The following is a 60,948-nucleotide window of genomic DNA, read 5'->3' as shown; positions in this document are numbered from 1 at the left end:
GTTTGGCGACCATAGGAATGGTTTAGTGGGTACGAGGAGAGAGTAGTCCTGGATTTTACTTTTGTTGTAGAAGACGGCCTGTCAGACCTACACTACCCTAACCTTCTGTTAGGGTGTCTGTTGAGCAGATTATCCCCCTATGGTTTAGAAGGAAAAAAAAAAAAAACACACACACACACACACACACACACACACACACACACACACACACACACACACACACACACACACACACACACACACACACACACACACACACACACACACACACACACACACACACACACACACACACACACACACACACATTTGCTCAGTTCGTCGAGCTGAGTTGATTGGTATATGATACTCGGCCCTGCGGGCCTCGGATCGAAAGTCGGTTTTTCGAGCGGTATTTATACCCTTCTTATGGGTGTAAGAAGGGTAAAAAGGCTCGTGTTGAATGTCATCCATTGATTCATGGTAATCTGACATATGTGTCTTTCCGGATTGACCTACATTCGCATTCCTTTCATTGCAATCTACTTATTACCTTGGCCTAATATTTACATATAACTAATTAAACTTCGACTTCTAGTATAAACCTTAATGCATCTACATCTATCCTATTATTGGAATTATCAATGAAGGCGATGTAATCTACTAAAGTTTTTAATATCAACGATCTTGTTGCTGTTGATGTCCATTCAAGTGTGGGTCGCAGTAGGGTAACCAATATAATTTGGACCCCCATATATTTTGGACCCCCTGGGTTGTATTATCACAACTTACACAGATTTAATGAAGAGGTGAAGCAAAATTTTAGAATCATTCGCTAAATTACATTGCTCTACACGGGTAGCAATCATTTCCTCACTGGAAATATCATTATTTACCTTGAAATTTAATTTGATCAATCTGGTCGTCCAGGCGAGTGTCTCAACATGTTTACAAAAAGAGATTGCGGTGCTGAGGAAACTTGCAGATGTAAACAAAAACGTTTATCATTCTAGCGCATTAAATTCGCAAAGTTCGTGTAATCAGCCTTTGTTAATCAAGTAATTAGGATGTGATCCAACTTATTCGAGTGGCAGATTCTTCGAAAATAGTTTCAAACGGGTTTAAACACCGGGTGTCCAAAATATATATTTCAGAGGGTCCAAAATGTATTGGGGTGTCCAAAACAGTGTAAACTGATGCTTTATAAGTTAGTCATTTTCATCAAATATTCAGCCAGAAATCACCTTGTGTATATTTTTAACGAACAGCGGTGGATTTTACGATCATACTTACATCATCATTATGCATAATATCATCTGAATCTGTTTGATTCTGACTTAAATTCAAACTAATGTCCTCTAGGGGTCCAAAATTCGACCGTTACCCTAGTTCCTCATACACAAAGGACCATCGACCGGTCGACAGCTGAACAAAATCAAAAACATCAACAAAACAAAGCACGGAAAAATTTCTGAAATTGAAAAAAAGTAACATTGCACGGAAAAATAATATTTCGGAAAAGTTAATGGTTCAAAGGTAAGGAAACAGTATAATAAACTGTTACATAAAGATCTGATGTAAATGTTTAGTAGGCACATTGTGCAAAGCTTGTGAACCATTCCATTACAATACTTTTCAATGTAGGTAGCTGGTACACTGTATGGTGCAGGAACATGGTACAAATTTCCCAAATGGAGGAGAACGTGCCTCTAGAGCCGACCTACGGATACTCGATGGTGCAGGAATGGTTTTCACCAAACATCCTATGATTAGTTTTTATCCAGGTAGGGTTTCGCGATAAAAGTCGTTGCCGTTAAATCACTGCTTTTTCTTTTATATTCGATTACTGCAATGTTTTTTGGGTTTCTGGAACAGCAGGCTGTTTGTTGTATGCAGATGTTATTTGTTGGCCACCGAAGTATTTGAATCACAGTGATTACTTTGTGGCCATCGTAGCACATATCTGGCCACAAGTGCGGCAGATCTTTCCTCATGTACACACGTCCGTTGGGTCTCTCTTTCTCGATCTGATTTTTGAGCTCAGTTCATTTGAATTGAACGTTATTTCGACTTACCAATGTTTGGCTCTACAGCTCTCACGGAACATACAAAGTTACCGTACATCTTCAGGGATTTCTCCTAGAATTCTTTATGGTTGTTTTCCTGAAATTCGTTTGAGGATTTCTTCATAAACTCATTCATAGGTTCCTTCAGGAATATAGTCCGTGATTTTTTTTGTAGAAATTCTTTCAAGAATTTTGGGGAATTCTTTCAGGATTTTTTCAGGGATTTTTCTTGGTGTTCTTCAAGGGATTTCTCCTGAAATTGTTGGAAAAATTCCTTGAGGAAGTCCTTCCGCGATTCCTTCTCAAATTCTTTAAAGGATTTCTACTATAACTCCTTGAGGAATTTATTTTGGATTATTTGGATATTCCATTTTTCTTGGAATTTCTCTTGAAATTGTTGGAGATATTTTTCCAGTAATTCCTTGAATTATTCCTCCTGGGATTCTTCTTGGTATTGCTTCAGGATTTTTTTTTTTCAGAAACTCCTTTTGGAATTTCTTTGGAAACTAATCCAGGATTTTCCAGGAAATCCTTCATTAATTTGTCTAAGAACTTCTTTAAGGAGCTCATACAGGAACTCTTCAAGGATATCTCACTGGAATTCTTTGAGGGATTTTTTTCTTGAAGTTCCTTGGTTCATTTCTTTTGTTATACCTTAAGGGATTTCTCCGGGAACTCCTTCAGAGCTCACTCCAGAAGTCTCTTCATTGATTCATCCAAAAAGTTTTTCATGGTTTTCTCCAGGAATTTATTCAGGGATTTTCCCTGGTATTCTTAGAGGTATTTCTCCTGGATTTACTGGACAGAATTTTGAAGTAACTTCCTTCAGCATCTCTTTCAGGGATTCCTCCAGGAATTTCATCTTGAAATTCATCAACAATTTCCTCAGGAATTCGTCCAGGTGTTCCTTCAGTAATTATTTTCCGTCAAATCTTTTTCCTTGAGTTTATCCAAAGATTCCTCTGGATGATTCTAGCTTGGACATAGAGTTTCTTCGTCACCCCGACTGGCGGACGATTGTTGACTCACAGTCTCAGAAAAAAGTCATGTAAATTTTGGATCTTGGATGCACGTAAAGGAGCGGCCCGTTTTACTCAAATTTACGACTTTTATCACAAATACAATCGAGCTAGCAATCGCTAAAACCGAATCAACAAATAAAACATATTGTTGGCGCGTATCTGGGGCCAACTCCAGTCGGGTCGGGGTGGACTGTATCACTTGTCGGGAATTCGGATTGAGAGGCACAACACCACTGGTTCACTAATTCACTACTTTATTTCTCTGCACCTTACACTACTACTTAACACTACTTAGAATTTAGCACTTTTACTTTTGCACTCGAACGAGGTATATGACGCGGCGATAGAAACATAACTGAAGTTGCGGGCGAACTTCTCGGGTATTTATATGTGCGCACCCGCAATCTGGAATGTTCGCGCAATATCGCGACGCTGGTTCCAGACGCGGGTGGAACTCTCTCGATGGCTGTCACTCTCGGGGTGCTGCTGTGGTGAGTTTTGTGTTAGTCACCACACTTCGGAGACGGCGACGATGACGGGACCACTCACTTGCTCTCATTGCTGGTACTCACAGTGGCTGTCGGAACTCACGTAATCAAATGCGTAGCAAGGGTGGGTCGTGTTGGGGGCGGCAAATCGATTAGTGTTTCGCATTCGTGGGTCGCGGTGGTTACGTTGGGTGATTAAATAGGATGCTCGTTGACTAATCTCACGTTCCGTACGGAACACATATGAAATTAAAATATTCGAACACCGGTCCGCTGATTGACAGAAACCTCTCAGCCATATCACCGTGCTGTGATCAGAGTTTAAAGTTTTCATTTTCAATGAGTGAAATTCAACGTGAATATTGAAAATTCTCAACTGAGGGATAAAAAAAATCCATTTTGGTGAATGAATTTTTTCACCTATTCATTCATTTTTTTGCCAGACAATTTTTACTGAGAAATAAAACTGGACCGTAACTCCCGATTATACTTCCAATCGCCTCAAAACTTGTATATAGTAGTTTATTGGAATATTAATTATGTTCTCTATTTGTCCATTAAGTCGTATTGTGCGACTGTTAACAGAAATTGGACATTTTACGACGTGCGAACAAATATTCGTGACAGCGAATTGAATGAAAAAAGAGAGGCATTCAGCTGACAATGAATGTGGTCAAACACGAATGAAAAAATGATAATGTCAGTGAATCTTCGAATTTTTTACTCTCTGGCTGTGATATAGATGTGAAATGTGAAACTGTTCCTACGTACCTGGTCACATAGGTTTGTTGACATCCTGTGCAACCAACTCGGACTTACATGATAGATGTTAAATTGAGTCAAATTTGCCATTTAGTCACTTGTAAATTCTTAATTTTTAAAAGTGACAGCCCAATATAAAAAAAATGCTGAACCAAAAAAAAAAATAATAATGAAAAACATAAATTGCAAAAACATTTATTAGTTCCGAATTGTTCCACTAGAAGAGTACCGCTTGTTCACAGATTCTACCACTTATCACCGACTGGAACATGCCCTGTAACAGTGGGTCCAAGAACGTATGCAAGCACTGCTTGTAGATTTGATACACCTGCTCCATCTTATCGGCACTGCAGTATTGAGCAGTCACATCCTCAACGCACTTCCTGGTACACGGAGAAATGATCTCTGGAACATTGTACTGCGCGTAGCTGGCATCAAACAGATAGCCCCTGTCCCAACTGTATGCTCCGACTCGAAGGGCTCCGATGAAGAGCGCCTGCTTGAACACTGGATCATCTAGGAAATTGCCAGCTGCAAACTGGGCCACCTTCTCGGGAGAAATGTTCAGAGTGAGTCGAACAAATTGAAGAAGCTGGAAGAACTCCAGAGGTTCCGCGGGATTGAATACATCATCCTTAATCAGACGGCCAAACTGCCTGTAGTAGCAGCTAAAGGTTTCGAAAGCTCGATAGTTTTGGTCGATCTCGTTCGGGCAGATACTATCCAGGCAAAGCTGCGTTCGCTGCTCGTACTCGGTATCCAATGCGTTCGGTTGGAAGAAATACCGGAACACGTTATTTCTCACGCCTCTGTAGTCATTCCAGGCTCCCACGTTGACCATGGCACAATGTATCAGACGTTTCACTTCCGGAATACTGGGATAACCGTAGTAGATGTACTGATCCAAGGTTACGTTGTCCACCTGGAGGTATTCACCGCATTCGTACAGGGCCGTGAAGAAACTCTTATACACGACATAGTGAGGCAGGTCACATCGTCCCACTGCCGCAAAGCACAGCACTAGCAGGGTGATCGAAGAAGTCGCCAAGCCCATGGTGGATGGTGCAAACCGGCGGCGCGTTTATTCGGGATGGAAGTTGGTAACGACACTACTGAACGCATTGACTTGCACTGATTTATTTATACGACCGGCGCGTAGTCGTCCTGCAGATGTTGTCGCACGTGTCTTTTTGTGGTACGATCTTTCCTGCTACATCGATGGGTTGGTTTGAAATCGTCGTTCAGTAAATGCAAGGGATGTTATAAACACACATGGATGAATAGTGCGGAAGCATTGATTCGGTAAACTGTTATGGAACGACAGATGAATTGGTGAAGTAATCCCTCTGCGGTTGGTTTTTCGGTCGGTGAAAATTAAAGATAGAGTGATTTTATTTCATCCAAAGCTTCGATCTTGGGTTTGAACCAGGAGGTTATGTGTGTACAAACCTGCTATTCCTGTAATCTACCTCAAGAAGGTCGAAAGCAAGGGTCAATGAAATACATTCTGTACCAGCCGGGATAACTGTTTGTACAGCGCTTAATTTCATTCTATTCTACTATATCGAACTGGTTTTTGTGCTGCTTTCACGTTTCTACTCTCTCCATGGTAGAACGTTGAGCACGAGGATGATGATGTGTGCCAACTGTTCCTTTTCCAGTTCGATTGAGGGCCAATTATGATTTGCCGTTTCGCCGATGTCCAATTATGTGCATCCGTTAGAACTATCAGCTCAGAAAAGGGATTAGTGCCAGCCACTCTCGGGGGAAGACCAACCGACGAAAAATTGCTAGTGCCGGGGCTGGGAACCCATAACCATCCGCTTATGAAGCGAACGTGTAACCAATGCGCCACGTGCCCCGGCTACTCTTAGTTTTCTCGTGTTTTTTTAGTAGAGTGAGTAAGAAACAAAAAAAAATTACACCAGCTGAGATTTCTCCAAAAAAATAAAAAACTAGCAGAGATTCCTTCATGGATTTCTACAGAGATTATTTAAATTTAAATTTTTAATTTCACGGTAATTCCTATTGGAAATCCACTTGTAATTCTTCTATGAATGCTCACTAGGATCCAGGAATGCTAATGGAGTTTAATCCACCAGGACGTTTTGCTGGGATTTCTCTGACAATTCCTGCTGGGAATCCTCCAGGAAATTTTAGAGGACTGTAGAAGACCGAATTGTGGAAAAAATCTCAGCTGATAATGCTTGAGAAATCGCGACATAAAAACCTAGTGAAAATATCTGCTGGTACTTTGAGAACATTTCTCAATAAAATCCTTGAAAATTTTTTGAAGGAGTCACAAGAACAATTTCAATATGAGCCTTTGGAGAAATCTCTGCAGAAATCCTTGGAAGAATCACACGAAGGATGTTCATATGAATTTTGGGAGAATCCCTTTGAAGATATTCCAACAAGTTTTTTTTTGAGAAATCCCATCCGTCATGTGTGAAAGAATTCTAAGAAAGATTCTCCGAAGTAACCTATAGGAATGCCTCCAGGAAATCTTGATGGGATTATCTAGAAATTCCTGCTGGGATTGCAGAAAAAATACCTTTTAAGATTCCTCCAGAAGTTTCTCCAGGGATTTGTTTCAAAAAAAAAAAAACCCACAATAATTCCTTTGATGCTATTTTCCTAGGATATTTTCAATTCCAAGAATATGGTCAGTAATCTTCCTGGAATGCCTAGTGGAATTCCTCCTGAAATTCTTCTTGAGACTCCTCAAGGGATTTCTCCACGGATTCTTCTAGAAATTTCTTATGTGGCTTCTTAAGAGATTTTTCTAAGGATTCCTGCAGGAATTCCTCTTGTGATTTTTGCATGGATTCGTCCAAAAATCCTCTGACATCATCACTAGGAAATCTTGCTGGGATTCCTGCAGCTATTCCGGCAGAAATTCAATAATGGATTTCTTTTTTCGTAGTTTCATAATCCTACTTGATAATCCCCTTGAGCTTATTTCAGAAACTTTTTTTTTTTTTTTTACTTATTCGTTTATTTGGAAGGCTCGGGCGCCACATGGGCATAACTGAGCCGAAATCTTTTGTTTTTTTACAATGGTTATACATTTTACAATTTATTACTGCCTTAAAACTATGTTAGTTTGGGAAGCCGAAGTACTCGCGGCTGTTTCGAGGTTAAGGATTGAAGAAAAAAAATGGGAAGGACGGATTTATGGGTTTAAAACTAAATTATTTGCTAACTTATACTAAAACTTTGATGGGACAAATTGTCCATATCTGTAACGGAACCAAAAAGAAAGGACTTTATCGGCAGAAAACGACAAGAAGAGGACAAACGGAAGGGGGTGACGACATACAGGGGCGAACAACAAAACCAAAAGGCGGACAACGAAAACAAGGAATGTACTACATCAAACTCTGACATCAACACGTTTCAAAAACTGGTAAATCAGGTTCATGTATTCCAAATCAAGTCCTGCCAACACTTCTCTAACGGGTTTCTGTTGTTTTCCTCGGACCCGGAGAATTTCATGTAGCTCAGATCTGACCTCACGATACTCATTGCATCCCCACACGACATGTTCGATATCCTGGTAAGCCACGCCACAGACACAGAGATTGCTTTCTAAGAGCCCAACACGGAAGGTATGTGCGTTCAACAAATAGTGGTTGGACATCAACCGACACATTACACGAATGAAATCGCGGCTCAAATCCAACCCTTTGAACCATGGCTTCTTCGACACCTGTGGAATGATGGAGTGCAACCATCTACCCATCTCTCCATCTCTCCATTTGTGTTGCCAGCTGATCAAGGTCTCCTGACGGGCCAATTCAAAAAATTCGTCGAAGGCGATTTGACGCTCATAAATATCGCCTTCGCTAGCGCCCACCTTAGCCAGAGAGTCCGCTTTCTCATTGCCCGGAATTGAGCAATGTGAAGGGACCCAAGCTATGGTGATGATGTATGAGCGTTTGGACAAAGCACTCAAGACTTGGCGTATTCCTTTCAGGAAGTACGCTGAGTGCTTCATCGGTTTCATTGACCGAACAGCCTCCAGAGAGCTTAGACTGTCGGTAAAAATGAAGTAGTGCTCAGGTGGGAGAGTGCGAATGTACTCTAAGGTGTAGTATATAGCCGCTAGCTCAGCAATATATACCGAACATGGCTTTTGAAGCATAAAGGTGGCGCTATGAAATTCGTTGTAGACACCGAATCCAGTCGAATCATCGGTTTTGGAACCATCTGTGAAGAACTGTCTGGCCCCGCTAACATGCCCGAACTTACTTGCAAAAATTTGTGGAATACCTATGGAACGAAAAGATTCCGGTATACCGGTGATCTCATCCTTCATAGAGAGATCAAAATCCACAGAGGAGCTGTCGAAGTCTGAGAAGTTGTCACGATTGGTGTTAACCGGAGATGGGCTTACCTCCAGCGTCATGTACCAGTAGTACACACTCATAAAACGAGTTTGGGGATTCTGTTCGAGCAGCTTTTCGAAGTTTTCTATGACCAACGGATTCACAACCTCGCATCGGATGAGGAACCGGAACGACAACTCCGCAAAGCGGTCTGTCAGAGGCTGTACACCAGCAAGTACCTCTAAACTCATTGTGTGAGTCGAGTTCATGCAACCTAACGCGATCCGAAGGCAACGGTACTGAACCCGTTGAAGCTTCAGCAAGTGTGTTTTCGCCGCGGCTTGAAAACAGAAGCTACCGTATTCTAAAACCGATAGAATGGTTGTTTGGTACAGCCTGATCAGATCTTCCGGGTGTGCTCCCCACCATGTTCCGGTAATAGTTCGCATAAAGTTGATTCGTTTTTGGCATTTCTGTATCAGATACACAATGTGCTTCCCCCAGGTGCATTTGGAGTCGAACCAGACGCCGAGGTATTGTGAAGACATGCTATGAGTGATTGTCTTACCCATCAGAACGAGCGGAAACTTTGCCGGTTTGTGTTTTTTAGAAAAGACAACCATCTCAGTTTTCTCCGGAGAGAACTCGATACCCAGCTTGAGAGCCCAAGTAGACAAATTGTCCAAAGTATCCTGTAGTGGTCCTTGCAGATCGACTGCTATTGATCCCGTTACAGAGACAACACAGTCATCCGCAAGCTGCCTTAACGTGCAGTTTTCCATGAGACAATCATCTATGTCTCTAACATAAAAGTTGTAAAGAAGGGGGCTTAGACATGAACCCTGGGGGAGGCCCATGTAGCTAATTCGTGAAACTGTCAAGTCACCATGAGCGAAACTCATCTGCTTCTCAAACAGCAAATTATACAAAAAGTTGTTAAGAATTGGGGAAAGGCCACAGTCGTGTAGTTTGTCGGAAAGAACATCGACACAAACTGAATCAAAAGCACCCTTAATATCCAAAAACACTGAGCCCATTTGCTGCTTTTGAGCAAAGGCAAGCTGAATTTCTGAAGAAAGCAACGCAAGACAGTCGTTCGTACCTTTGCCTCTGCGGAAACCAAACTGTGTGTCTGACAACATGCCATTCGATTCAACCCATTTGTCCAGTCGAAAGAGAATCATCTTCTCCAACAGCTTCCGTAGACAAGACAGCATCGCGATTGGACGGTACGAATTATGATCCGACGCGGGTTTCCCGGGTTTTTGAACAGCTATCACCCTCACTTGTCTCCAATCATCCGGAACGATGTTGTTATCCAGGAACTGATTGAACAAGTTCAACAAGCGCCTCTTAGCGACGTCGGGGAGGTTTTTAAGCAAGTTGAACTTGATTCGATCCATTCCTGGAGCGGAATTGTTACATGAAAGAAGAGCAAGTGAGAATTCAATCATTGAAAACGGCCTATCCATGTCGCCCCTATCGTCGGAAACATCACGAATTATTCGCTCCACGGGCACGGAATCTGGACAAACTTTTTTTGCGAACTTGAGGATCCATCGAGGAGAGCTTTCTCGATCCTCGTTGACCGACGACGCGTTACGCATTCTTCTACCGACGTTCCAAAGAGTTCTCATCGAAGTCTCGCGCGACAAACCCTCGACGAACCGACGCCAGTAACCGCTTTTCTTCGCCTTGATCAAGTTCTTGAACTTGCTTTCAAGGGAAGCGAACCGCTTGAAGTTTTCGACCGAACCGCGTTTCCGAAACTCTTTGAACGCCGCGGATTTCTCGCGATATATTTCTGTACACTCACTATCCCACCACGGATTGGGGGGTTTCCTGCGAACCGACGGACCTGGCACTGGTCGACGTTGTGCCTGACGCGCACTACTGATGATCAGTTCTGATAGAAACTGATACTCTTCCCGCGGTGGAAGGACTTCTACCGATTGTTCACCGTCGATAATTGCTTCTGCGTACTTCTCCCAGTCAATGTGCTTGGTGAGATCGTAGGCGATGTCGATAGATGGAGGTTGATGTGACCCATTGGAAATAGAAACAACAATCGGCAGATGATCACTACCATGAGGATCCTGGATAACCTTCCATGTACACTCCAGCGATAGTGAGCTCGAACAGATTGAGAGGTCTAATCGGCTGTTTCTAGGGCTGCCATCTTGAGCTGGAGGTGCCACTCGTGTAACTTCTCCGGTATTCAAAATTGTCATGTTGAAGTCGTCGCAGAGGTCATATATCAACGTTGAACGGCTGTCATCGTACAGTTCCCCCCAGCCTGTACCATGGGAGTTGAAATCTCCCATGAGCAGCCGAGGCTCGGGCATAACCGAGCAGATGTGGGCGAGATCCCTGCGAAATATTGCAGTTCTCGGTGGAAGATATATGGAGGCAACACTGAGGGTTTTACCTCGGATAGTCACCTCACATGCGACGGCTTCAATGCCTGTCATCGGATGAAAATCGACTCTGTAAAATGAGTGCTGCTTCTTGATCCCTAGAAGCACCCCTCCGTAAGAGTCGGATCGATCAAGGCGAATGATATTATAATCGGGAAAAGGTAATTTCAGAAACTTCTGCGTCTGTTTTTCTTGAGTTTCCCGTGTAATACCTGCTGGCAATCCTGCAGGAGTTTGTGAAGAGTAAAAGTTTTGGATATTCCTGCAGAAAATGTCTGAAAAATCTCAACAAGCATTCTTAAAGAAATTCCTGAAGGAATTCCAACAATAATTACTGGAGGAATTCCAAGAGAAATCCTTGAAAAAATATTTGAAATGATCATAACGGCAATTTCTGGGAGAATATCAAAGAGAACAACAACTGGAGCGGACCTGGTGTGATGGTTAGAACACTTGACTATCACGCCGAGGACCTGGGATCGAATCCCACTCCCGACAAACTCGCAAAATGTGAGTTCTTCCTTCGGAAGGGAAGTAAAGCGTGGGTCCTGAGATGAACTAGCCAAGGGCTAAAAATCTCGTTAATACAGATAAAAAAAACAACTCCCTTGAGGAATCCCAGCAGACAATCCTGGAAGAAATCTATGAGGAATTTTCGGAGGAAGCCCAGCAGGCATTCCAAGATGAATTCCAAAATAAATTATTGGAGAAATGTTTTGAGAAATTCTCTTGGAATTCCTCCAGGACTCCTTTAGGGATTTTTGCAAGGATTATTCTCGGAATATCTCCAGAAGTTCTTGCTTAGCTTACTTGGGAAATCCTAAAGGAAATTTGCAGAGGAATCTTTTGAAAACCCCTTGTGAATATCACTGAAGAAACTTCTTCAGAAATTTCAAAAGGATTGTTTAGGTTCCTAGGTTTCTCCAGTTAGTCTAGTGGTTAAGGCTATGGGTCGCCAATCCGGAGACGGCGGGTTCGATTCCCGTTCCGGTCGGGAAAATTTTCTCGACTCCCTGGGCATAGTGTATAATTGTACTTGCCTCACAATATACAAATTCATGCAATGGCAGGCAAAGAAAGCCCTTCAATTAATAACTATGGAAGTGCTCAAAGAACACTAAGTTGAAGCGAGGCAGGCCAAGTCTCAGTGGGGACGTCGAGCCATAAAGAAGAAGAAGAAGGTTTCTTGAACAATTCCTATACAGATTCTCTTTGTAATTCCTCTAAGGATTCTTGTAGGAATTCCTCTAATCATTTCTCCGGAGCTTTCTCGGCGGTTTCCTTTCGGAAATTTCTTTTGAAATACCAACAGGAATTACTGCTAGGATTCTTTTGCTTATTTGTACTAAGATTTCTTCAGGAATTGCCCTTAGGAGGCCTCCAAGTATGTCTGGAGGATTTTCAGCAGTAAAGGCCAGAGAATCCCAACATGACTTCCTGGTGGATTTCACCAGAAATGCCAGAATAAATTCCAGCAGCATCCCTGCAAAAGTTCCTGATGGAATTTCAAGTAGATTCCTAGCGTAAGTTATTGGCCAAAAAATCCATGGAAAATTTATGGAAAAATTCTTGTATAAATATAGCTGGAAATTTTGAAAAAAAATATCTGTAGGCATCTCAGCTGTAACTGCATAAGATATTCCAAAAACCATGTCTACAGTAATCGTAGGTTCCGTTCTGAAATTTCTCCAATACTTCTCCCGTGATTTCTCCAGGGATTTCTCCAAAGACTCCACCAGCAATTTTCGTTGGAATTTCTTCATTAAGATGCAGGCTCTGTTACACTTGGAGCGTTATTCCAGAAAGAAGGGAAAAAACAAGGAGTGATATTTCATCTTCAAGAACAACTTTGTAAAACACACGAAAATTGCCATAAATCCCTAGAAAAAAATAGGGTAATTCGCTAATTGTTGAACACTACCCAAATGTTGAACAGTTTCTGAAAATTTTATTATAAATCTCACTTAAGTAATTTTGCTCAACGTAAACGTATGATGTAGATGCATATACATGTGTGTCACGATATTGCTTCAGTTAAGTTACTAAATTATACATATTTTACGTCAAAACTATTGATTGAAAATTTTGTACCGCTGATGACACGAAAACTACACAATTCTTAAGATTAATTTTAAGAAATTGCTGTTACGAAATAAGCTTTGCGGACAAATCGACCACAAATATCAAAGTCACACCATAATTACAAGAACTGGAAGGATGTCCTTAACAGTTTAACATTGTTTAAAATCATATTTTCATTGTAATTGAATTTGAAAAAAATATTTTTCTTATCACACTATCATTATGCATCCATGATCCAATTGTTGAACACTGGCATAACCTACGATGTTAGCATGACTACTAGATTTTTTTTTCAATTTACCTAACCGTACATTTCGTGGGGTTTCAAAGGCGTTCCAGGGATGTTCTAGGGGTGCTCCAGAGGGCTTCAGAAAGGTTACACTGGTTTTCAATGAGTTTCAAGGACGTTCCAGAAGTGTTCAAGAGGAATTCAGAGTGTTAAGGGGATCCCAGGAGTATTTTTAGGTGTTTCAGGGGGTTCAGGAGCAATTCACGGATTTTCAAGGGATTTCAAGACGTTCTATGAGTGTTCTTGGGGATTGAGTAGATCTCATGGGTTTCCAGGAGTGTTTCAGGGGCTTTCAAATGCGTACTTTTCTTTTGTCGTTTTCGCTTCTAATCAAATCTTTTCAGCCATCTAATCATGTTTAAAACGATTTCAGTCCACTAGAGCTGTCTTCAAATGAGCGATTCCTTGTCATTTAAATGAATTGTCACTAGTTGGGACTAGCTGGGCACAAAACACAAAAAAAAAAACAGAAAAAATCCGCCAGAGTGAAAAAATATCGGATGTCGGGTCAAAGTCGGATCAAATTTTATCAAATGTTGGACCACTGTTGGAACCATATCGGGTAACAGTTGGGTTTATGTTGGGTTTAGTGCCCAAAATAAAAACAGGTCAATGATAGGTTTATGTCGGGTTAAACGTCATCAATTACGAACAAAGCTTCAACCGTTCAACAATTAGCGAGAACCGTCCAACATTAGGATGAGCCAGCTTAAGGAAGCGTTCAACATTTGGGTTACAGACTTCTCATACAAATGTTCTATTTTCTCTTAGAAAATGGAATTTAAGGGAATACAAATTCAATGGGCAGTATTATGAATAAGTAGATCTAGACGTTCACTGGATATTTTTCAACTAAAGTGGAATTATGCACGGAAAAACAAATGAAAACCCAAATGCCAGTACTAACCGTTCAACAATTGGCGAATTACCCTATAACAAAAAAACTATTTTAAGAAAAAATCATAAAAGGCAGCAGTTTGTTCGACAAACCTTTCAACAATACCTTTTTATCCAACTTTGCAGAAGATACCAATACTCTATCATCATTTATGAAAAACGTGACTTTATTTGGCAGTTTTAGGTGGAATACTCGCAAGGTGAAAATTCTGAACAAGGTATTTGGAGTACACAGCTCAAATTTTCTCGAGCTCAAATCTAGAAAACCATCAAACGGATCTGGCTGAAAATGTAACTCAATTTGTACTGTGCGGAAACAACCATCAAATGCTATTTACAGCCAGATACGTTTAACGATTCTCTAGATTTGTGCTCGAGAGAATTTCAGCAATGTACTCCAAATACCTTGTCCTTAAGTATGTAGAACAAATTCTTATAAGACACCATTCATCGTATTCTTTTTGATGCAAATGACACGTTTGATCGCCTTACTGGTTTCTTTTGTTCTTCCTTAACACAGTCATTGGGGAAACAATGCCTGTACGATACCCAAACAGTTTCATACAACAAACTAATCGCGTTCAGTCGTCGAACATATGTACATGAGAGATGGCTATATTTGCGGTGTAAGGAAAGATGATATAGATCGGTGAGATTTGAATTACTTAAAAGCAACTAAAATGCCGGGTCATTAATTGGCTCGGTATCTTAGTTGGTAAAGCACTTATCTAGCGTATATGGGTTTTGAGTTCAAATCTCACCTGAGCTGTAGATTTTTATCCTAATTTAATCAATAACTTACTCATCTGTACATATGTACATTGAGTTATTTGAAAATCATAATTGAGCACACGGATTGGTATTACCGAAATTTGTAGTTTGAGACCAGGGAATGAAATTATCAGCAAATTGAGACGAAAATTGGCCTTTTCCGAGCAACCGAACAATTCATCGATTCTTTTTCCAGTGGGAAATCTTTATCGGTCACTGCTGTTGCCCACGACCAAAGATATCCGAAAACTGAAAATCGCTCTTGCCATTTTAGCTATCTAACTTTATCGCCGTGCCGGCTATCGCGATAATTTTCAGAAGGCAAATAACAAAAATGTGCCGCCAACGGGATGCGAACCTAGACCCACCACAAAAATGTTTCATAGCGCGCACCATAACCACGCGACCACGCAAACTGCTCGAGTAGATGAAGAAGATTGATGCATAAATGCTACTTGTGGTGGCGACGGCAAGACGGAAAGGTGAACAAAAAGCAGAAAGCAAACCAGTCGGCTTATCATTGCTGGTGATAATCCATTTTTGGCACTGCGGAACGAGCTAGAACACATTCTCGAGAGAAAACCGTGTCTGAATTCATCGCACGTCTTTTTTTGCCGATAATGCGTGTGAGAGAGTTTTCTATGATCGCGATTGTGATCGATAATTTCATTCTCTGTTTGAGACTGAGTAGGTCGTTCCATTGTTTTTTTTTTAATCAAAAACAGTTATTAATTTGATATTGTTTATAGCAGAAACAGTAAGAAATCAAAGCTTGTTTTTCTCAGAGATGGCGCCACCACATTGAAAGTAAAATCATTTTTCTTGTAAGGACAAATCGCTGGCTTGCACTTGTTCCGCATCGCGATTTGTGCCTTTGGGCAAAAAGTTGCAAATTAGAAACAAAATCATTATCCCCACGCGTTTCTTCTGGATTCATTGCAGTAACATCACAGACAAACAGACATACCACTCAAATCGTAATCGTCAAACGATTTAACGGTCATTTTGAAAATGCAGTGTACACGCAGAAAAATTAGGCTTGTTTAAAACAATAAAACGCATGGTTGATTTTCAAACTGAGCATTTACTTATTCCAAAGTTATATTTCTCCGTTCTTACTTAGAGTTTATCGATCAAAACAACCAATTTCCATCATTGCATATAACGTTAAAATCTGCATTTGTTTCAACAAAATGGGGACCATAAACATGGCCCGGAAGCACTCACACATCTTCAAAATTCTTACCCCTACATCGCCACAACGAAGAAAGTGTAGCAAATCCATCACTTCAACTTCCAAGTGCAGTTTTGACCGTGATGGATAACGCGCAGGTACTCAAGACTGCATCCAAAAAAAGTTGGTCGGTTTCGATTTTTTGCCTTTTTTATTTGTTCTCGCTTCCATCCGCTTGTCGAGTGTCTAAAAATAGATTTCCGAACTGCCGCAGGAGCTGCCGTCGCCAACACAATCACTTCCCAGCTTTGTCAGTGGCAAAAGCGCAGTCGTTTAAAACAATCTGTTATTTTATGTTGAAACTACCAAATCTCTGTTTGTTCTAACAAACTGTCAAAAATTTAGGCAAATGAAAATATTTGTATTTTCAAACAATGGAGCAGTTCAGTTTAAACTAGAAATCAGTTTGTCGCTATAAGAAACTGAAAAATCGGTTGATTTGAACTAGAATTTTTCCACTTTATAACAAACTTGAACCTTACAGCATGTACCTAAAACAGCTAAACCCGACAGTTACAATAAGACCAAACATAGGACAAATAACGATACAAATTTTGTAAGTTCAATCAATAGTAAGAAATCAAAGCTTGTTTTTCTCAGAGATGGCTCCACCACATTAACCCTCGAGCAGTCGCGTGACTACCTGCAGCGACGCCGCGCTCACGCTGTGTACCACAAGCGTGCGTTTTTCATGGTGCGTGTACTCAGTACACGACGCGACCGCTCCCGGGTTGAAAGTAAAATTATTTTTCTTGTATGGACAAATCGCTGGCTTGCACTTATTCCGCATCGCAACGATTTGTACCCTGGGGCAAAAAGTTGCAAATTAGAAACAAAATCATTATATCATTATGCGTTTCTTCCGGAATCATTACAGTAACAGAGAATTTATTACGTCCACGCTATGTCCAAAAGGAAGTATTATGAAAAATGAATGTGCCTTAAATGTTATTCCCTAGGATCATAGGTTTGGACCTCTAGTTTCAGAATCTGTGCGAGTTAAAATATTTCATCTTGGGTTTTTCTATATTTTTGATTTTTTTCCTATTTTCCCATACAAATGTAGAAAAAACCATTTTAAGGTCAAATTCATCCCATACAAAAATTTATAAAAAAAAAAAACCAAGATAGATGATTTTAAACCGCAACATATTCTGAATCTAGAGGTCCAAAAATACGGTTCTAGCGAAAAAAAATTGAGGTACATTCACTTTTCATAATACTTCGTTTTGGACATAGCGTGACGTCACCATACAAATTTCGAGCTGTTTACTTCTTTTTTTTTTGACTGGCATTTTCCGACCGTGCTGCGCATGATGTTTCCGAGTGGATAGGTGCAGGCGGCGCCGCTGTATATGTGAAAAACACGTGGAACACGAGCGCCGTCTACGATCGCATAGCGTAACATTAGCCGTTACTTTACACTGTTATCACGTTTACCGCATTCATCAGAAAAGCGCCTCTACCGGCACTCTAGCAAAAACGCAGCTGATTGCTTCCCATTAGACGGGTGGACGGGTGGCGGGTGGACTTGAGAATCAGAGAACATTTTTGGAAAAGTGGATAGGCCTATTGTCCATAGTTAGCTGAGCGAAGATGAGTTACTACCAAAACACTAGACATTCAAACATTTTAATATGTTGACCAATTATTTCGATTGCCTTAATAATCACTTCTACAAAAATAAAAATGATTAGTTTGCTAATTATCTTTGCGGTAGAGTGTTTTTCTCTCAGCTAACGATGGGGACGTAGAAGATGGTCTAAAAGAACTCAGTCATTTTCAGCATCAGTAACATAGTTTTACTGATTAGCTTTTTAATAATACACGGTATTGGAATTCCTGTAGCGCTGTGTACAAGCCATAACACACCCATCAGATAAGCGGCCGGTAGGATATCAGAATTATATCACTCAGCACGTGACATCGGCATAGGTTTCCGACAGCCACACCACATCTTCTAGGATAGATTCATTCAAACTCTTCCCAACGCAACGTTTACAACCAGCGGCGTCGTTCATTCATACCGATCATCACGTGCGTTCTGATAGTGCACCACGCATAAATATCAGTCATTGATGCGTTCTCAGCTCAGTGTAGACATTCGATCGTGCTCGGCAAACATCTCCACGCAATTATGAGACGTGTTGTATCGTTTCTTCTAGTGAGCCTTTGGTGCACTGTATCGACAGTGTTGTCCGACGACGGATTGCCCCATTACATAACTGAAAAAAGCTTCGACACCGCTTTGCGAGAGTGTGCTCAGTATTTCCTAGTGTCAGACGAGACCATCGCGGGATACTATCGGCAGGGATTTCCAGAAACAGATGAGATCAAGCAGTTGATCCGCTGCACAGTGCTCAACCTGGATGCCTACGACGATAGCACTGGCCCACTGGAGTACGTTTTGGGCAATTACTTCAAACCCTGCCCGTCGGATACCGAGTATGCCGAGAGGACCAGATGTTGCGTGAAGACTGCATTGGACAACATCTGCCCTAGTGATGTTTACTCGCGATCCTATGCTTCCTTCATGTGCTATTACCGCGAATACGGAAACTTAGTTACCGAAGATCAGTTCGTCCCGAACACTCTGTATGAGCTCACGCAAATGATGCTGTTCGTGCAAAGTACTCTGAACTTGCCTTACGAGGTGCTTGTTCAGTTCAGTAAAGGCAACGTTGTGAATGACCCGAACTTCCCGGCCGTCCTCTATGTGTGGGCCGTTCGCGGTGGCTACTACTCGCTGGGTGAAGGAATTCAGCTTGATAGGCTCTACACCCAGTACGGAGTGCCTGGACTGATAAGCCCAGAGACGCAAAAATGTGTAGCCGATGTCGCGCAAGCCAACTGCAACGCCGACGACTTAACCATCATGTACAACACTTTCCTCACCTGCCTTCGTCCGTTGCTGCCGTTCGAAAATCTTTTGCAGACGTTCGCGGTGGAACAGCTGAAATGTAGCAAACCTTGTGCGGGAGGTGCGCCGGCGGTACATGTAGGCTACAGATACTGAAATTTTGGAATGAATATATTCACATTGAAAAATGAGAATCAGTGTTTTATTGAACATGTTCAACATTAAAAAATCTTCATTGTCAGTGAGATTTCCACACAGAAAAAAAAAACATCCAGATCATTCCTCCGGGCATGGCAAGATTCGCTTCTTTGTTTTCAAGCTTTTTGGATATTCCCAGTACCACCGCCAGTTGGGGTGACATTGGGCCTGGGGGGTAACTTTGAACCAAAAATCAAGAAAGATTTTTCGCTCAAAAAAAACTAACGTTTATTGGAGTGATTATCAAAAGTGGTTGGTAGGGTATGTGTGCCATCAGTAATCTCATGCTCCCATTTTCATCCTATTCGAAAACAAGCGATTACGGCACCGATTCACTCCGGTCTTTTTGTTTTCGTGGGTGCTCACTTCAAACAAAAAATACAAAAATAAGAAACAAAACAAACAGCGTTTCAATCCTTTGTTTTTTGTAGGATGAAAATGGGAGCCACATGCTTAATAAGGGAAACAATACCCTATATGGTAAATATAGCTTGCGTTGACCATCCGGTGTAGAAAAAAGTCACATTTTATGAATTTTCGATTCAGAAAAAGTGATGTGAATTTTATGGTTAGGCGTTTTGTACAATATCGTTGTTTTTAAACGCTGAACACCGGACATGTAATGAATTGCTGTTTTCTAGGTGCATTAAGTAGTTGTTTGAAAAGTAATATGAGTTTTCTTGGTTTTGTATGCTATTTTGTATGAAAAACTTATTTTGGGTGTGAGTGACATTGGGACATATATAAAAGCAATGCAATCAGTACTAGAACCAAATAATGTACATATAGTTTTAGAAATAAATGTAAGATTCAGAAAAATTGAAAAAATTCACGCATATCAATTCCTTGATAGATGATAAACAAATATTACTTTCGTCTTTTGAGAATGCTAGTTGGAATTATATTTAAAGAATAGCAGATGTATTGTATTGGATTATTGAACGTTTACAATGAATGTGGTCAAACTTTTACGTGATGTTTTTTTGAACTGGTTTTAGGCAAGTATCTATATGTATATATTCAATAGTTTTGATTCGCAAGCGATATTTTCTCATATGGAACTACAGTGGTTTTTCGATTTTATCACGATCAAAAAAAATTTTACCGTGAAATTGGCGAAACCGTGAATTTGGCGAAATGAAAAATAATTGTAAATTTTATATTAAGAATTGATAAACCACAAAATTATTGAAGTGTAATTCACATTTTCAACTGTTTTAGTAATCTGCTAATGCTTGTAATTGTTCTAGCGCTGTCCGTTAACTACGTAGACTCATTTTGGGCCACCTTAAACGCCCTATACGCTCGTAGATTTTTTCCATACAAAATTTAAAAAAAATGTATGGATTGTAGACCTTCGTATGGCCAGATCCTCCTCCTCCTCCTTTACGTAGTTTATGGAAGGGTTTACCGTGCTTTGAAGACAATATTTGCCAGAAAATTGTATGTCATTTTGATTTAAGATACCACACAAGATCAATACTATTCAAGAGGTTGTTTGTAGAAGATTATTTAAAGTCATTTATATACAGCTGTGAGCAATAATTAGACAATTTAACAAGAGAAGTAGAATTTGTTTTTATGGACGAGGTAATGAAAACTAACTTATCAATCATGAACACTGAAGATAATGAAATAACAAAATCAATAATTTAACTTTTCGTTGTTGCATAAAGTTTTTTCTCCAATTTGTTTGGAATAGTCGGACACATAGGGTATGTGTTCCATCAGTAATCTCACGCTCCCATTTTCATCTCATTCGAAAATAAGCGATTACGGCACCGATTGATTCCGTTCTTTTTGTTTTCATGGGTGCTCACTTCTCACAACTTCTCACACTCAACAAAAAATAGAAAAATAAGAAACAAAACAAACAGCGCTTCAATCCTTTGTTTTTCATAGGATGAAAATGGGAGCCCCATGCTTAACAAGGGAACCAATACCCTACATATTTATCATTTTTATTTTTTGTGAAAAGGGAAATGTGTAATGACTGCCCCCACTCGTATATCAGTCCCATTTGACTTTTCATCATTTTTGAGTTATCGTTAAGAATGGTCATCATTTTCAACTTACTTTTAAGCCTCACAATGGAGATTGCGGATTTTTATGTCAATGTGTAAAAAAATATACATAATCATGAGCGTCCCATATTGAAAGTACCCTGTAACACAAAACTGAACAATTTTGTAGCAAATGTAATATTTTTCACAGTTGTGTGTTGAGGTGCAAAGCAATCTGTAAAAGTTTCAAGGTGATCGAAATATTTTCAAATTATGACGATTTTTCAAAGTTTTGCTTGGAAACGAGTTTTCAAACGTCAAGTGGTATTTTCTCATTTCCTACTTTTCACAAATAGGACTGATATGCGAATGGGGGCAGTGCACGTAACTAGTATTTCAAGTACATTTTTATTTTCTGTGCCATTTTATATTGATTTTGCAATGTTTTAGAAAAAGCGTGATAAAAACGAAACGAAAACCGTGATAAAATCGAGCGTGAATTTGGCGAGTAGTGAATAAAATGACTAGTGATAAAACCGAAACGCCACTGTATTTTGTTTGAGTTTTAGTGTTGGCCCAATGTTATCCCCTAGAAGGGGTGAAATTGGGACAATTTCAATTGGGCTATATCATTGTCAAAATTAAAGTTGAAGCATTGATACTTTAAACAATCCTAAACAATATAAAAATGAAAGTGTCGGTTCCCGGACATCACAATTCATGAAAATTTTGATTTCGGCTCAGTTTGGTGTGCAGATTTAGAATATGGGATAATCTCATATTCAAACAGTTCTTGACATCCTGTTTTGAATAGTTACCGACATAACCCAATAAAATGCCTTAAATTATGTACGATGATTGATTTAATCTGTCAATGAGGTAGAAACTTTGACTGCTCATAAAATGATTAGTAATAGGGTCATTCGCCTATTGTAGAACAATACCCAAGTTTCTGAAAATTTTATTATAAGTCGAACTTAAGTAATTCTCGCACAATGTAAACGTATGATGTTGATGCGAATACTGATGGGTCTACATATGTTGGTTTGGTGGAAAAAATAAAAACAGCCCAAGCAACGCACATGTTATATAAGAGTTTCGACTGCGCAAGTTTTGGATGTTGTGGGAAACTCCCGGTTCGCACTTCAGCGAAAGCACCCGCGAATGAAGAATTTCGAATAACACACGCGACGACTAATAGTGATACGATCACGAAAAATACTGTTTTATTCACCGACTAGTTGCAATACTAAACAACGGTTTATTTAATTGTGGACTGTATTTTTAACCACCGACGTGCGATCCAACGATCGCTACCGACACGTTCGATGATCGAAATTAAACTAAATTATCAAATATTTTCTCCTGCTGGAGATGCTGCGAGAGCACACCACATCTACTGCTCTTATCTGCTAGATGTACTCGTACAGATGCAGTCACTCATTGACCGATCTAGCTTGTGCCACAGTGGCGAGAAAAATTCAAAACCTAGTAATATCTAACATACCGGCCGCCTTGAGTTCACTCAATTCCAATTCAAAACATCTAAAACTAATTATTGAAATACACGACAAAACGGATCTTCTCCAGTTCGTCGACCTTCTGCCAACGTTGTATGGTTTCCGATCTGATCTCCTCTTGTGCGCTGAAGACTATTCTTGCCCGTTCACCAGATTGCCTACGACTGATCCTCGTTCGATACCTTCCGATGAAGCCGTCAGACCCTGCTGCTTCTCAGTCGTACCGGTCGTACCCGAGCGCTGTTGAAGAATGACACGGCTTGATTCCGGAATGGATAGAAAAGTGGAGGGACATAACTTATCTGTCGCCCCCTGGCGATAACGGAACAGGTGTCCATTCGTGCCAAAGTGTGCCCCTATGGGGGCGTAAAAGCTGCGGTGAAGTGATCGTCGTTCTTGGCTTGAAGGCAACGTAGAGGATGTCTGTCAAAGAGAAAGACCGATTGGGCTCCGAACAATCTTTTAGGCTTGAAAAACGTAACTTTGAGGGCGGCCCCTGGCGTGTGCGGCAAGAAGCGCCGCCTGCTGCCAATAGTGCCCCTACTGGGGCCATACTTAGCTGTTGTTGTTGAGATCCATGGGAGAACACATACTAGACGAGCGATGATTGTTGAGTCCGTGGAGTTGATCCTGATGGAAGGGAAATCGATTGGCCTCCGAATTGATTCAAACTTAATCTAACGTAACTTGAATAGCGGCCCCTGGCATAAACGACTTGTGCCGTCGTAAACCGCCAACTTTGCCCCATATGGGGCCAAACTTAGCTGAGCTGATCTTCCTTGATCACATTGATGGACGAACACGATGAGTGGTGGATCCAAATCTGCCAAAGAATGATAACGCGTTTGGATCCGGAATACAAATTCAATTGTGCTAAACATAACTTAAACGTCGGCCCCCTCGGCAGTTGTGACCAGATTGCCACGAAATTGCCAACGGTTGCCCCCAATGGGGGCGATGATCACTTAATTTCATTGTAGTTGGTTGAACAGGATGTCCAGGAATACGTAGAACTGGATATTGCTGTCGAAGGAGAGCTGATCAGTGGGTTGCCGGATACATACAGATGAAATACATAACTTAGGGGTAGCCCCCTGGCGAAAGCGGCGGAAGTATACCGCAAGATGCCAAAGTGCCCCAATGGGGGCGATAATACTTATTGTTGAGCAGGTTTTACTGTTCTTCGGCAACTGCGCTAGTATCTTCCATAGGTAGAATACAAATCTTCGAAATGGCTCGACGATACGAACCATCCTTCGTGCGGACGGTGACAACTCTCGTATTTCCGTCTGGACCGGGATGAATCTCCGTTACTCTTCCCAACCTCCATTTCAGTGGAGGAATGTTTTCTTCTTTAAGAAGAACCATCGTTCCAACGCTCAGATTATTTCGCTGTCTTGTCCACTTGTTGCGGCTCTGCAGCGTCGACAGGTAATCCGTTGACCAACGTTTCCAAATCTGCTGGCTGTAGCTTTGGACACGCTGCCATCTGCTGAGTCTTCCCTCCGGTACCTCGCTGAGGCTTGGCTCAGGTATAGCGGTAAGAGGACGCTGAATTAAGAAGTGCCCAGGCGTTAGAACTTCCAAGTCACGCGGATCGTTGCTCAACGGTGTTAACGGCCTTGAGTTGAGGCAAGCTTCAATCTGCGTCACGACAGTGTGCATCTCGTCTAGTTTCAACGTTCTGTTACCGACTACTCTCCGCATATGCCCTTTCAGCGACTTTACTGCGGCCTCCCATAGGCCACCAAAGTTCGGGGATCTCGCTGGGATAAACTTGAACTCTATCAAGTCTCGCATTGCACTCGTTGAAACTCGTTCCTGGAATTGCTGTTGTTGAAATAGTCTATGCAGCTCGTTCAGCTCTCGTCGGGCTCCGACAAAGTTGGAGGCGTTGTCGCACAGAATCATCTCAGGCCGTCCACGCCTTGCGACAAATCGCCTTAGAGCGGCAAGGAAAGCTTCGCTTGTGAGATCCATCACAACTTCAACATGAACTGCTTTGCAGACCAAGCACACAAACAGGCAAAGATAACACTTCACCGGTGCTCCTTTTCGGGTGGCTGGTTGCAACTCGAAAGGGCCACAATAGTCGATGCCCACACGCTGGAAGGCAGGGGCTGGCGATACTCGCTCCAGTGGTAGATCTCCCATCAATTGCTCATGGCTACGTGGCTTTGCTCGAAAACATTTCACGCACTCGTGCATGATCTTCCTCGCAAGGTTTCGGACGCTTAATGGCCAGAACTTCTCTCGAACGCAAGCTATCATCAGCTGTGGTCCTCCATGTAGTAGCCGATGATGATAATCCACAAGAATCAGCTTTGTAAGCGGATGGCGACTGTCCAGAATCATTGGATGTCTACGGCCTGGTGAAACCGGAGCGTTTCCCAGCCGGCCGCCAACGCATAGTATCTCATCGATCATCATGGGGTGTAGATTGTGCAACTTCGAAGTTGGTCTCACCTCGTTCTTAGCTGCGATGTCTGCCAAGTCCAGCGGAAAGCATTCGGACTGGGCTAGCTGTACCAAAGCTAACAGCGCTGAATCATGCTCTTCTGCTGTCAATGACCCTATCATCCTCTGTTGTCCACTCCTCTGTCGACAATTGTTCGCAAAACGACGAATCCAGGCAATCAGACGCACAAGGTTCAAAAGAGACGAGCGAAGCATGAACACTTCACTTGGAGGTAGTGCCTGTAGAACTGCAGACACGAGCGGTCTTTCCTCCAGGGTCACCGAGTCGAAGTGTTTATCTGGAACTTGCATATTCTTCGGCCAACATCCGATATCCTTTCTGAGCCACTCTGGTCCGTTCCACCAAAGGGAACTGTTTGCTATCTGCGCTGGCGTTGCTCCTCTCGAGATAATGTCAGCAGGATTCTCAATTCCTGGCACATGATTCCACACGCCACCTTTCGTGGCATGCTGTATCTCAGACACACGATTTCCGACGAAAGCTTGCCATCTTGAGGGGTGCGACGAAATCCAGCATTTAACGATTGTCGAATCCGTCCAAAAGAAAGACGTTGCTGCAATCCCCAGACTGCTAATGACGGATTCGTAGAGATGGGCGAGCAGGAGCGCTCCAGACAACTCTAGACGAGGCGTAGATTGCTTCTTTTTTCGTCGGCTGAGATCTTCCAAAGGTGCAACCTTTGATTTGGCCATCACCAGGTTCACCGTTATTTCTCCGTCCAGGTTCACACATCGCAGGTAGACTGTTGCTCCGTAGGCTTTGTCGCTAGCGTCACTGAATCCGTGGATTTCGCAAGAGATCACATCTTTTCCATATGCAATCCACCTGGGTACAGAGATTGCATCAAGCTCGTTGAGGTTTCTCCTGAACTCCAGCCATCGTGACTGGAGGTCGTCACTTAAAAGCTCATCCCAGGAGTACTTTGCTTGCCAAAGCTCTTGCAGGAATAGCTTTCCTTGAACTATTACTGGACCCACTAGTCCATATGGATCGAAAAGCCGTGCGATCTCTGAGAGAACGATTCGATGCGTTACTGGCCCTTCAGGCTTCCAGCTGGGAACCTTTATCCGCAACGTATCCGTAGCTGGCTCCCAAGTCAGACCCAACGTCTTCACCGTCGCCTTCTCATCCAGATCAAGAACTTCACGATCGTCACGTAGTTGAGGAGGAATTTCCGACAAAATTTCCGGATTGTTGCTGTTCCACTTCCTCAGATTGAAACCTGATCCTTGCAGAAGTTCTCGGACGTCCTTGCGAACAAGTTTCCCTTCTTCAATAGTGTGGAAACCCGCTAGCATATCATCCACGTAAAAGGTCTTCTTGACTATCGCTGCAGCAACTGGATAACGTTCTGCCCCTTCTTCGGCACATCGATTCAAACAGCGAGTAGCGAGGTATGGTGCAGAGGATGTACCATACGTAACGGTAGTGAGCTTGTACGTCCGCAGTGGCTCCTCTGAAGAATCTCTCCAGAATATCTTATGGAGAAGTTGGTCTGACGCTTGCTGCCATACCATTCGATACATTTTCTCTGCATCTCCTATAACAGCATACCTAAACAGTCGAAAACGTAGTAGGATGCTCCGCAGATCATCTTGAACAACAGGCCCAACCATCAGAACATCGTTGAGGGACACACCCGTATCCGTTGGACAAGATGCATCGAAAACAACTCTTAGCTTAGTTGTCGTGCTGTCCGGCTTCAGGACAGCGTGATGAGGAATGTAGTACTCTAGACCTGATTCTTCCTCTTCCGCCTTTATCTCCTTCATATGTCCCATCTGAAGATACTCATGCATAAATGCCGTATACATGGTCTTTAGTTCTGGGTTGGCATCTAGTCGCTTCTCCATTGACAAATAGCGTTTCCTAGCTATTGCCTTTGAGCTTCCTAATTTTTCCAGCATGTGTTTCTTCTTTGGTAGCTGCACTCGGAACTTCCCATCCAGATCTCTGGTGGTTGTCTCCTCGAAGATGGTTTCGCAGGCAGACTCCTCGATGGACAGACAGCTCTTCGTGTTGCAAGCTTCCAATTCCCAAAACTTTGTCAGCTCCTCGAACACCTCTGTAGTTGTTACCGACGATGAAGTTACTGCACTGTAGCTCACGATAGCTGTTTCCGGTAGCTCTCCAGCGACGATCCATCCTAGTTCCGTGTTGTGGAGAATCGGACCTGACCTGGAGAGTTTCAGCTGCTCACATAGTAGCAACTCGTAGAAGACAGCTACTCCCAGTATCACGTCGATCGAACCAGGTTCATTGAAGCCGGGATCCGCCAGGCATACTCCTGATGGCAGATTCCACGATGACGTATCGATGTATTGCTGCGGTAGACTTGTAGTAATCTTCGGTAGAACCAGGAATTTGACCTCCCCTGTCTCGTACGACGAATTGCATGACAGGACTATAGCTAATACAGCTTGTTTAGCAACTGCACACGAACCACCAACTCCGTTCACCGGCATGTTCTCCCGAATCCTTCGGAAACTCAACCGTTGAGCAAGATTCTCAGTCATCAAACAGACCTGAGAACCATTATCCAGCAAAGCGCGTGCAAGTACGGTGTTTCCATGGTGATCACCGAGCTTCACAATTGCAGTCGATAATAAAGCAGTGTTTGAATGGTGGTGTGTTTTTGATGGTGTAGCAGTGTGGTGTACAGTAGAAGGATTGGTGGGAGGTGGTAAGCATGCATTTTGCGAGGATGTACTTGGAGTTGGTGTAGTCTGTGAGTGTTGAGAATTGTTCCGGTTTTGGGCTTGATTAGATTGCAGAGATTGAGAGTTCGCGGCTTGAGGTCCTTTCGTGTGTCTCTGGGAGGAGGGCTGATTCACGTTCTGCCCTTGGCCTACAGGGTTGCTGTATGGATGCAGCAAATGGTGGTGCCGCTGACCACACTTTCCACACGATGATCTCGAGCAGTCCGCAACGAAATGTCCAGAACGTAAGCAGTTCAGACACAATCCAAGCTTCCGGGCTAGCACCTTCCTATCCACGATCTTCATTCTGCCAAAACTCGAACACTGCTCAACGGAATGTGGACCTCCATTGCAAACCGTGCAATTTTTGATTGATACCGCAGCATGAACAAATGGGGGTTTCGAAGGTTTCTTGAACTCATTGGTCTTCCGTGCCGACGTTGATTGTAGGATGGCACAATGATTATCGAGAAAATCAACCATCGTTGTATACGACGGAATGTTCTTCGAACTGTGGTGAGTTTCCCAAAGACGAAGTGTATCATCATCCAACTTCTGGGAAAGCATGAAGGCTAGCAGCGTGCTCCATTGCGCAGTATCTTCTCCCAACTTCTCCAACTGCTGAAGGTTGATCTTAAACGTCATCAGGATATGATTCAGGCCTTGGAAAGTCTCAGACTTCATTGGAGCAACATTGAACAATGATTTCAAGTGCTCCTGGGCGATCAACTTGTGGTTCTCGAACTTTGACTCCAGAATGCCCCAAGCAAGATCGTAATTGGCAGCTGTAACCTGAATCTGGTTGATCTGATACAGAGCGTCGTCCTTCAGCGATGTGCGTAAGTAGTTGAACTTATCGATCGCACTGAGTTGGTTGTTATCGTGTATCAGTGATCTGAAGTTGTCCCGAAAGTTCATCCACTCCGACAGTCTCCCAGAAAAAGTGGGTAGCTTCAGTTCAGGATATCTCGTTCGCGATGACTGGTAAGTCTGGACCTCATCCCTTCGGCGTTCAACAACATCCGTTGATACACTGACCTTCGAAAGTAGCGCCTGCTTCAATCGAAAGTACTTATTTTCGAACTCCTTGAAGATCTCTTCGTTTTCTCGTTGGCGAGCCTCGACCATATCAGCATGTCCTACAGCTCCATCCTCAGAGGTATTTTCCGTTCCTTGATCGACGTCCAAGTCATCGGTTATCACTTCAATATTCACTCTCACTTCACAGTATTTATCATACACTTCATCCAGTTTCTTCAATCGTAGATTCACTGCACTTCTATCTCGATCCGCCTGGTACAACGACAAGAACTCCTCGATATTCTCCAATGATATCCAAGCAAGTCGTTCTTGCTTCACAAGTTGTCTCAGCTCAGGCACCGTCATCGTTAGTCAGGCACTTATCACGCACTGTGAATCACCACAACCACAACTCACTCCCGAGACCTCAAGCGACCGAACGATTGACAGTTGACAGATTAAATCTACCAGAATTTAGAAATATCTGTGAAATCAAGCAATCTTTAATCCCAAAATTATCAAACCGGAGAAACTCAAACACTTTCTCCACAGAATGCTACTGATGAGTACAGTGTCGCATGCAATTAAGTCTCAATCAGAGCTTAAAATTTCTCTACCGCTCGTAGAGCTTTCGATCTAGCTGGCGAATGTAATAAAAGCCAGGCTAAACCACCTCAACCACACAATCTCACGCACACTGTACTTATCTGAATTTTGGCGAATCCAACCGTCCAGGGGCCTTGGGTAACGATGGTGATGTCCACAGCAGACGAACAAGATCCTTCTCGATCCTCGATGGCAATCAACTGCAACCACGCATGCAGTTATCCAAGCACCGCACCGCGACGACGACGACGTATCCAACAGCAGCAACAGTCAGCACCAACCACAACAGCAGCAATCAGCACCAGCAGCAACAGCAATTAAAACACTTTCCCCAGCGATCTCCACGCCGGCGGAGTAATATCGCTATGCACTGCGCCAATGTACAATGGCGAACAATCAGACCGCACTGGTCTATTGTATATCACACCGGGTCGATAACCGAATCAAACCCAAGCGACGCGCACTATCACCGATAATTCTTCTTCACAGATCTGGCAAATCCGGATCGCCAGGACCAAAAATGTGGGAAACTCCCGGTTCGCACTTCAGCGAAAGCACCCGCGAATGAAGAATTTCGAATAACACACGCGACGACTAATAGTGATACGATCACGAAAAATACTGTTTTATTCACCGACTAGTTGCAATACTAAACAACGGTTTATTTAATTGTGGACTGTATTTTTAACCACCGACGTGCGATCCAACGATCGCTACCGACACGTTCGATGATCGAAATTAAACTAAATTATCAAATATTTTCTCCTGCTGGAGATGCTGCGAGAGCACACCACATCTACTGCTCTTATCTGCTAGATGTACTCGTACAGATGCAGTCACTCATTGACCGATCTAGCTTGTGCCACAGTGGCGAGAAAAATTCAAAACCTAGTAATATCTAACAGATGTATTGAAGTTGATTGGGCGTAATTCTAACATTGTGTTGAAATAACGTCAAATAAACTCATATACAACCAAAGCTTGCGCTGTCGTAACTTTTATATAACATGTGTGTTGCTTGGGAGGTCAATGCTAGGCTTATGTAAATCAATTACCAATAAAGCATGAACCGTTCAACAATTAGCGAGAATCGTTCAACATTAGGATAAGCTAGAAAAGGAAGGGTGCAATATCATGGCCAAAATATTACAAAACTATACATATTTTACGTTAAAAAAATATGATTGAAAAATTGGTACCGCTGGATGATGACGCGAAAACTGTATCATTCTTAAGATTAATTTAAAGAAATTGCTTTTACGAAATAAGCTTTACTGAAGAACCGACCAGTAATATCAAAGTCACACCATAGTTACCAGAACTGGAAGGATGCCCAACATTGTTTGAAATAACATTTTCGTTGCTATTTCATTAAAAAAAAATTTAGCCTTTCTCGTACACCAAAGTGTACTGAACCCGGGTAGAGGAAAAGAGCTTAATAAGAGCATATTTTGATATTGAGATCAAAATGTGATATTTGTTTCATTGATATAAGAGATAAAAGATCTAAAAATAATATCTAAAATTTACTCCTGGAACATCATTATCAGATCATAATTAGATCTTGTAAGATCTAACCAATAGCAGCAAGCTATTCGTTTGATTTTAAAAAATCAAATTTTGATATTGTTCAGATGTTCCAGGAACATTTTTCAGATATTATTTTATCTATTTTATTAGATCTTTTATCTCTTATGTCAATCAAACCAAAATCACGTTTTGATCGTCAGTACTTCAGCTCTACCCGGGAAAGGCTTCACCCAAAAAAAAAACGAATTTTGGATAGAATGCTCGGAGGGTCAAGTCACATATACCAATCAACTCAGTTCGACGAATTGAAATAAGTTCACTCACTTTTAAGGCACTTCCTATTGGCCGATTTTTCGGATTACCTCTTATTATCGAATCGAACCGGAATTTTACCGTATTGTTTAGCATGGTTGACAAATTTTGTGCGGAAATCAACACTGAAGACCAGAAATTTCACGATGTCGGCCCAAAATTTAAGATGGCAGCCTAATAAATCGACACCAACATTTCAAAAGGGCGTAACTGCTTTTGGAATCATCACCTTCTTTTAAAGCTGTGGATCATGTGTTATGATTTCCATGCTTTTCACAACAAGTACCAGATGGGAAAAACTCTCCTCTTTCCGACAACCACGGTGGTTTGAGTGTAAGGGAGGCAGTACGACCTACAGCTTTGAAAGAAGGTATTACTTCCAAATGCAGTTACGCCCTTTTGAAATGTTGGTGCCGAAATATTCAAGATGGCGGCTTCAAATTCAAGATAGCGGCTCTGAATCCAGGCAATATGGGTATGTTTGGTATGGGGAAGATGTCCAAAGTCCAAAAATGATGGCTAGAAAATCCAAAATGGCTGGTCCAACTTCAAGATGGCGGCTGTTTGACGGTGTTTAGGCCCTAAAACCATGCAATATGGTTATTTTTGGTATGGGGTCCATAAATGACGACAAAAATATCAAAGGTAGTAATCTAAAATCCAAGATGGCTGCTAAAAATTCAAGATGGCGGCTGTTTAATGGAGCTTAAGACTTGAGGCTTGTTTTAGATTGCAATTTGGGTATATTTGGTATGGCGAAGATGTCCTAAGTTCAAACATGGTGACTAAAATATGAAGATAGCGGTCTAAAACCCAAGATATATGCTTAAGATTCAAGATGGTGGCTGTTCAATGGTGTTTTAGGCGCTAAAATATGCAATATGGGTATATTTGATATGGGGATTGGGGAAGATGTCTGGAGTCCAGAAATGACGACCAAAATATCAAAGATGGCGGCTTGTCCAAATTGAAGATGGAGGCTGTTTATTTGAGTTGTAGTTAGAGCCTACCTTGCAATATATTTGGTGTGGCGAAGATGTCCTAAGTCCAAAGATGATGATCAGAATATCCAAGATAGCGGTCTAAAATCCAAGATAACGGCTCAAAATTCAAAATGGCGGCTGTTTAATTGAATTTTAGACCCTAAAATCATGCAATATTGGTATATTTAATATGGGGAAGATGGCTGGAGTTCAGAAATGACGACCAAAATATCCAAGATGGCTGTCTAAAATCCAAGATGGCGACCTAAAATTCAAGATGGCGGCTGTTTAATGGTGTTTTAGGCTCTAAAACCATGCAATATGGGTATATTTGGTATGGGGAAGATGTCCTGAGTCCAAAAATGGTGACCAGAGTATCTGTTGCGGTCGTGAGAGGTGCTGGTGAAAGCCGATTCTTTCAGTAGAAAGGAAAACAATTGTTTTTTCCTACGATCAGCTACAAAGCTATGAAAAAATGTTTTTTATTAGTTAATCGTAATTATATTCTACCTATTGTCACCTTACTCACATATTCGGTGACCAAATACGGGAAACGAATTCGTTCCATCCCGAGCAGAGGAGAATAGCAAATTGATAACAACAGAATCACAAAGCCTATTTTTATATCATATTTTGTTATAGTTAACTTATCAAAATATATCATTTTAATAACATGTTTTGTTGGGTAATCTTATTTTGTTATGCTCAAGTTTTTGGGATATATCCACAAGATAACATTTCAATTATATATTTTGTTGTATAACAACTTTAGTCATTATTCTGTTATAGAGAATGTACAAATATGTGATGAAGAATAACACAACAATAACAAGTTCACAAATTTCCTGTTATTAAGTTGTAATTGGTCTAACAAAACATGCTATTGAATTAATCTTCAAGGAACATTTTTTTGTTATGATTTTTATTATTTTGCCGCTTATGACAGACAATGTTATAACATAATATGTTATGCTAATAACATAAAAAATACTGATTCCATTATACAGTTATTGGGCCAAAATAACATATTTTATTATACTGTTGATATTTTCTTCTGCTCGGGATTCCTTTATCTTCGCAATACAGCTTTTGGTCTGAGTTACTGATCTATTATTCTATGCCTTACATCAGTGAATCAAACTTCAACCATCGCGCAACAATAAAGACAATGTCGTAACCTGTATTTGTTGCGATAATCCACCCAATGCGACATAAGTTTGTCCCAACTTGAAAATAATATAATCAACATCGTACACCACGAGTTTAAAGATTTTTAAGCCTTGCTTTGCGATTTTCGAACGGTAACTTCGAGTTGGTAAACACTGCAACTCTGCTGAAGATCTATCATCAAACAGTTTCGACTTTAGGTTAGTAATAATTGATTATTCACAAGTTGAAAAGTACGCATCAAACAGCTTCCGTTTTTTATGCAACAAAAAAATTCGAGATCATATCATTATCTGATACCAGTAGGGATAAAGAGTAATCGTGCTTGTTTTGTGCCTCTTTTGTCTGATAATTCTCTTCACTGCCTTACATGTAATAGTCGGTTTGCTTAAGGGTGCGCAAGATGTATTTTAATAGTGTTAAAACAAGGTTCAAATTTGGTATGCGCCGCTATGCGCAACAATATCCAAGATGGTGGTCTGAAATCCAATATGGTTGCTCCAAATTCAAGATAGCGGCTGTTTAACCTATTTGGTCTATTTGGTATGGGGAAAATAAAATGTCTGGATTCCAAAAATTCAAGCTGGCGGTTGTTGAATGAAGTTGTAGGCTCTAAAGCCATATGGCTATATTTGGAATGGAGAAGACGCCCGGAGTTCAAAAATGTCAACCAGAATATCCAAAATGGCGGACTTAAGTCCAAAATGGCGGCTGAAAATTCAAGATTGCGGCTTTTTTAACCGTTTTGTGGCCGGCAAACTTTTTGCTTTTTTCTAAACCGTGTATTTTAAATGGGTGCTGGGTACCCGGGTACCCTGCCGGCCACATAAGGGTTAAGAGTTTAAGGCTGAAACATCAAAAGCCAGATAAACGATTTATTTTCTGGTATCATAAAATGGATTTTTGTTAAACGTATGAAAGTGCGATATTCACCAATGTTTCTTGAGTTTTGTTGAAAATGGGATTTCGAAGGCACGAGAAAGGCGCCATCACCGCCAAGTGGGTTAATTAGGGTTTTAAATCATACTTCTACAATGCCTCCTAAATTGTTAGCATACATTTCGAGGGGTCCCAGGAGTATTTCAGGGTGTTCCAGAAGCGTTACAGGAGGTTCCAGGAGCGATCAAGCGGCTTTGAAATGGTTTCAGAGGTGTTCCAGGTGAGATCCAGGGAGTTTAGCTGGTAACATGGGTGTTCCAGAGAATTCCAAGAGTTTTCCAGAAGCTTTCAAATGCGTTCCAGAATGTTTCATTAGGTTATAGAGGCGTTCAAAAGGTTTGCAAGGGGCTTCGGGGGCTTTAAGGGGGTCCCAGGCGTGTTTCAGGGAATACCAAAGGTGCTACAAGGGGATCCCAAGTGGTTTCAGGGACGTTCCAGGGGATTTAACTCTGAAACAGCTTGAAACTCCGAATTCCTCCCGTATCTCTTCGAACAGTCGTTTTTGCTTCTAGTCATGTTCAAAACGATTACATTCAACCTGAGCTCTCTTGAAATGAGAAGCAATACCTCGTCATTTGAATGAATTGTCACTCAAATGACTAACTGGCCACAAAACACGAAAGCCTGGAAAAAATCCAACTGAAACATTATAGGATGTGGGGTGAAAGCGTGGCCAAATTTTATCGAAAATTGGACTACTGTTGGGCCCACATTGGATAACTGTTGGCCTATGTTGGGTTTGGTGGCCAAAATAAAAACAGGTCAATGATAGGCTTATTAGCGCGAATCGTTCATCATTAGAATGAGTTATGTGAGGAAGCGTTTAACATTTGGGTTCCAGACTTCCGATACAAATGTTTTATTTTCTCTTGATAAATGTAATATAAAGGAAACTGCTTCAAACTCATTGAAATGACGGTTGAAAGCGTTTACATACATTTCGTATGTTAGCATAAACGTCTGATATGTGTGCTTCATCTCTGAGGTATCTCAGGGGTTCCTCCAGGTTTACTTGTTGGAATTACTCCAGAAATTTTTTATGAGATTTATGTTTTACATTTCCTGCTTGAATTTCTTCAGGAATTGCTGCCGGAATTCTTCCAGGGATTCATGCATTAGAAACCCTTAAGGAATTTAAGGTGGAATTTTCTTCAAATTCTTGCTGCGACTCCTTCAGAATTTTTGCTTCGTTTCTTGTAGCTATTTTTGCTGGTTTTTCTCCAAGAATTCCGCTGGAAATAATCCATGTTACCCTTTTAGATTTGTTCAGGCATTCCTCCTGTGATTCGTCCAGAAGATTTTCTTGAGATACTTTCAGGAACTCCTGCTGGGATTCCTTAAAAAATTGTTGCTGGTATTCCTGCAGGACTTTTTCCAAAAAATTCTACATGAACTTCTACAGCGATATGTATAAGGGTTTCTCTAAGGATTTCTCCAGTAATTCCTCATAGATTTTCTACGTGGATTTATCCAGGGATTTTCCTAGGAATTCTTTCAAGAAATCCTGCTGGGATTTCTCCATATATATCTGCTTTCTGCAGGGCTTTATCCAGTAATTTCTACAAGAACTCTTCTAGCGATGTATTCAGAGATTTTTGTGGATATTTCTGCAATAATTCTTATATGAGTTACTCTGTGCAATCATGCACGAATAAATCTACGGATAGTACAAATTTTCTAAATGGAAGAAATGCTCCTGGAGCCGAGCTACTGCTTTTCCTAGGGAATTTTTCAGGGATCTTTCTAGGAGTTTCTTAAATGTTCCTCTATTATTACCTTCAGTTATTACTTATATAGGAAATTCTCTAGAGATATCACTAGGAATTTTCTATCAGATTTCCCAATTGGACATCCCCTATGGATTCCCTAGGGGTTCTTCTTGGGATTTTTTCAGAGTTATCTCTTGGTATTTCTGTCTAAAGCAATTTCCGAAAAAAAAAACTATTGAAGGAATAGAAATTCACGAAGAAGATGTTCAAAGGAATTGCCGAATGAATTGTGGAAGAATTTCTAAAGAAATAAATCGGGGTATTTCCCAAAGAAAAACCGAAGAAGTTCCCAGAGTATTAACCGATGGATTTTCCAGAAATATTGCTTGAACAGTTTTCAAAATATTTACCGAATCAACTCCTAGAGAAATTACTACATAAGTTTGGAAAAAGATTCACCGAAGACATCCCGGAAGAACCTGCGTAAAGATTTTTTTCAAATCTAGCCTGATATATTTCCAAATTAAAGCACGAAGGAGTTCATTTTTTTTATGTCTTTATTATCGAGACTTTCAGCCCAAGGCTGGTTCGTCTCCATAGGAGTTCAAAAAGAAGTTTTCGAAAAGGAAAAAAATATTCAAGGAAATTGATTTAGATGTTCCTAGATGCATTATTGCAAAATAGCCTGAAGGGTTTTTATAGAAATTACAATAAGAATTCACAAAAACATAGCTAAAGGACTAGTGAAAATTCTAAAAAAAAAAATGCTGCGCAAATCCGGAACTATTTGTAGGCTTCGTGGCCGAGCAGGTAGCGGCGTCAGTCGTTTAGGTATCTCGTAACCCTCGTAGTGTGGGTTCGATTCCCACTCCAGTCAAACGAAAAATTCTCCTCTGGGCCACTGGGTGTTATATGTGTTGTCCGTTGTTGAATGTTAGTAATGTTCAGTCTGTAGAGGCCGCAAGGTCGAAGACGGTGTAATTGTCTTTTATATTCTTTTATAATATTTCCACAGGGTTTCCCAAAGAAATTTCCTGGAAAATTTCCAAATAAATTCTAACAATCCTAACAAATTCCAAAGGAATTACCAAACGATTGGCTGAAGAAATGCCGTAGTAATTTCCAAAGCAATTGCTAAATATATTCTCAAAAGAATTAGGGATAAACTTGCTTATAAGTAATTGCAACGTGAATTTCCGAATACATTGATGCTCCCAAAGAGTTTGTCGAAAGGAATCCTCTTGGGAGTTCCAGACAATTGAATTGAGTAACATTTTATGTAGCTACTACTCAAAATTTTGCTAATATTTCAATGTTTTTTGAATTGGCAATTACGCATGAACAAGTGGAAAAGGCCTAGCTTGTTTTTATAAACAAACATGTTACTATCGTGTAGGGTCTATTTGGATTCACCTATGCATGTCGATACTCTTAACAGAAAGAGTTGGGAATCCCAACTTGGGATAGATCTATCTGATAATGGTACTTCCATAATAAAAAAAATAGCTTCACCATGGCTCTCTCAGTATCCAAACTTCGGGATTTCATTCCATATTGTGAAGCAGAAATTGAATAACATGTTAATCAATGTATTACAATGAGTACCGCCTTCAAGAGAGTGAGATATTATTGGCTTGATGACGGTTTTCTTGGTGAAAGTTTGAATAACATGTTATTCAGATTTCAGTGTGATCATAGCATTGCACTTAATAAAATGTTTTACTGAAGATGCACTCTCAGAAATATAAATCATCGACGAAGAAAAGACGCGAAGTGAACTACCGCTCACCTTGTCCCAGATTTTCCGAATCATTGGTGCATCATTTGCTATGGTGGTAGATACAGTAAGCGTCCGAAACGGAGTGGGAACTTCCCATTTCACTCACCAGCCCAACGATGATACTACCAAATCTTGTTTGTGCTCCAATTCCCGGGAGTCAAATATTCACACACACACAACACATACGGTCCGGGTGCGAATCTAACCTCTCGAATAGCATTAGCAATTCAAATCGTATCTGGTCCTCCGTTGCCCCCTCGGGGCTAAACGGTGCGAGGAGCGAGCAACGGTGCACACCAGCAGATGAATCTGTGTTTCCACGTGCTGTAAGTTCGGTTCTTGTATGTGCCACCTCTAATGCTGCCGCTGCTGCTGCTGCTGCTGCTGCTGCTGCTATGCATGTAATTTATTACACGTGACAATTGTCCTCAGCCAGTCAAAGTTATTCGCATATCATTATCCTACCAAGGTTGGTAGATCGTCGCCGTTGGGGGCGAGGAAATTTCGAATAAAACCACTTTTGCTTAACCTGGAATTATTCGGGTCTTGGGGTGGTAGGTATTGTCTTCTTAACGAATTAGCAAACAGATTCCAAATCTGTGCGAGCCAGCAGAGTTTGATCCCTTTCGCACCGAATTTGGTGATGAATGGACTGAAGGTTTGAACGAGATGTGCGCCACATATAATGCTAGGGAGAAGTGATTCGAAATGCACCTAGCTTAGGAATGTATAGGACGTGTTTAAGGTGGAAGTTTAAGGCTAAAGTGGGATCTTGTGGGACTGCTTTAGGGGCACCTTTGATAATAGGTCATAAAATCCTTCAGTGTAACTAGTGATCCCTCATAGTATTCTAATGGTACCTACTTTTAATGGTACCAATGTTTCATTATTTCATTTCATTTTTTCATTTTCATTTTGCAGCATTTGGTGGGGCAATGAGAGCGCAAGTCAGTCCAAAGCCGATGATAAGGAGGGGTAATGGCTGAATAGTCTTTGCTGACCACATAAACGCCATGGGATAGGAAAAGGGTATTTTGGTGTGGAATGAGGGTGTTGATACAGACTTGACAATATCAATGCTATTCAGATGCAAAATAATTTTAAGGCTCAATAGTGAATCGCATACCTTCCAAAACCAATAAAAAAACAAAAATCCACAAAATGCCAAGCAAGTCATAGAAAGAAAAAGCGCCCGATTGTTTATTTTGTCAATTATAACAAACGGAAACTTCTACCCTCTCCGACACGCCAGTCACCCTGGAAAAAATGTCCCTTCAGTTCTGGAAAATATATTATCCCCAATTAAGCCTTTAATCGAATTGTCCGCGTGGTCTTGTAGTACCCCTGCTAGGTAAGAATCAGTCATTGCCATACATATTAAATGCTAGACATGACCCCATGGATAGCATTTGCATATGTAAAAGCTTTGCTGATGTGACTTTCCTATTAGGCAATTCTCTCATGTTTGTCTTCAAAACCTTATCAAGCTTAGAAAATTGAAGTTGATAAACAATACATTACAAGGTTCGAATTCCCATAGAATGAGATCATTCATTCGCACTACAACACCATAGGAGATAATACCACATTGGCTGATTGCAGTACAAATGTGAAAAATCTCCCTTTTCCCCCTATCCGCAACCCGGGGACGCGCCCTGTTGGATTTCGAAAGCCTCGGAGAATATTACAAACCTTCAATGGCATTCCCATAAACTAACCCACATTGCCCATTCAGGGGTCTGACTGGGCCTATTACCCTCCCTCAGTTTGTAATATTCTCTCCAACTTGGAATTATATTTTCCCGGCACATAAATGACTTCGACAAATGTTCGATATACTATGCAGCGTCATGATCAGTATAACTATATCAGATGACTTGGAGATCTGATTCTTACAGAATTGTTTGCCATTGATTATACATTCAGCTATTCTAATCATTACTGCAAAGGCCATCGACCACATGCCTGAAATCAAAGCTTCCTGGAAGATATAATCCAAGCCCAGGGGTACCAATGTTTCATTATTATTAAGATTTTATTATAATGTTCAAACCCTCTACAAAACAGTCCTAAAACCCTCACCCACCCTCCTGAAATTCCAAAAAAAGCCTTAAAAACTTCTCTGAATCCCTCAGGAAGCCTTCCAGAAGCTTTTTTAAATCTTCCTGAAGCCTCCCATAACTTCCTGGACTACCCCGAAGCCATCTCAATACCCAATGAAATCTCTTGAAACCAAAGGTAGACCATTTTCGATGAAACTTAAAGACTGCTTTTATAATTCAGTTTTTTTTTATGAAAAGGGCATTTGTAAATGTGTAGACCATGCAAATTGCATTCAAATGTCGTTTATGTCGTGTTTCAAAGCATATTCTGCATTAGATATGATAAAATTACCTTAAAATAATATTGGCCAGCTAGATTGACCAAACGCCCCTTAGTGCGTCGACCAGCAAATGATGCTGTAGCATGTCGTAGTTTACGGACAGTTCGAAACTTGAAAGAAGTAAAGGGGAACAATTACTATTTCGATCTCCGGTATTTAAATAACGATCCAACTTCTCGTTGCTTTCGTCGTCGCTCGGTTGATCCCAATCACTGCCGCTGCGCCAAAGATCCTGGATCAACATTCATCCATGGATCACGAAGGTTGCCAGTATTCCTAACGGGTTGAACAATCCCAAATAAATTCGTCGCTTGCTGGACTACTTCCTCGAGACTTGTTCCAAGTTGAATACTTTGTCCAGTAGAAATCCGCCCGAGTTGGACACCCAGTTCCGGATATCGAACCCACCTTTGAAAAAGCAAAGCAAGCAAAGCAAAGATAACCGTACACTAGGGTGGCCCACTCTTATATGAAAAACAAAAATTTCGAAAAATGCCAAGTCTTACCCCCAAAATCAGTTGTTTTGGACTCCCAGAAGCTACGTTCAAAATTTGAGCAAAATCAATTATGCCTAAAAGGGCGCTCAAAACGCTTGAAGTTTGTATGGGAAAACTTGGCCAAATGTATGCAGAAATTTTAAGTTTTCGAATTTTGCCGCTAGGTGGAGTTGTAAGCGTTCAATAAATAAACCCTTTGGTTTTATTATAGGTGACTATATGCCAAACAAGTTTGTCGAAGACCGCGAAGTGATCCGACGGCTGTGAAAAAAGTTATACCCTAGGCAAAGTGAGGCAAAGTATTGAGATTTCATTATTGATATTATTCCTTTACATGCATTGGAAAAACAACAATAAAGTTTATCCTCACTTTACCTATGGTATAACTTTTTTCACAGACTTCGGATCACTTTGCGGTCTTCGACAAACTTGTTTGGCATATAGTCACCTACAATAATACCAAAGGGTTTATTTATTGAACGCTTACAGCGCTACCTAGCGGCAAAATTCGAAAATTTAAAATTTCTGCATACATTTGGCCAAGTTTTCTCATACAAACTTCAAGCGTTTTGAGCGCCCCCTTAGGCATAATTGATTTTGCTAAAATTTTGAACGGAGCTTCTAGGAGTCTAAAACAACTGATTTTGGAGGTTAGACTTGGCATTTTTTGATTTTTTTGTTTTTCATATAAGTGTGGGCCACCTTACCGTACACATCGTAGTTGCTACTCCGTGATTGACCAGAACAATCGAAGTTGCACAGAGAGCCAATGAATGTGAAAGCTTGGGACTAGCTAACCATTCTCAATGTGCACAATTCGAGAGTTCAGCTATTTAAAGTCAATAACGGCGCTGGCCACGTCCTTACGGTCATCAGGAAAGGGAAGGAATGTTAGTTCGACAACCGTTGCTACTAGAAACCGTGGAATCCACAGCATCCCCACAGTTGTCACGGGAAGGAATGGTGGTTAGTAGGGTAGGGTAAGGTGTGGATCTAGGAGCCACCTCTGTTAGGTGATATGATCCACTAGTTATATGGAAATACACGTCGCGGTCTTCATCACGATTATGATTTATTTGATCACGATGACCACTGATCCCGGATTTCGTGCTCGCGTTTCCATCGCCCTACCGTGGAAACCGACTGATCTACGATTATTGTAGCGCGATTCTGAACCCGGATTTTTCACTCGCACCCCCTTCACTCTTACCTGAAAATTGTCTGCCATTCGAAAATTCTCAAGCTAATCTGATTCCGCATTCCACACTCGCGCTTGCATGGCTCTACCGAGAAAACCGACTGACCAACGAATATTGTAGCGCGATTCTGATCCGGATATCGAACCCACCTTTGAAATGGACGAACTCCACTATTTGGGCTCATTTCACCGCTTCTTCGAAGGTGTTCGTCATCTAGGTAATGGTGCTCCTTTATTGCCGTGGTCTTGTGTCTATTGTACTCCTCTGCATTATGGTTTTTGACAAACTGTACCATGCAAGGAGAACTCGTCGTGCCGAACATCGTTATGTTAATTATGTAGATTTACATCTGCTCTGATAGGCTTCCATTATAGGCACTAAAATTTAAAAACTTAAAAGATACATCTCTTTGAAGTCGTCAACGAGTCCCACCATTTGCGCACGAATTTTCGGCAGAACACTTGGGGCGAAGTCAACATGTCCGGTCCTTTCAACAATTCGGAACTTAGCGACTGCTGCCGCTGCGTCCAACACCAGACTGCAGCTACGTGAATGTAGCCTCTAGCCGCATAATCTTCTATCAACTCGCTTACCGTTTTGCACAGCCAATAGTTCTTCACTAATCTTCTCTCGAGGCAACTGAACCGCTTAGCCACCATGGGATAGCTGTCGGGAAATCGCACCCCGTCCTCATTCCACAATAGCCCCATTTCTAAACGTTCATCCATTTGCAGGATCGCACTGTTGAGTATCGCCATCTTCACATAATCTTCCTCGGACTCTGGCAATAGCGCCACGGAAAATACCGAATCATCCAGGGCATAATGGCTTAAGAGCACATCGCGCAACTCTTGGTTTGAAACTGTTTCGAAACAGTTATCATGATCGACTGTACCGTACTCTGTTCTGCCAGTGCACGTTGTCCGCCCAGCCTAACTTCTACCGGACGGCTTACCGATCGTAGATGGATGTGTTTGAGACCGATGAGAATTCAGTGATTGAAAGTCCTCGCAGACGAGAATATCTTCCGATAAAGACCGATTGTTGCGGGGTCAGTACTTGACTGTGATCTGCTGAACGATGGCCCTGAATTGGATGAACGATGCCAACTTGCTCGCTCTTGGAAATGGTACCTTCCACACGTTCGACAGCAGCATATTCGGCATCTGTTCAGACCAACCGTACAGCATCCGAAAGGTTTTGATGATTCGTGGCACTGCTCCCGGAAGAGTAGAAGCATGCTTTCTACCACTCTCAGGGTCCATCACTCAAACACTCTTAAAGTCGCGTCAGATTCTCGATGTTCGAAAATCTTCACTCCGTTGTGGATATTTCGTAGGTGCTGATGAACATCGGCCAGCCCTCGAGTGGGCCCGTGAATGTCGGGAGCTTCTTCGACAGAAATTCCCGAGCGGAAAGTTGGGCCCTCGTTGGACCACACAACGATCTCGAATCGCATTCCGCAAGTCATGCTCCTGCGACAAGCTCTTTTCTTCCAACTTTGATTCTGAATCTTTACTACTCCTCTTCACTTGGTCGTTGGCTTGGCCTCTTCAGATGTCCGAGCGGAGTTTTCTTTTTGCTTACAGCTGGAAGCGGCGTTATGTTCTGCAGGACGGGTCGTACGACTCCAGATGCTTTCCGAGTATAGAACTTGCTGAAGGCGCCGCGTTAAACCTCACAGTCTGCTTTGGCCGGTTTGTCTACACTACCCGTCATATAAGTACGGACTCGCTTGGAAAAGTATTGCAAACTTAGGTGACGCTAGTGAGTATGAAGAAATGAGCATTTTTAACTTGGGGGCTGCGTATAGGGCACTGCATGAAATTCTTTCCTTCTCATTCACTCTTATAAAAATTTGTGAACAACAAGGCCAAGAAACGTCAAAGCCCCATACAAAATCAAAACAGTGCAGTGCCCTATAGAATCAAAACGCTTGTCCAGATATCTCCATTCACCGCTGTTAAAATATCTCCCTCGAGCTGTCACAGCTCCAACAGCTACTGTTCTCATGCGGTTTCACCAGTTAGAAAAGTATTGCCACAGATTGCAACAATATTTTTTCTGAACAAGTCAAACAAGACATGACGAAGTGCTTTGGGTCACGTGGAAAGCAAGGAAAATTATAAAACGATGATACATTAAAATGGTCACCGCAAATTAGAAATGGGGTGCGTTAGCTAGCTTCAAAAATAAAACCGTTTCTATTCGCAGCCCCCAGTTTTTAACTAGTTCTATCTCGTGATGCTGATGAGATAGAAAGTTCAAGTCTTCGGCAAAGTTGTTCGGAAGGTAATAGACATCATAAATCATAGTTTAGGTCTGATTCACCAAATGTTCATGTGATTCAGGTGTATGTCATTTTAATCCGAGTGATTTGGGCCTGATTCACTAGATATTCAAGAGGTTCGAGTCTGATTCATTTCATGTTCAAGTGATTCAGGTGTGATTCACTTCATGTTGTGATTCAGGGCCCATTCACTTCATAATCGATTGATTTAGGTCTGAGTCATTTACATTCAAATGGTTCAAGTCTGATTCATTTGATATTCAAGTGATTCACGTCTAATTCATTTTATGTTCACGTGATTCAGGTCTGTGTCACTTTAATCCAAGTAATTCAGGTCTGATTCATTTCATGTTCAAGTAGTTCTGGTCTGATTCACTTTATATTCAAACGATTCAGATGTGATTTACTTGATATTTATGATATTGAAGTGATTCAGGTCTGATTCACTTTATATTCAAGTGATTCAGGTCTGATTCACGTTATATTCAAGCGATTCAAATCTGATTCACTTGTTATTCATGATATTCAAGTGATTCAGGTCTGATTCACTTTATAGTCAAGCAATTCAAATCTGATTCCCTTGATATTCATGATATTCAAGTGATTCAGGTCTGACTCACTTCATAATCAAGTGATTCAGGTCTGATTCACTTCATGTTCAACTGATTCAAGGCTCATTCACTTCAAAATCAAGTGGTTCAGGTCTGAGCCATTTGGATTCAAGTGATTCAGGTTTGATTCACTTCATATTCAAGTGAATTAGGTCTGATTTATTGCATATTCAAGTAATTCAGGTCTGATTCACTTCATGTTCAATTGATTCAGGTCTGATTCACGTTATATTCAAGCGATACAAATCTGATATTCGAGCCATTCAAATCTGATTCACTTGATATTCATGATATTCAAGTGATTCAGGTCTGACTCACTTCACAATAAAAAATAGGTCTGATTCACTTCATGTTCAAGTGATTCAAGGCTCATTCACTTTATATTCAAGTGATTCAAGTCCGAGTCATTTTAATCCCAGTGGTTCAGGTCTGAATCATTTTTATCGAAGTGGTTCAGGTCTGATTTATTTAATATTCAAGTGATTTAGGTCTGATTCATTTCATGTTTAAGTGGTTCAGGTCGGATTCATTTCATATTCAAGTGATTCAGTTCTGATTCACTTCATATTCAAGAGGTTCATGTCTGATTTACTTCATATTCAATAGGTTCAGGTCTGATTCACTTCATGTTCAAGTGATTGAGGTCGGAGATATTTTAATCCAAAATATTGAGGCCTGATTCACTTGATGAGCAAAGTGATTTAGGTCTGATTCACTTCATATTCAATAGGTTCAGGTCTTATTCAATACATGTTCAAGTGATTCAGGCCCAATTCACTTTATATTCAAGCGATTCAGGTTCCATTCACTTCATGTTCAAGAGGTTCAGGTCTAATTAACTTAATGTTCTAGTGATTCAGGTCTGTGTCATTTTAATCCAAGTGATTCAGGTCTGATTCACTTCATGTCCACGTGATTCAGGTTCACTCATTGATTCACTTGATGTTCAAATGATTCCAGTTCAATTCTCATCATATTCAAGTGATTGAGGTCTGATTCACTTTATATTCAAGTGATTCAGTCTGATACATTTTATGTTCTAATGATTCAGGTTTGAGTTAATTTAATCCAAGTGATTCAGGAATGATTCACTTCATATCCAAGTGATTTAGGTCTGATCCAGTGGATATTCAAGTGATTCAGGGGTGATTCAATGAATATTCAAGTGATTAAGGTCTGATTCACTTAATATTCAAGTGATTCAGGCCTAATTCACTTGATATTCAAATAATTCAGGTCTGGTTCACTTCATGTTCAAGTGATTTAGGACTGATTCACTTCATATTCAAGAGATTCAGGTCTGATTCACTTTATTTTCAAGTGATTGAGGTCTGATTCACTTCATATTCAAGCGATTTAGTCTGATTCATTTATGTTGCAATGATGAGGGCCGATTCACTTGATATTCAAGCGATCATGGTCTGATTCACTTCAAACAGTGTTTGTCATTGGTAAATGTACATTTTTCCGTACTCACTAGTGTCACCTAGCGGCCGAATTGCGAACCAAACTGCATGTCATTATGATGTCCATGACTTTCTGAACAGCTTTGCCGAATACTTGAACTGTCTATCTCACAGGATCACGAGATAGAACTAGTTCAAAATGTTCAATTTTCCATGCTCACTAGCGTCTCCTAGCGTCAGAATTGCGAACCAAACTGCATATCATTATGAAGTCCACGACTTTCCGAACAGACTTGAAGTTTCTATCTCATCAGTATCACGAGATAAAGCTAATTGAAAATGTTAATTTTTCCATGCACACTAGCGTCACCTAGCGGCAGAATTGCGAACCAATCTGCTTGCCATTGTGAAGCCAACGACCTTCCGAACAACATTGCTGAAGACCGTACCTTTGCACAAATTGAACTGTTTTTAGGTAATGTTAAATTTTGGGGTGGGGGGGAGGATGTGTGCGTTGGGTGGTTGTGATGCAATACCTATTCAACTGAGTGTTGCAATACTTTTTCAAGCGAGTCCGTACTTAAGGACTGTATCGTTAATTATGAGTACACCTTTGAGGCTATGTATTAAAAAGACTATGCCTTATTTTGACAACTGCTATGTGTCTATGTGTTTCTAACGTTGTAAACAAACGATAACCTTCAGTAAAAGTTAAAGTTTTTCCTCAAGCGGAACAATGCGAGGGTTTACGGAAGAGAAGCGAAAATCAATTGTGACCAGGTACTGCAATGAAAAATGATCATCGAAAAGAAAATTAGCAAAAATCGAATGTGTTAGTGTTTTTGTTGTCCAAAATACTATCAAACGATTCGGTATGCATCACACACTGATAGACTCACCCGCATGCGGCAAAAAAACAGGTGCGTCCAAGTCAAATTTGGACAGCAAAATTTGCAAAATCATTAAAGGAAAATAAGAGGAATCCATCAGAGATTGCGCAAAAAAGTATGGAACGACTGTTGGTATGGTTCAGCGCGCCAAGGAGCGTAATTCCCTGAAGACCTACAGGGGATAGACAAAATGATCGGGACAGGCAAAATTTTTACTTTTCAAAAAATGTTTAATTATCTGTAACTTTTCGAAAAGTGCATCAAATATTCTCAAATTTTCACTGTAAGTTCATCAACTCGTTGTGTATCAGTGGACAAAATTTGGAAAAGATCGGGCTATTCTGCACGAAGTTATAAGCATTTTAGAAAAAGGTAGAATTATCCGATAGCCAACTTTGGCTGTTATATCTCCGAATTCAATGAACCGAATGCAATGAAATTTTGTCCATTTATGACTTATATAATGAGCTCTGAAAAACCGGGCGGATTTTAGTTTAGGGCTATTTCAGGGGTTTGGGTGGTTTCAGAGGTGCTTTATGAGGGCTCCAGAGTGGTTTCGGCGGTGGAGCCCTCTCAACCAGTCCCTAATATGGCATTCTGAACCTATTCACCCCTGCCGGATGTAGGAAAACTTTTTGACGACGTGAACGAAGACTCCATCTGCACGGAAGAAGTTCGTCGCACACTGTCTGCTGTTGTACCCAACCAGGAAGGATGATGGGTTGCGATAGCGCACCGCCGCGCACCATCATTCGCTCCGTCGTCGGTGCGGCGGGTGTCAAATTGGGCGAGCTAACACTCTGGTTGCCTACTGAGTGCTGACTGGATGGCTGAGGCGTGAAAACGGCATTTTCTCAGTGATGTGGCAACGGCAATCGGCCGACACGGTAGACAACTTGTGTGCGGTGGTGGTGGCAGCAGTGCACAGCCAGCGTCTTGCCAGATTCGAAATCTGCATAAAATGTTATGCAAATTAACTGTTTGGGAAGAAGTTTTCTGTGTGCTGGAAAAGTTGTTAAAAGTGCTTTCACTTACTATACGGCTTTGGCGTTTTTGTTGCTGCTCGAATGAATGATGGTGATGGTGACGAAGAGGCGCGGGTGTATAGAGTGAAGCGTGAACGAAATCAAGAACTTTGGGACAGCTGACAAAGGAGATAGCGAGTGAGTGGTCATTGGAGAAAACTATGGGACTAAGGAAACAATCAGACCTAGTTAATGGTTTCTTTCAATGGAATGATGTTCTAAAAAGAACAATGTCTATAATTAGATGTTACCTCATTTATTTATTTTGTTTTAGCACAAGACATACTCTACCGTGTACAGCTCAGTTGTCCCATGTTAATAGGGATTACCATAGAACATGGGACAACTATGCTGCACACGGCAGTACTGTCCTTTCCTAGTAGGCACTATTGGAGATTGAGTAGTTCTTCCTACACAACAGCTATTAATGTAATTTGCTGGGTTCTATACTATTTCCCGGAAAGACATTTTTTGAGGGGCCCATATAGCCGAGGCGGTAAACGCACGGGTATTCAGCATGACCATGCTGAGGGTGACGGGTTCGATTCCCGGTCGGTCCAGGATCTTTTCGTAAAGGAAATTTCCTTGACTTCCTGGGGCATATAGTATCTTCGTGCCTGCCACACGATATACGCATGCAAAATGGTCATTGGCAGAGGAAGCTCTCAGTTAATAACTGTGGAAGTGCTTATAGAACACTAAGCTGAGATGCAGGCTTTGTCCCAATGAGGACGTTACGCCAAGAAGAGAGAGAGAGACATTTCCCGGAAATCATTTCCCGGATACCCCATTTCCCGGAAAGACATTTTCCGGAATAACCCATTTCCCGGAAAACCATTTTCCGGAATGCTTCATTTCCCGAAAAGGCAATTCTAGGAAAACCTGAGAAGATATTTTAGAATCTTTAAACGTGATCTGTTTTTTTTATTCTCATTACGACTAATTTTATCAGTTGATGATCAATTTCCAGAAATCGAGTCTTAGAACTTTGTTTTATATTTTTTTTCAAGATTGTAGAACTTAATAAATAAATGGAACTCAGATTCTCGTTTCAGTTCACTTAACAAAGTAGAGCCAGCATCGTTGAGCCGAATGAATGTATTTTGACTAGCTTTTCACAAACAAATTGTTTTTCCTTCCCATCAAAGGCTGTTCTAGGTACACAGAAAAAAAAATATTCATGTAATATTCAGCAAAAAATCATGCACATAAAGGGAATGCTAGAGTGAGTGCATATTTACATGAGATATCATGTAAAATTTTGTTACGTTCCTTTAAATTTCCGCTAAAAATCGCATAACCGATTGGTGGCCATGATGGTTTACGCGATGGTTGGCGGAGATTTACATGATGGTAATGTAATTTTACATGATATCTCATGTAAATATGCACTATCTATAGCATTCCCTTCATGTGCATGATATCTCACTGAATTTTAATTAATTTTTTTTCTGTGTATATTTATTTAGTTGAACTGCTAACTGGATAGGAGATTTACCCTTCTTCAATTTACAATCTGTTCTTTCCAACGATTAACGTTACAGAATTGATTTGCGCCCAATTTATTAATACTATCTGGTGTTTATCCTTCTTTAAAAATGGGTTGTTCTTTCGACCTGAAAGAACAACACATTTTAAATAGAACAAAAAATAACAGATAAAGTTAATAGTTCGGCCAGCTATCAAATACGCAACGTTGTAACAAGAAAGAACAAAGGCAAATCCTTGGGAAAATCTCCTATATAGAATGCAACAAGTGCCAATAAAACATAAGTTGGTAACCATGTGTTTATTGACACTTCCCGAGCAGGAATGAATAACTGCCACATAACTGAAGCATACCAAAGTCAGGTATCATACCAAGACAAGGTATTGGTCGGTTATCCAGGTATTGAAAACAACTTATTTTGGTATTTTGTAGGTATTGATGAAATACCTCAACGAGTTATTGGTTTGGTGTTGAGGACTGCTTGAGGTATTATTCAATTATGGAAAAATCGCTATTTGTATAGAAAAATCGTCGATTATTATTTAGGTATTGCCATACCTGATGTCATTATTCACGCGTTATGCACAGAATACACACCAGTTATTATTTTAGGTATTTTACCTCTTATGCAGGGCTACTTAATACCTCATTCAGGTTGTAGGTATTTGGTTTTCCATACCTGAGTTTGGTATTCTTCAGCTATTTTCTCCTGCTCGGGTTGCTGCTTTCTATATAGGAGGTTTTCCCTTCTTTAGGCTGTTATTCTTAGTTACAACGTTGCGTATTTGATTGGCGGCCAAACTATTAACTCTATCAGATATTTTTCCTTCTCTTACAAATGTGTTGTTCTTTCTAGTTAGACAGTTACAGAGTTGTTTAATTTCCAAAGTGTCATTTGCACCTTTAGAGACTTTCCCTTCTTCTAGCAATGGGCTGTTATTTCGAGGCCTGTTTTTCGCTCGCTTTCGTTTCAGTCTAGCCTAATGACAATTTGGCTTAGTAATGATGTGACCAAATGTATTTTCGGCCTGATAAGCCACACCCAGTCGTTAGGCAAAAACTGTAAGTTGGCCTCTTGTTATTTACAGTTTTAAAGGTTTAGTATCAAAAAGGCAAAGAACATATGAGATAAACAATAAGAGTGTATTAGAGGGTGAGTGCTACAGATAAATTTAATACAGTATACTCTTCTTTGATATAGCCATTCATTGACTTCCCCATTTATAAAATTTGACATTTCCGCTCTCATTAATTTTTTTCATTTCAACGTTTTATTTTTTTTTTGTTCGTGTCTGACGAGTAGGTTTCAGAAGCGTTGTCGAAAGATGAGCCGACTTTTTTATTTCTAATGTTGACTAATGTTGACTAATCTGCAACCCACCTATAGAGCTCGTAAATAGTAAGAAACTATGCGCACAATGCAACCGCTACCATTTTATTAGACATTATTCCTTTCTTTTGTTTTCTTTTCAATGTTATCTTTTGGAATTACAGCTGCCAGAATTGTCATTGCAAATTTGCCTTCATCAAACAATGGCTGTTCATTCAAGATGTATATAGTGATTAAACTGTTGGCATCATAACTGCTAATATTTTTAATGTTTTTTCGAAGATTTGGAAATAACGCTGAAAGCCCTGCTTAAGTTCTTCAACGAATACCAACCAAAATAAGTAAATTATTGTGCATTCCATAAAAAGGTTGAAATTTAATGAGTCTGGGAATAGCGATAACAGGTTTCCGGGAAATGTCCCATTCCGGAAATGGGTTCCGATCTTTTTTGTTTCAAATTTCTCGTTAAAGTCGCCTGAGAACCACTTTTAGAGCTTCCAAAAACGCGCATTTTCGTGCGCTGAAAATGTTGCTACGTCATTCCGTTCAAATGATATTGATGATTTTCTAGAAAAAAATAGGCACTTTTCAAGTATTTTTCACTTGAGTTACAAAAATAACACCCCTCTAATTTTTTTATATGTTTTATAACTATATTTCTTCTTTTGAATGCGGGCAAAAGATTTTTTTTATGTTTGCCCCAACCCGTCTTAACACCTTTTTAAAAAACTATGATTTTTTACGAAAAATGCCTATAACTTTTGAACCAAAAGAGATAACGATCATCTCAGCGCACGAAACGACGCGTCTTCAAATGCTCTACAAGTGTTTCTTGGGCGACTTTGATGAAAAATCGAAACTGAAAAAGTTAACGCCAGAAAACCGGTTTTTCTTGAACCACCCTAAGCTTATTCAGAAAAATACCTCTAGATCGGTCAATTTTAAAGCTACATAAAAAGTGTCTTCAGCAAACCTACTTAAAATTGATAGATCTACAACTTTCCCGAAGAATGTATACAGTTATTCTTGCAAATAAAAAAGTTTGGTTAACAATTTCTTTGAAAATATGGACCACCCTAATTTTCATGTATATTGAAAAAATGGCTTTATTTTTAGGAACAACTTTGTAGAAGACCATATTTGTCTAAAATATAATTTGAAGGCGCTGCATGCATCTTTCCTCGTAAATCTGATTCGTGGACCACTGTGCATTGTTCTGTAAATAAATAATTTTCAAACATGACCTCGCAAGTTGATCTTCAAGAACTTCCGCGAGTAAAGGCCTGAAGATCTACAAACATAGTCAAAGGTTTCTTGCTACATACCGATGCGTTGTAACATCCCAGAGGTCCATTGACCATTGTACTGAATGGTGTTCAGCAATAACGCATTGATTTTGTTTAAAGATCTTTAGGCCTTAACTCGCGGAAGTTCTTGGATGCACTAGAATATCCTTGAAAATAACTTCTCTTCAGAGCTATGCTCCATGGACCTGTAGGATGTTACACCGTATCAGTAATGTAACAAAAATCCATTTATTACGCTTGTAGATCCTCACTTCTTTATTCGCGGAAATTCTTGGATGACCTAGAGCATATTTGGGAAGTAGTTTTCTACAGAACCATGCTCCATGGATCTGTAGGATGTTACACCGCTTCAATAATATTGCAACAATTAATTGATTACGCTCGTAGATTTTCAGGCCTGTACTCGCGGAAGTTCTTGGAGGTCCTAGAATATCTTCGAAAAATACGTCTCCACAGAACAATGCTCTAAGGACCTGTAGGACGTTGCACCGTATCAGTAATGTAACTACAATCCATCGATTACGCTTGTAGATCTTAAGGCGCTTACTCGCGAAAGTCGTTGGATAACCTAGAACATTTTTTTTTGGTTTTTAACAGAACCATACTCCAAGAATCACCTTTAAGAAAACCCCCATTTAACCCCTCCTAGCCCCCCATGTATTGCCCCTCTCCACCAAACAGACCCCCCTCCCCCACACACACACCTCCACACAACCCTTTTCTACAGACCTCTTAAATCATCATCCGCCCCCACCTCATATTACTCTTCAACCCCCTTGCAACCCTTTCCCATAAATCCCCTTTCATCCTTTTAGTAAGAGTTCCCTTCTGGAAACTTAGCGCGAGAAAGTTGAAAAACCGGTGTTAATTCGCGAATCCGTGTAAAAAAACCGTGTAATTCGAAAACCCGTGTTAATTTGAGAAACCGTGTAAAAAAGGCGTGTAAAAAAACCTTAGTGTATTCTTATTCTTTGGTTTTAGGCTCTGAAACCATGCATTATGGGTCTATTAGTATGGGGGAGATATCCGGAGTCCTAAGATGGTGACTAGAATATACAAGATGGCTGTCTAAAACCCCACATGGTGGCTCAAAATTCAAGATGACAGCTGTTTAATTGAATTTTAGGCTCTAAAACCATGCAAGATGAGTATGTCCGGAGTCCAGAAATAGCAACCAGAATTGTCAAGATGGCGGTCCAATATCCAATATGGCGGCAGTTTAATGAAGTTTTAGGATATAAAACCATTCAATATGGGTATATCTGTAATGAGGAAGAATTCTGTAAAAAAGGCGACCAGAATTTCCACGATGGCGGACTTATATCCAAAATGGCGGTTCTAAATTCAAGATTGCGGTTTTTCAAGAGTTTGAGGCTCAAACATCAAAACCCGGATAAACGATATGATTTCTTGACACCAAATGGATTTTTGCAAAACGTATGAAAGTGTGATATTCATCAATATGTCACTTGAGTTTTGTTGAAATGGGTTTTCGAAGGTACCAGAAAAGGGCCATCACCGCTAGGTGGATTGATTTGGTTTTTTTAAGATTGTGCATAGAGCTAATACCTAATGCGATAAATTCCGATTTCAGGTAATTGGCATATTCAAATTATGTTATTTAGTTGTTGGGTCGCAAAGACCAAATTTAACATTTACGCACAATCCAAAGATTTTAGCTCCCTTCAATTTGAATCCTTGATCAAAAATAATCTTATGATTTTGTATCCTATACCAGTTGCCAACCGAGTGTTACATTTGACTCTCCAATATTGTATCTATGGCGGGCTTCTAGTGAGTTTATTACGCTAAACAAACATTCGATGGATTCCCCAGAAGCAATTATTCTCGCTATCATCCACCTCTAGTTGGAGCATCATCTTCTCAGCCACCGGGTAAACAATATGCGCAACAAATAAAGGGATCAACAAATCTCTGCAAGAAACTAGGCCAAAGAAATACATTTCCTACAATAACGGCCCTCTAAATCACTGGCCGTTACCGTGACCATGAAAATGCAGCAATAATTTTCCGTCCCATTTCTTTCGAACCACAAGGCAGGCGATTGAAACCCACATACACACAGTGGCTATTTCTGGAAGGTCTCCACAATCGGACGTATGGACGCCACATTCCACCGGACCATATGTATCTACGGAAAGCCATATCGCATCGTCCCTCCTGAGGCATCTTTTCGCTGACACATGACTTGGATGAGCAGGGACTACTGGTGGTGCTGGTGCCACGCTGCTACTGCCTAGTCTGCCCTCCGAGGAACACTTATCTGATTCCTCGTAAATAAATTAGCGCAAATTGAGTTACTAGACCAAGCGCCGACACCGATAAATCTGTGTCGGAGCTTTCTCCACCCATCCGCACATACAGGGGCGGGCGGGAATCCCTACTACCTACTGAATCGCGGTGCGGTGGATTTCTATGCTTCTTCCTTCATATACGGGGCGAAGAAAATTCGTACGACGAAACCGACATTAGTGGATTTCGGCTGCCACCGCCAGAATAGCTTGGGGACCTAGTGAACGTAAAAGTGGGAATGAAACTTACTTCATGCCTTGCCCAGGGGTCACGATGATTGCGATTACTGCACTCTACACAGGATGAGACCAAGTAGTGTGGCGCCGAGGATGTTATTTCCTCTTTTCCGATATCCTCTTAGGGCCGATTTCTTCACCTCGGCTTAACTCGTAAGCTAGGCTTACCCATATAGTTAAACCTGGCTTAATGCCTAAGTCAGGGTGAAGAAATCGGCCCTTAATGGCCATCTTAGCAATGTTTATTTGATTGCTTTGTAGACTTGGCGGAATCAATTTGCTGTGCATGCCTTTTTATTTTTGGCGTAACATTCAAACTGGAACAGCGCCTGTTTTAATAATGGCTTAACAGCCTCTCCACGGTCATTAACTGAACGCATTATGCCAATTTACTCCTCCGGTAACTGTTCGGCTTCCCAGACCCATCTTGATGAGTTCAGCTGCGATACCATCTTTATCAGCTGTTTTTTTTTGGTTTTGAGCTGCTAAAATGCATCCTTGACTGCCCTCATCGCATCGTAAGAGTTGAATCGTTTCCGCCCTCCACTGCACTGACGTAGTCGTTTCCTTTGCTGCTCAGATCTCACATGCCTACGATCTCCACGCCATTCAGGTGCGCATCGAAGTGCTGCTTCCATATTTCAATCAATTCACATACGTTCCTCGAAGCTCCCATCCTTAACCCTGCAAATATTTCGGTTCGCGACATTTCACCAGTTTTAGACGCAGATTGACTGTCACCTGGTTGTGGCCCAGAGTCGATGTTTGCGCAACTATAGATCATGACGTTGGCTAGCTCCAGAGACTCGTCTTCACCCATCTCTACAGAGTATGTAAACATGATTACCTTACCTTACCGGTCAGACTAAGGCCTGAGTGTCCTCTGCTATACGTAGGAGCCGTCTCCATTCTACTCGGTCCATGGCTGTGCGTCTCCAGTTCCGCACTCTGCAAAGGGTCCGCAAATCGTCCTCCACTTGGACGATCCACCTAGCTCGCTGCGCACCACGTATTCTTGTACAGGTCGGATGACTCTCAGATAAGACCCATTTTGTCGGATTGCTATCCAACATCCTGATGAGGTGACCCGTCCACCGTAGCCTCCCAATTTTCGCAGTGTGGACGATGGTTGGTTCTCTCAGCAGCTGATGCAGCTCATGGTTCACTCGCCTTCTCCAAGTCCCGTCTTCCATCTGCACTCCGCCGTAGATGGTACGCAAGACCTTCCGTTCGAAAACTCCAAGGGCGCGTTGGTCCTCTACACGTAGAGTTCATGCTTCGTGCCCATAGAGGATTGCCGGTCTGATCAGCGTTTTGTAGACAGAGCCGTAGCGTGGCCCCATGGCGCCCTTGGCAAGCATCACAATTAGCGCCCCACGACAATTGGACATTGTAAATATGTAAAAGTTTGAAATTATTCATTTTTTTCAACTCTTGAGTTTTTTCTTTTTTGAATTTAACGTTCAACTTAATTTGGTGTCAAAAAACTTAATTGAGTTTCAGGGATTTTTAGGAATCGACAAACGATTTGTTTTACCCTTTTTCGGAGATAAGTTCAATTGGTTTTACCAGAATTTTCCAATTACTTTTCCAAAGGTTTCCCAAGTAGCACCTGCAACTAATATAGAAATTATCATCGTTGCAAACATGTTGCAACTGAGTTTTCATGAAACAACGGATGTTAAAAAACTTTTTTTAAAGCCAAACTGTGTTATAACATATTTATAACAACTAGCGCAATGTAAATAAACATCATCGTTAGTTGAAACTTGCGAAACCAATTTGTAACTGAGGTATAATCTGATTGTTTCAATTAATCTTAGTTACGACCGTTTACAAACCAAAACAACCAAAACATTGATACTGATTGTTATAAACATTATTACTTGGAACTAATTCAGAACATAACATAACGAAAAATTTTGAAAGAAAGGAATGAAAGATGCAAAATATGCGACAAAAGGTTTTTGAAATATTAAAAATAATGAAATGCACTATAAAAACTTAAATGTTTCCAAAAAATTCAAGTCATGTACAAATAAAATGTATCATTTTCTTCACAAATTTTTCAACATATTCTATAATTTTATTAAGTTAAAGTGATTAAAAAATTAATTGGAGCTAAAATAAATGCAAGTTGATTTTCATATTTAAACAATTCAGGCCAAACATTTCAATAGGTCCTATCTGCATTTGAGAGGCTCTCTTCATTCACTTTCTCTTTCAATTATTGCAATGTAATGGTACACTTTTCAACTACTTTTGCAGTACAAATCAAAAGACGATTGTTTTGACCATCGTTCTATGCAAGGAGATAATCATAATTCACATAAACAGTTGAGATATTACCAAAAGAGAGGGAAACCAAACAGAGTCACTCTTCTGCAGATAGGACCTTTAGATATGTTTGGCCTGAATTGATTCATTATTATACCATAGTTGCTCCATATTGTTTATGTTTATTTATATGTTTCATCTCACAATATTTTTTAATGAAAAAGTAATAAAAATAATAAAAAAGCTCCTAACATTGACATTAACAGGAAAAAATCCTACCATAAGTAATCACAATACACAAGCACAATAACAATAATCAAATAATTAAAATACTAGGAATTAAATTGAAATAACATCATAAACATCAGTAAATTGCTCAATAAAGAATTCATACATTATACCATTCCTTCTTCAAACCAAGAAGAATATGCAAGCACTGGTAAATGCTTCATTTGTTGTTAAATTCTGCATTATTCACGTAGTACTGAAGGACTGGCACCTCTGCACAGTGGTTCCGTCATAGGTCATTAATCAAAAAAATTGAACTCAATAAAACTGTGATATCATTGCGGTAACATAAAGTTTAATGCTTTAATAACTAGGGTCAATCATTACTTTTATCAAATGTATGCCGAAACTTTTCCGCAGAGCTCATAAAAGTAGATGTTCTTGAGTAGATATTTTATTTGAAATTTTCTAATTTCAATGCTATGCATTCATCACTCTATTAAAAAGTCTCATCCATTCGACATGTATTTGGTTGATTGTGTTCGACTCTTACATAGTTAAAATCGATGTTTATCACAAATTTAGATACCATTCTTTCTCATTTTATTTCAATAAGTGTGACTGAATTAAATGCTTTTTCTACAAAGTATAAAAAACTGAAAATTTTCAACAAGCCGGAAAAAATGTTTCCCCTTCCGACCCCTTCGGACGTTCTTCTATAAAACTTCCCTAGAATCTTAAACAATGATTTTCTGGCGAATTTAGCTGCGACCGTTTGCGACCAGATTCGTGGTAGTCATTTAAGTGTCGTAACTTCAATTTACTCAAAAACTAACAAATAACTCCCGCATTGCATTGCAGGGAACAGTTTTTGTTCTCTTTATTCATTACATTACGTGTGTTTCACTATTGTTTAGCAGTTTTGACTACCGTGGATCGCCTAAACTAATATTAGTATATCCAAATCAGTTGGTAACCAAAACTGCAAAATGATGAATTTCGGCTCCATAAAGCCAAAAACTCGATTGAGCCCATTTTTTATAAACAAAGCAAAAACGTATTTCGAGTGCAAATATGTATCAAATTTAGCGGTTTCTTCATGAAACTCGAGAATATTATATTTATGACCGCCCTCATATGGGGCTGGAACCACTGTGCTCTGGAAGGGTTTGAATACATGTTACAGTCGGACTAGATAGTGGTGTTCCGAAGCTTCCTAAAAATATCTGGCGAAAAGATGCAGCATTCCGTTAGCTTAAATTTTGACATTTTTTCGAACCAACTTTGACCCCTAATCAGGCAAAATGTCAAACACAGTATTCCGTTTTTAAATATATGGCACGGAAGTTTTATCATCTTGTTTTGATCATTACAATGAAACAGGATTTCTACAAGCACTTCCACAGTTGCTAGCAGAATACTTAGATAAATTTAGAAATAGTCATTAGGTATTTGGGGGCTATCCATAAATTAAGTAATAGTATATGGTGAGAGGGGGATTGAGAAATCTTATGCTCCTTTCTAAAATATTTGGGGTTTCCTACAAAAAAAAATAATAAAATAGGGGAGGGGAGGTTCAAAAAATGATCAAATTCCTTTACGTTATAAATGGATATCCCCTTGAATGTCGGCGAAAAGTAAATGTCCAAGTGTTTTTTTGGTTGTTTATGTCCTACCGTGTGAAGCAATGTTGCCCTAGATATGATTTAACAAGTAAAAATTCTTAACTAATTTTCAGCATTTTACGGGTGCATTAAATAAGCTGCTGAAATGAACTCAGTCAAAGCAATATGGCGCGTACATTTTTACTACAAATGTCTAAATTTTCACTCGCAAAATGATAAGTAGACTGAGGCGCGTTGGAAATACTGAGTCAGAATGCATGATTTACCAATAAATCAGAAGCGGCATAAAAATTGACGTTCTCGTTCAGCCTTTTTTTGCGGCAAATTTTACCCACACAATTATTAATCACATTGATGAAACTGTTGGCAAATAGTCACTGGCAGTGACGAATGTGATGACTAGCTGACTAGTTGTCGAATCGGTCACAATTTGTAAGTCGATCATGAGTTGTATCTCGGTTGCAAATCGATTGCGAATTAAAACCGTATAAAACACGAATGGATGTTTTATATTGGCTCCACCTCTTGCGCTTTTTTCGTTGCAATTTAGTCGTTAATAAGACGATTGGTACAAAGGGCATAACATTCAATGTAGTTGCATTTAAATTATAGGAACTTATTAACGTCCAAGTGTGTTGCTTGGGTTCTTCTGAAGTTTGATCAACATATTTCCCAGAAGATCAGTAAGAATATTTTCAGTAATTGGCTTCTTTAGCGGTGTTGAGATAATTCCATATTCTGAATCTGCATGCAAAACTGAGTCAAAATCCAAATTTTCATGAATTTTGGTGCCCGGGAACCTATTTAAAAATCAGTTTGAAGTTTGTATGGGAGCGATTTGTCGAATCACTCCTCATCGCATTTTGTACTGGGTGGAGCTGTCAAGCAGTAGGCCAGCTGTCAAAAGGTGATTTCTAAAAATCTCTTCGAAATCGGTTTTAGGTTCCAAAACGAAGTTCTAAAAATCTGAAAAAAATCATAGTAGTTCAGAAAAATGTGCTCTTTCGTATAAAATCAAAAAGTCAATACATTTGTGGTGATTCGAACCGTTGAAATAGAGGTCATGCATCCCAAGTAAACGTTCCAAGCGGTTTTCCGGAGACAAGGCAAAACGGTCAATCAGTCGCTTTTTTACGGCGTCGTACTTGTTCGTGGCTGGCGGAGTAGTAACCAAATCGGCAATGTGGCATATTACCGTTTGGTCTACCTTAGCAACGATGTGATGGAATTTTGTTTCGTCTGTGGTGATTTTTGCCAGCGCGAACTGCGATTCCGCCTGGGCAAACCACATAACCGGATCAGTTTTCCAGAAGTCCGGGAGCTTCACACCAACCAGTGCAGTTTGAGCAGCTGCTGGATTGTTGGCATTATCCGGCTGGGCCATGATTTTTTAGGTTAGATTGTCAACTTTTTTCCGAGAGAGAATTCTCGTAGCTGGATCGGTTTTCACGGCTGAACTCGATAGTTCGCGACGTCGCGGGTCACCAATGTGGTGATTCGAACCGTTGAAATAAAGTATAAGACTTTTTACTACTAATAATCTAACGTTTTATTTCGATTATAATTATCGCGCACGTTCTTCTGTTTCTTGTTGATAACTGACAGCCCGTTGGCTCGTCGTGCTCATCGTCGTCTCTCTTTCTCTCTCTGTCGAATCCTGTTGTTTTCCAGGGTGGTATGCAACGAATAGTTTGCATCC

General features: G+C 40.6%; 3 protein-coding genes across 3 annotated transcripts; 1 reads left to right on the top strand and 2 right to left on the bottom strand.

Annotated features, from left to right (window-relative positions):
* Positions 1 to 4,496: 4,496 nt before the first annotated feature.
* Positions 4,497 to 5,630, bottom strand: LOC109405893 (uncharacterized). Its single transcript, XM_019678948.3, has one exon. It carries the CDS (start codon positions 5,369 to 5,371, stop codon positions 4,535 to 4,537), a length of 837 nt encoding a protein of 278 aa, XP_019534493.2. The 5' UTR covers positions 5,372 to 5,630; the 3' UTR covers positions 4,497 to 4,534.
* Positions 5,631 to 18,114: 12,484 nt separating this feature from the next.
* On the top strand, positions 18,115 to 19,649 carry LOC109407290 (general odorant-binding protein 69-like). The gene has a single exon (XM_019680290.3). The coding sequence runs from the start codon at positions 18,476 to 18,478 to the stop codon at positions 19,352 to 19,354; it is 879 nt and encodes a 292-aa protein (XP_019535835.2). The 5' UTR covers positions 18,115 to 18,475; the 3' UTR covers positions 19,355 to 19,649.
* A 3,402-nt stretch (positions 19,650 to 23,051) lies between these two features.
* LOC134286254 (uncharacterized) lies at positions 23,052 to 29,483 on the bottom strand. The gene is made up of 2 exons (XM_062847839.1): positions 24,170 to 29,483; positions 23,052 to 23,275 (listed from the first exon to the last, which is right to left on the bottom strand). Exons 1-2 carry the CDS (start codon positions 29,481 to 29,483, stop codon positions 23,052 to 23,054), a joined length of 5,538 nt encoding a protein of 1,845 aa, XP_062703823.1.
* Positions 29,484 to 60,948: the final 31,465 nt, after the last annotated feature.

Source organism: Aedes albopictus, chromosome 2, assembly GCF_035046485.1.
Source record: "Aedes albopictus strain Foshan chromosome 2, AalbF5, whole genome shotgun sequence".
In the NCBI taxonomy this organism is placed as follows: domain Eukaryota; kingdom Metazoa; phylum Arthropoda; class Insecta; order Diptera; family Culicidae; genus Aedes; species Aedes albopictus.
This window is presented reverse-complemented; position numbering and strand designations above follow the sequence as displayed.

What these genes read in the sequence shown, in the direction of transcription:
- LOC109405893 (XM_019678948.3), bottom strand. Translation starts at nt 5,371, where the DNA reads ATGGGCTTGGCGACTTCTTCGATCACCCTGCTAGTGCTGTGCTTTGCG.
- LOC109407290 (XM_019680290.3), top strand. Translation starts at nt 18,476, where the DNA reads ATGAGACGTGTTGTATCGTTTCTTCTAGTGAGCCTTTGGTGCACTGTA.
- LOC134286254 (XM_062847839.1), bottom strand. Translation starts at nt 29,483, where the DNA reads ATGACGGTGCCTGAGCTGAGACAACTTGTGAAGCAAGAACGACTTGCT. An exon ending in CACCGTCCGCACGAAGGATG is followed by an intron (nt 23,276 to 24,169) that starts GTTCGTATCGTC and finishes ACGCCCCCATAG; the next exon opens with GGGCACACTTTGGCACGAAT.